Raw genomic sequence first — 72,089 nt, forward strand, 5'->3', positions numbered from 1 at the left:
TGCATGCCTCCACTGATGTGCAGAAAGCTTGTACTGCCGCCGATCCTTGAGGCTGTAAGAAAACCACGTTAGGCGAAGAAATATCTCGGAGGGAGGCAGGGAATATTCAATACATTGACTGAAAGAAAAAGAAGAAGAGGGATTTCGCCTTTCAGTCGTCTTAGATGAACTCTTTGAGTTCCATTTGCAGAGTGGAACACAACAGCATGACATACTAAGGCATTGGGGCGGTTTTAATAGCCTGAAATAGAAAATAAAACGCGAATACTATCAAACTCGAGTGCAAGTATCGAACCGGCAGCACGGCCTGACAGACTGCCTGCGGAATAAGTACAGCGGGGATGTAAAGACACGCGAACATGCCGCATCTGTATTCTTTGCTGTTTCGTATCTATTTTCAAGTGGTTATAGCCTGGATGATTGATGAAAAGACGAGGTCATCTGTAGGACCGCCGTCAAAACCGGACGCACGGTTCTCTTTTTTTGTTTACTTGGTGCGGCCAACTTGGGGGGTCACACCGGTGGGGTGCTTCGAAGTGCCTGTGCATCGCCCCAAAAAGTACTTAAGACTCCGGATATGGGTGAGCCCATCGGTTCCTGGTCGCGGCCGGGACAAAGGTGCCCGGCCCCGCTCGCGGGCGGCGGCAGGAAGGGTTGGAAACGTTGTCGTAATGACCTCCCTGTTTGCTCAGCGATGCCTTTCGGCGGTGCATGAATGGGCCGCCTCCGGGCCGTGTCGTTTGCCGTTCACACGCTTCGCGGGCGCCTCCCAGGGAGATACAAGAGAAAGCGGCCTGCGTTTTTGGGCACCACGCGGTCGCCGGAGGCATTCGTCATGTGTGGCGTGCATCAGGTGGAGCAGACGACGTACAGGCCCTTGACGCTCGAATACGTGATCGACGAGGAGCGGGCCCCCGTCGTGGGGCGTAGAGCGCTCGGTCGGCACCTTTGTCAATTATTTGCACGCGGGCCCCTCTTCGGCGTGGCATCCATTTCCGCACTTTGCTTACAGTCTGGTTCGGCAGACTAGCTGGAGCGGGAGCTGAGGAAATGAGCTTATAAGTGGTGCCACGTGCGACGTTGTGCGCGGGGGGGGAAGAAGCTAAGTGGCCCGAGGGTGGTCGAAGCCGAGTGTCTTTTCGGCAAATGTATTTGACATACCACCAGGGTCGTTTTTCTCAGGCACGTTTTTCTTTTCGTTTCTCGTCACTGCGCGCGTGCACTTAGACGAGACACGTGTAGCGTCAGCTGAGCCTGCCCTGGCCACAACAACTTTAGTTTACTTTGTTTTTATTTGCCTCTCGTTTGTGTGTTGCTTGGGGCGAGGAGCATGAGCCCGCATAGATGTAAGGAGGCGGTGACCTTGTCGCGAGTTTGTTGATTTGCTGCATGCACCGCCCAATTACAGGGCAAGCAGGCGGCTATTCGCCGGAGTAATGTAAAGGCGGAGCATCGGGTAATAAAAAGCTGTCCCGCTGTTCTGTCTGGCGTTCTGAACCGGGCTTAAGGTGTTCGGCACCGTCGGCTCTGCCGAATCTCGTAGGGTCGCCCTACAGACGGTTCATTTCCAGTACTTGTTTTTCTTTATTTCTTTGTAACATTTATGCTTGTAACTCTTCTTGTAAGTCTGTAAATATAAGTTGTCTTGATTTTTCTCTAAACTTCTCCAGCGTATCTCATTCTTCAAGCGACCAGCGAATCCAACGTTAATTCCTCCCACTCCGTTTATACCACCTCGGGTGGTGCGTCTCGGGCGCCGAGTGTGGAGCGTTGCTTTTTTTTACCTTCAAACTTAATTTCACCTCCCACTTCGTTTATATCACCTCGGGTGGTGCGTCTCGGGCGCCGAGTGTGGAGTGTGGTTTCGCATCATCAAAAGAACCTGAACTTTACTATGACACAATAAAAGACCATCTAGCATCTTTTGAGTACCACCACGGTTAGAGCGTGATGAAAACAGCGCGCCGCTGTGTTCGCTTTCTTTCCATCCCCCTGTACCTGTGAACGCCTGCAAGAAGCACAAATGCAATTAAACTTGGATGCAAACACGAATTCGTGAGCTTCGTGATACGCACGCACGGCCGTTCAGCGCCAGCTTCCCGTGGATGGATGGATGGATGCTATGAGCGTCCCCTTTATAACGGGGCGGTGACAAGTGTGCCACCAGGCTCGAAAAAAAAAAAAACCTTTACTCCTTTTTTCTTAGCGTTGGCCTAGTGTCTTTACTTCAATTAAAATTATTTTGCTCCAGAAGAAAAAAAAAAACCTTAAGTTTTCAGCTCCGTTCTGTGCCCTTTACGGCAGAATGTCCTTATTTTTTTCCATTATTTATTTTTGTCCTTTCTCTCTAGTTTTCTGCCACCAATACTCTAACCGTCTCTTACTTATTTCAATCGCGGGTGTGTTCAGCTTTCCATTGTCTCTAAAACCCAAGGCGTCATGTAGGCTCGTGCCCAAACGTACACCTGGGTTGATGTCTCCACATTCAATCAGAACATGCTCCGCCGTTTCCTGATCTTCCCCGCAGCACGTGCATTGTTCTTCTTCTTTACTGAATCTCGCTTTATAACTACCCGTTCTAAGACAACCCGATCTCGCTTCAAACAGTAAAGCGCTTCCCATTGAATTGTCGTAAAATGCCTCCCTCCTTATTTCATTTTTGCCCTTTCGGTAGTTACTCAAAGCCGGTTTTTTCTCCATAGCTGCCATCCAGTAAATCCTCTCCGCCTCTCTGACTTTTCGCTTAACGCTCTTTGTTGACATACTGCTTACACTACCAGCCGTATATTTACTAGTGAGCCTCCTAGTTCTTTTTCTCCACTGTGTGTCCACGCTCTTCCTATACAAGTAACGGAACACCTTCTCTGCCCGTCTACTCTCCTTCATATTCCTTAGCCTTTCTTCGAACCTTACTTTGCTCTGAGCCTCCCTCGCCTCAAAACCTGTCCATCCCATATCGCCCTTTACAGCCTCATTTGTCGTCTTCCCGTGAGCACCCAGCGCGAGGCGTCCCACAGTCCTTTGATTTATATCCATTTCCGATTGCACATCTGCCCTCATGCACACCACTCAGTTCCCAAAAGTAAGCCCCGGAACCATTACACCTTTCCACAGACCTCGAAGAACCTCGTACCTATTGTATCCCCACAATGCTCTGTGCTTCGTTATTGCAGCATTCCTCTTCCCTTTTGCTGCTGAGGCTTTTTCCTGTACCTCCATGTACCTGTCACCCTCATTTATCTATACTCCGAGGTACTTGTATTCGCTCACCCTCGGTATTTCTTGGCCCTGTATTGACACCGCCTGATCACAAGGGTCATTGAATTCCATCAATCCACATTTTGTTACACTAAATCCTAGTCCTAGAGCTTCCCCTTCCCTTCCGCATATATCCGCCAGCTGCTGTATATCATCTCGACTGTCAGCAAATAAGACAATATCGTCAGCATAAAATAATCCTGGAAGCTTCTGCTCAATCATCACGCCGCCCTGTTTGTGTGACAGATTAAAACCAAAGTTGCTACCTTCTAGCGCTTTTCCCATATTCACCATGTACAGCATGAATAACAGCGGGGACAAAGGACATCCCTGTCTCAGCCCCTAGCTAATCTCAACGTTCTCTTTGCTACTCATTCCTTCCCATTCTATGCAAACTGTATTTTCTCGGTATATCTCCCTCATAAGCTGATACAGTCGTCGCCTATGCCCATTCCTTTCAATATATCCCACAAAATTTCCTGATTAACGTTGTCGTACGCCCCAGTGATATCTAGAAAAGCCATGTACAAGGGCCTATTTTCTATTTTAGATATTTCTATACACTGAGTGAGAACAGACAGGTTATCGTCTAACCGCCTGTCGACTCGAAATCCATTCTGGAGTTGTCCCAAGATATCGTTGTGTTCTGCCCACTTTTCTATTTTCATTTTTACTGCTTGCATCGCCAACCTGTATAGTACCGATGTAATGGTTAGTGGTCTATACGAGCGAATGTTATCCTTTTCTCCCTTGCCTTTAGAGATTAAGTTCATTCTACCTTTTCGCCAACTATCCGGTATTTGCCTGTCCTTTAAGCATTTTTCTACACCTTTCAGCAGTGTTTCTTTAGTGCTATTTCCTAGTTCGTTAATGAGGCTAACGGGAATCCCATCTAAATCCGCGGCAGTGCGCTTTGGAATTTTTCCTTCAGCCTTTTTCCAATTGAAATTCTCCAGCACTAGCTCTTCCTCGGTTGCTCTCTCCGCCACACTTTTACTCACCGGGGAAATCCCCTGGACGCTCTTTTTAAACGAATCGGCTGTTACCTTTCGAATGTAACCTATCGCTTCGTACCCTGCCAATTGATTTCCTCCTTCATCGAGAATATGTTGGTGCGTTGTGACAGACTTCCTACCTAGCGCCTTTATATGGCTCCAAAATATCCTAGGTGCGGCCTCCTTTTTTTCGTGAATCTCTGTCACCCAGCGTTCACTTTCGCCTTTAATTTTTGCCTCGACCAATTTCTGCACAACGGATTTTTTCTCTAGATACATCTAGAGTCTACTTGCACAGCGCCACCACGCGGCAGCGGTGAGCGGACGCGGAGCGTGCACGCGACGGCCCGAGGAGAGCGTTCGCCCAGGCACGGCTCGACTCACTCCGATTACACACACTACCACATTGTCCCAGCACACACTCATGCTGCAGTTGATCACACAGAATACTCCGCAGAATACTCATCGCATCGAGATGAGGAGATGCATAACACACATCGGCAATCGTTACGAATGAATACACAGATGGGAATCCGCTAAAACTGAGCCAAGCCAACGGGAGCCACAAGGCATTTCTTTTTGATCGTCTCCATGCTGCACATAGGAGTGATCCGGACCAGATGTTTGTTTACTTTATTTCGTGAATGCACTTACGAGCGTTTTCCTGTTACGCAAACCTCTAGGAACAGCACCAACATCGCCTTCATATAAGCAGAAAATTTCAGTTTGCCCTAACCGTTGCTGTGTGAATGACCACTGCTTATGTGAATACTTATGGCGTCTCATCGCTTTTCCACTTCGTGAACGCACTTGCACTTTCAAAATTCTCTGAAACTGAACTGCTGCCCCCATCAGAGGTTTTTTTAAATCGACCTCATTAACACAATGCACCAATGGCCAATGCAGATAACTATTTTATTCGAAGAGGAAATCTTAAGAAACTACGGTGCGCTCAAATCACCAACTATTATGGTTGCATGAGCGTCATAATATCACTTCTGCGCTGCTGATGGTTTGCATGATGAGTTAGTATAAACATCACGAACCGTCTTCCCCTGCAGGCTTGCAAGGTACGCGATGAGAAACTTGCAGCAGCTGGGAATATCTTCAATCTTGTCCTCACTGACCCACAATTCATAATCTGCACAAAATAAGCAAAAATAGAACAACTTATGATGGTGGTCAATGCAATATCTAAAAAAAGCACGACTTCAAGGTCGCAAATACGGGGAACTCACTGCTTTTAAACTAGTTTTACGCATCATTTACTTATTGGCTATATTGGTACTTTGTCGCTCAGACATGCTTTTTTGTACGAGAAACGCTTCAATCCAGAGGCGTAAATTACCCATATCTGCGTTAGATAGATGTACTAATAAGTTTTCATATTTTTCCCATGCACTCGTTTTTTAACCAGCCGACATTACTCAACTTGTTGTTTTGTTATTATGTTATCATTATGTTCTTATTGGCATTTCCGTGCGGTTCAAACACGTGCAGTAAGTGTCTTTCCTTGTTAAGATCTTCCAATGCTCAATATTTATCACAACAGTTTTTCGTACGAACTTTGCAAGCTTTAATTATCTTACAGTAATCGTTTTTGCTATTGCTATAAATATATATGCACTGCAGTATTGTGGTGCCGATTATTTAGCGGTCGCCTGTGGTCGTTGCTTATTGGCTAACGCGGCGCCCTCCTACCTCGAGGACACGGGTTTCTAGAAAGCTGAGAAGTCATCTTTTTTCCAGCACACATCGTGCGGAGCAGCATAACTGGATGCCAGATGAACCGCAATCAACGCACTTTTATTCAGCAACGTTGAAAGAGTGATGCGGTGTGGGAGCTGCCTCTGGCGTTGCTTTCAGTGAGCTAGCAATGCTGAATTCGTACAGCTGTGGGTGCGCGCCACATTGTTTGTGGGTCGTTGAAATATAATCTAAGCTAGTGCACTGGTGTATAAGCTAAGGACGACTTTACGAGTACAAGCAGCAAACCAATTAAGAATTCTCTTAACCAAGTCTACGCAAAAACACAATTAAATAAGTGCATGAAAAAGAACTGATTTTATAGCAGACATTGCGTGGAAAAAATAACTTATATATTATCCTGTATTTAACAAGACATTAACAAGATTCTAGCGTATATGAAAGCCTCTAATTATGTTTATCTGCTGACCCGTATTCCATTGGTTTCGAATGTTAGGGAGGTCCCCAAACCATATTGCGCTGCGGACAAATTCTGGTTGCTTCGAACTTGTTCTCGCTGGTTTTAGTGAGATCCCATAGGCGATGCTAATAGACTTGTAGATCATAGAACTGTAGAGATAGAACTTGCGTGAAAATCAGCGAGGACGCTGCATGGCATGATGGCTTATGTTCAAAAGCCAAAGCGGTTCACCTTAATTAGATCGAGACGACCGGAGACCCTGCTAGCCGCTGTCGTTTACTAGGAGGTTTTTGTTGAAAGATACCTAATAAAGAGTTCGTTCATCCACCTATACTTTGGTTTGCCTTGTTCGTGGCATTCCGGCCACCTTATATGCTTTATAACGGAAGTGGAAGGTGGACTGTAACGTACGTACAAAAAAATCACGCCATATCCACGAAGTGAATGATGATTGAAAGAGCTGGCTTGGAGCTAATCGGGTAAACCATGAATGCTCCGTACAATTTCTCTGCTTTCATATAAAGACGTCACACGTTGTTATAGTACCGATTGCGGTCAGGTTCTTGTCGTACCACAAGCGGTCGCAGACCTTGAAGCTGTGGCCGAACGTATGGTAGATGAAATCGCGCTTCAAGCACGCGTCAGCGCCACCAACTTCAGGTAGTGACGGCTTTCGGCGCCTGGCCGCTGCACTCGGCGCCCGCACCTCTTCGAGGTTCCCTTGCCGCCGCTTCCGCGCTGCTTCGAGTTCGCGGGCGTGTATCTCGAGGTCTGCACGACGCTGACGTCTCTCTGCGGCCTTGCGAGCTTTCACCGCTGGGTATTGGCGGCGAGCCCGCGTGGTGCTGCCTTGTGAGCCCTCCGCTCCGTCACCTTCTCTTCTTTGTTCATATGATTAGTATCGAAGCGCACTGCCAAAGTGGAGCGAGCACCGCATGCTACAGTAGGCTATGCTATATGTGGTTTTGCCTGTGTTGATATCAATACCAAAGTGCTCGAAGAACAAGAGCAAGAAGACTTCTTTTTCGCCTGAGCGTGCGCATGCTACAGTTGGCTATGCTATATGTAGTTTTGCCTGCGTTAATATCATTATCAAGGCGCTCGAAGGACAAGAGCAAGAAGACTTCTCTTTCGCGCAAGCTGCACCTGTAGCGGTCGCCTCTGCAACTAAGGTTACGCTTACGGCGGGGGAATTTGCCCCATCTTAAGAACCTGGCGAGCAGCTCCTAAAACGAAATGGATAATATTGCGCTCGCAATAAATGGTAAATGTTGAATTTCAATAAATGATGTTTGAATACCCAGACACAAGAACAGTAACGCGTAACATGGCTGCAGGCCAAAAAGGCTTAATTGTAGCATTTCTTTAAGTGTCAGTTATTACAGCTTCGAGCCTAGGAAATAAAGAGCCGTAAAGTAAATGGAGATGAAAAATTACAGCTCATTATTTTCTTCGTCACGCATAAGACTATTTGGTACCTACCTCCTGTTTTGCTTCCCTCCGATTCCGGAACGAAAATGACATCGCAGTCCTTGTAGTCAGAGAATACAAAAGCATCGCTGAAAGTTTGCTTCTCTGCCCCTGTAAGCAAAAAATAATGTTACGCTTGAGTAGCGGTAACAAAGAAAAAAACATGGCTGATCCCTATGTCATAAAAGTGAAACGTGTCTTCCCATACGTAGTTGAGCGTTTGTTGGGCCTTCTTTCGCCCCAATGGCGAAAGAACGAATGCTATAGCAACAAATTGTAATGTCACGCGAAGAACGGCAAGCAGCTCGAAACTTGGAACTCGCTGCTCAAGCAGGAAGGACGCACGGAACGGCCATACACAGGATGAGCGCAAACTGCTACAGTTGTAACTTATTTTTGTGAAGCAGCGCGCTCCCTTCGCAAAATAGGCTGCTGCAGTGAGCGAAGTCACCTTCGTGCTCTCAACGCAAACATGCGGTGAGAGCAGAAGACGTACAAACCAACGCCGTGAAGAGATAAGCGCGCGCACGAGCGACCACGCCCTGCAGCGGCGCGCTCATCGCGACGCGTGGAGCGTCGACTTTTAAGCGCGCTCTTCGAGCCATGCACGCCATCTCGCTAGTGATAACTAAAACACGCTGATGTACCACTGATCTCTGAATACCGCCAGCGACAAATGGCGTATATAAATAGCTCGCCGTTAGCATGGCGAACAAGGTGCCGTCTGTGGCCTAATCTTTCGCGCCGCGCGCTGCGGAGCGAAAGGTCGTAAGTTCGACTCCCGGTTACGCAACTTTTTCTTCTAGCTTTTCCTATGCCATCTGTTAGTGTTTATATTATACAGCGTCATATCCGTGACGGAAATACGTCAGTGGAGCCGTGGTGGACCCCGGCTTTAACATTTTCGTGTTAAAAAGACGCATAGCACGAACTGTGCGTGTCCTTGAAGCAACTCAATATCGGCGCGGCAACCATTCGCGCCTTTCATCTATTCATTCTTATATAAGCAATCCCTATCGTAACAGTCTTGGGTTGAGCTGCGAGGTTACGCTAAAGAAGCAGCAGCAATATATATTCTATATATATATATATATATATATATATATATATATATATATATATATATATATAAGCAGTGTTGTCTATAATGCGCAAGTTGTTCTTATCGGCTTGTTTTGTGTTGGGAATGAACGCGCGTGTTGTGTTACCTCGTGGCTGGCTTTGTGAGAACGGCGCCAAGCGTTGTTTAAATGGAGCGGCTTACACAATGTGCATGTTTCCGAGAGGGAGCAGATGTGAATGTTATCGGGTGTGGCGATATATATATATATATATATATATATATATATATATATATATATATATATATATATATATATATATATATATATATATATATATATATGAAGACTAACAGACAATAATGCCAAGGAAAGTGTAGGGGATGGTATTAGTAGTAAATGTAAGGTGAATGTGAAGAATGAAAAGTGGACGAAAAGCTAACTTACCGCGAGCGGGGACCGAACCTGCGACCTTCGATTAACGCGTCCGATGCTCTACCAACTGAGCTACCGCGGCGGCCATCCCGCCGTCCAATTTATGGGGTATATATGTACATTTAAACGTGGGAGTGTCAGTCAGCGCCGCCAGTAGCCATGACGACGAGTGTGGAACACTCTTTTTTCTGCCTGTTGGCGTCGCGTAGCACGTGAACTTATTACGAGCGGGCAGCTGACCAATAATTCCTCGTATACCACCTGAAAGCATCAAGTCTGCCAGAACGAGACCCTCGCTATGACCTCGCACCGTGTTTTGCTGTGCAGCTTCTGTTAAGATGACGTAACAACTTAGCTCCGTAAAAATGCATACAGGGCCTAGAATGTGAAGCTCTATTGAAGCCATTTTGGAAACATAACGCACGCGTCACTATTTCACTATAAAACAAACCAGATATAATCTTTATGCTAGTTACAACTCATTTATGTTGATAATTTTCTACCGCTTGGCATCGCAGTGGATGTGGCACTGGGGAGTATATTGCCTTCTCAACGAAGAGTTCAATCTATGAATGCAGATAATTTTAGTACAACTTAGCCCATGAATGTTCAAAGTCCACCATGACCTACAAGAGCAACGATCTTCCCTGAGCACATGATTTGTGACACCATCGAATGCATCCCACGTCATATTGGTCACAAGTACAAGCGCACTTTCCGTAGCAATGCTTTACCGTGACTGGTTTCCTTATCGCACCTGCGTTCTGAAGCGCTTCGCTGCCATCATTATTGGCGGAGAATACAGCATCCTTAGATAACCAAGGCAGTGGAGCAGTTCATTCTGGGTGCTTCTTCATACCGAGGTGCCACCTCCTATGTATTTATACACGTGTTGACCTCCTACGCGCACCAATAGCGGATATTCATAATGCTTAGTGCTCTGGCAACACTGGGCGTGTCCGCCATTTTTTGTTGGGCGCCGTTGTGGAATCGTCTGCTAGCGTCTCCATAAGGAGAGGCCACGGAGAGGCTGAGCCGCAGTCGTTGGCGGAGCTTTCGGACCAAGAAAATACGGCCATTTCTTTCGTCGTCCAGCGCCGAACGGTCAGTGAACCTCACTGTACTGGCACAAATCGACGGGAACGCAATATCGGAGGTCTGCGCGCTTCAAAACTCATCCGGACAGCAGCTGCACGAGGCGCATCGCTTAGTAAAGCCGAACTGCTGTTCTCTAGTGGCGTGTGCTTCCGATCTGAGGTAAGCGGTCAAGAAAAGTGTTCATTGCAGAGGAGATGTGACTCTCAAACTTCTAAGGTAACCTTGCACAGCATTACATCTACATTGTATTCCCCACTCCGATTATAAACACACGTTAGATATCGAAACCACGTTGTTTCTGCGCGACCTGTGCAAAGCTGTGCTGCGTTCCTCGACTCATTTCTTTAGCCACATGTATCTCTTCGCCCTTCGCAATAGCGTGTGTCGTAGTTTTTCGAAATGAATAAGGCATGGGCATGTGCATGAGCGGTGCGCCGCAAACATAACAAAAAATCACAGCATATCCATGTGGTGAATGATGATGAGTGGGGCGAAGCGAACTCGCGGCGGCAGCACGGCGATGGCATTGGCGCGAGCATGGTCCTTCTTGATGGAAGATATTCTGACTAGATTGTTTGAGAACCACAATCTGTTGCACACACCGCAACTATGGCAGAAACTGTTATAAAGGAAGTCCCGCTGGAAGCGCGCGTCGGCGCCTTCTGGCAGAGCCCGCCTGATGGTTTTGCAGCCACTTCACGTGCTGGCACAGCCTCGGGCTCTGCCTGCCGGTACGCGCGCTTCCTCGCCGCTTCATGGCCTTTCACATTTTTAAGATCCGATTCGCGCCGCAGCCGTGCAGCTTCGGCCTCGCGGGCTCGAACGGCGGGGTCTTCGCGCCGCTGCCGTGCAGCTTGTCGAGCAGCTTCGGCCTCGCGGGCTCGAACGGCGGGGTCTTCGCGCCGCAGCCGTGCAGCTTGTCGAGCAGCTTCGGCCTCGCGGGCTCGAACGGCGGGGTCTTCTCCCCGCAGCCGTGCAGCTTGTCAAGCAGCTTCGGCTTCGCGGGTTCGAACGGCGGAATCTGCTTCGCGGCGTCGACGTGCAGCTTCGGGCTCGCGGGCTCTCACCTCAGGATTCTGTCTGCGAGCGCGCGCTGCCGCCGCCTTCCGTGCCCTCCGTTCCGCAGCCTTGTCTTCCATCTGGCGACTTCGAGCTAAAGAGAAAGCGTGCCAAGAGGGAACCTCATGGCGCGTTACTTCTGAAATGTTGTCTTCGGGTGTCGTTGAAAACCCGAGACGTAGTAAAGAAGAAAGAATGCCACACAGGCGAACACGCTCGAGAGTCTCACTCGTCAACGACGTCTTCTTCTTTTACTGCCTACCAGAACGCGCGCTTGTCACGAGCTAGAGGTGGCTACTACAACGCTACAAACAAGCGCAGGATGCACAGACCCACGGCATAAGGAGCTTCGCCCATAAAACACTGATCGCACGTTTGAACTGTGTACAGAGAGAGCGGCCCGAGTAAGGCTGTTTTAATGCACACTGGTTGTTTATAATGCCTTGTGGTTGTAATCTATCGCGCGGATGTAGTACTGTCGTTCTGGTTTTGTTGAAAACTATACGTGTGCGTTCATGACATATCTTATTAAAATCTTGCGCTCTCTGCTTTTGCATGCCATGGAGGCGTGCATTATCGCGCGCAGCGCGCTATTGCGAACAGCGTGCAAGCATACAAGTGCCCGCGATCCGCGGAGAGGTGAGCACGATGATCTTCCCGATCCACCTAGATCTACCTAGAGTCACTGTATATGCTACCTTTAGGTAGCAGAGTTGCGCATAGGTCCGGCTAGCAACCACAGCTATGCGGTGAAGTCGCACTTCGTTTTTGCAGGCGGCATGCCTACCGCGACGCCGATTAACCTGTCTGGCGTGTCGAAGACCGGCAATAAACATTGGCTGTCGATGGCGAGTGTTAATTCAGTTCGCTGCAGCGGCGGCGTCGAGAAATTAAAAAATTGACCCAAGCGGCAGCTTCTCCGCAATGCATGGTTGCTAGCGGCGTTGGAAGACAGATGCGCAACTCTGCTACCTAAAGGTAGCATATACAGTAACTCTAGATCTACCGAACCAACAGCTCCATCTGTAGTACGGCTCCGTAACTCGCTCCGTGTTCGCAGCGCAACCGAGGGAAGCAAAAGAAAAATAAAAGCTGAGGGGTAAGATGGTGTAAAGCGAAGGGCAGACGCAGCGTGCGGACTATGTACTTCGGCGCACACTGCCTTGCGGAGCTTGCAAAGCGATGGCTGTGTGGATCTTTGCGATCGGGTCTTCGAGTGGCGGCACTGATTTACCGTGGACGCGCTCAGCAGCGTCTGCGGCACTGCCTACACACGTTTATACACGTAAAGCATTGCTTTCGCCGATCTGCAACACCGATAAGGTAATGCTGGTCAATTATGCTCTCTCGCGCGCGTGCGACGTCGGCCGTCTGTTTTACAATGCATATATCGTAATATATTGTTCTGTAAGTGTAGCTTATGTTGCAGGTAAGCAACTAAATTGAACGGAGAAATAAGAACTGAGGTTGAAGAGCGCTTTTGCGTGCGCCGGTCATTTCCCAACTTAAACACAGTGCCGATCTTGTTGACGAAACAACTTCGCGTCGGTATATCATTTTTCTTTGTTCATTTAACTGATAAATTCCATTAAAATTAATGCTATCTTGTTCCTGGCATTGTCAGGGCTCCCTCGTTGCCTGAGCAGCGCACGAAGCATTGGGAATTCATCGCAGAACGAAGATAAATAATCAGCAACAAGCACCTAGCTGAAAGGCTGCGACATGCGCCTGGTTTCGTTTTCGCGCCCACAAAACATGGCGGATCGCGCTTACTGGATTGTGGACAGATGGCGCTGTGCATTTTGAATATCCCCTATAACCATTGACATTGCTTCGGATAGCTCGCTTATTGGTGAAACTTATTTGTGCCTTCAGGTAAATCGTAATCTCGTACTGTTTCTTGCTGCATAAGTCCGAAGAGCGCGCATATATGATAAAACGCTCACGCATTTAAGTTCGAAGTTGTGTAACAATTCTATTGTCGCCATATGAAGATCTATAACATGTTTCTGGTCTTACCTCAGGAAGAATACTTAGATCCAGCTTCCAACCAAGCGTTTCATTTAAGCTAAGGACACAGTTGCCGCACAGGTCGTTTCACTATGATAGATCACGCGAGTGCTACAGAGACGTATAAATTAGTCAGTTAATGAATTTGAAGTTAAAAACGCTCAGAATATACATCTTCGTTATTAATTGACTAAATGTTATAGGCCTCTCCGTGTGGTAGGAGTGGCTGCAACATTACAGATTTCTCTTCCTTTTCTTAAATTATTATTAAGATTTACTAGTTCATACCATAGAATATATCTTTATTCACAGCGTTAGAAACCATGTAAATATATTGGTAGTGACGTCAAAATGGCGAAGCTTTCGCGCCGACAGCAAAGTTTACACGTACGCCTTAAAGGGGTCATGAACCACTTTTCCAAGTAATGATTTAATGGCCTCAGTATCGGAGTGTACTACCTCCCGAATCGATTGCCGCAAAAATTTTTCGAATCCGTCAAGAATCAGCGGAGTTACGGGGGTTTGGCGCACGCTCCCAGCGCTTTCTCTCTTTTCTCGTGCCGGCGAGCGCACTGGAAGCTAGACAGGGAGGGATGGCATGGGGGAAAGAAGTTACGCCAGCGCGCGTCATGAAACGCGATCGCTCTCCCGCTGTGATTCGCTTGCGCGAGTGCGGCTACCGTGTACTGAGGAGTGCGGCGCCGGCAAGTGGCGGCACCCCGCGGCAAGAAGCGCATCTGATCCGAACGCCGCTCTCGATTTACGTGGGCTGTCGGCCAATAAGCGTGCTATGTCTCTTGCGACGTACAGCGGACAGACGCCCCGCCCACCGACGAGAGTGAGAACCGGCCTCTGTTTGAAAAGAGGGTGCGTGGGGAAACGGCAACTTCGCGCTCCGCTTGTGGCCATTACGCGGCGCGCACGACTGTAATATTTGGCAGAGCAGTTCATAGCCGTGTCAGCTTTCCGCAGGATGTGTTTTTTCAATCAGCCCAAGGGGTGCTTCATGACCCCTGTAAAGGCTCAGACAATGGTCTAAATATGACCGAGTCTATACCTTTCAGCGAATGAGTGCGCAAGATATATCCTGTAGTGCCCGAATTAGTGCGCCCTAAGCGATACAAGTCAGGCAAAGGCGTGCCTCATAACCATGTATTGTGGTTTTGATAAGTAAACCCACAAGATATAATTAATAATATAATTATTGTGTTTTAACGAAGCGAGCTGTCTCGTGACATTAGTTCGCTGAGTACATAAAATACCACCTGAACGAAAGCCAATTAAACGATCTATTCAGTTGTAAGAACTTTTTTTAATCACCGCAAAAGCGCCATTGGACTCAATGCTACCGCATTTTAATGTAACAAAATATTGTGCAGAGCGCATTTATGTTCTACGAACATATATTGCGACACCACCGAATGCCTCCCGCGTCGTATTGGTCACAAGTACAACTGCACTTTCCGTAGCATAGTTTTACTATGGATTTTGCGGTAAGTTCCGCCTGCGGTACGTCCGACCGCGCTTTGCCGTTTGAGGACTATGTCACCTCTGACAGTCGCACTGCGACATGCGCCACTCTGTCTACAGTAGAGATTGCAGCGATCGCCCTACCTCATTAAAAGCAGAATGGGAGGAGAAAGTAACCTTTGTAGTGGAAGCATGAACAATTTCAGCTGCATAAGCACTAGTTTAGGTGGCGCATATTACGTCCTTCGCTACCCAGCACAGTGTTGTGCTGGAGAAGGTTTATGAGAGCTTGGACACAGTTACTCAATTCATGACCACTGCTGTCCTACGTGCACAAGTGAACCAAAAGATTACTGCATTCTTTAAAACATGCTAAAGAAGCAGAAACTTACGTTCAAATAAGCAGCACTGCTAACAAAAGGGTTCAAAGTTCATTTCAACTACTGCTGCTTTCTTTAGGTCCTGATAAGTTGCAACATAGCCGTTTCAGTTTAGCGAAGTTTCAGTTTAACAAACTTTTTTCCTGGAATCTTTTGAAGTTAGTTCAAGTCAGGTTTCGCTGTGATACCACTAGTAGCACCGATGCCTCTTTACGATACAGGGTGTTTCAAGAAATATGTCCAACCTTCTCAAAAAATCAGGAAAGTGCGATATTTGCTCAAGGTTTTCAGAATAGCTTTTTCTGTAGCGGTAGCAATCTTACGGTAGTTAAATACATCATTTAGGACAGTATTTAAGAAAGTTACATTAATTAAATTTTTAATTAGTGGAGTTAGGTGATTGTGTTAAATGGGAGAATTGAAGTTCTTCATGCGAGGAAACCATCCGAGCTTTGAGATTTCGAAAAAGCGCCCTCAAGTAATTGTTGTGGCGTAAAGAATTTCAAGGAAACGCAACGGCTTTCAACAGCGAAAGCCATCGAATTCGGTTGAATTTCATTACTTCATAATTATTACTAGAGCCCGGTTTTTCAAAATCTCAATGTTGGGATGGGTTTCTTGCACGAAGGACTCCAATTCCTCAATTTGACACAATCACCTAACTCCACTAATTAAAAAGTTAATTAATATAACTTTGTTAATTCCTCTATCAAGTCATGTCTCTAACAATCTTAAGATGCCTAGCGCTACAGAAAAAGTCATTCACGCATTTTGGACGTCTCAGAAGAATATGGCAGTTGCGTTCTGTCATGTTTGTCTCTAGGTTTTTCCATTGAATTTGGTTGAGTTTCATTAATTCGTAATTATTACTAGATGCCACTTTTTCGAAATCTCAAAGTTGGGTTGGGTTTCTGGCACGAAGAACTTCAATTCTCCCATTTGACACAACCACCTAAATTCACTAATTAAAAAGTTAGTTAGTTTTAATTTTTTAATTACAGTCCCAAATATTTTTCTTTGACCATCTTAAAATCCCTGCCACAACTGAAAAACCAATGCTGTAGGCAGCAATCAAATATCGCATTTTCCTGATTTTTTGAGAAGGTTGGACACATTTCTTGAAGCAACCTGTATATTGCTCGGGCATTGGTAAACGATGATGATATAATCGGTATCGTTAGGAGGACGTTTCTCCTCAACATCGCCGACACCCAGGAAAACGCACATTAGCTCAGCAGGAACATGGCAGTCCGCAATGTGTAATGGGGGAAATGTTCTTGCTAGCAGAGGAAGGGGCACTTTGCTACTATTCCTTTAGTGTTCGCTTGTCGAAATAAATATTTAAGCCCCGTGCACCCCCTTATATTATAAAAAAGTGAAAAAAATAATGTGCATTAGAAGAGGAAATGCTTAAAGTCTCAAACTCTGCTTAGCTGATTTTAGTGTTGAATATGCAACAAACCGTGCGTGCGAAAAAAAATTTACCTTGGGTCTCGTACTTGATGCCATTGTCCTTGTTGGAATAGTTGTATAGTTTCATGGTACTCACTGTTTCATGACTAGTTTGGCTGCAAATATAAAGGACAGTTAGACGTTATTTTGCGTGAAGAGGAAGCAACACCTACACATATGCAAATGCGGAAAATCTGATAAGTTAATATTGTATAAATGCTCCTACGTTGACTAAAGTCAAGCACTGCATATCTTTCTAAGGCATCTCAGGCTTACAATGAGTTGGATATGTGTGGCGCAGTTCGTCATAAGTGCCGTCATTATGACCTTATAAGTCGCGAAAATTTGTGTCGTCCCACAATGACTCGTCTCATCGCATCGTTGCTTGGACAAATATGGGACGATCACCGAGGCAGTGCAAAAACAAATGAGACGCAGAGAGCTTGTAATGCCGCCAATCCTGGAGGCGATCGACTGAGAAGAAATAAATGGCTTTCAATTTCAAAATGTCTAAAGCAAATGCATGGAGGACCACTAAATTTTTTTCGCAGAACGATTATGCTCGAGGTTTGCCGTGTGTCATCGATAGAAAATTATAACCATGAACCGGCATGCGCTCATCACCACCCAAGCACTCTTTACAGGTGATTAATAAGAGAAACTGAAACATGCGGCTCCTGATCGGCTTGGCCGCCCGGGTGTTCTTTGCTCATTTTTATTGGACCAATGTGGTGAGCGGGATTTGCCCAATTTCTGTGATACATACGCGCTATAGGAGTTTTACAGCAGAGCACTTATGGTCAAGGAGTGAAAAAAAGAATGCGAGAGAATGACTACAGAGAGGGAGACAGCCAAAGAAAGAAATACAGCGAAGGAAAAAAGCAAAACGAAAATGAGTTAAAGAAAGGGCAGACATGCAAATAAGATAGAAAGAGAGAAACAGGTGGACAGAAAGACAGAGAAAGAGATTGCAAGACAGAGGCTGCAAAAAAAAAATAAGATCAGAAGGAAAGAAACCATAACTATTGATAGTATACTATAGCCCCAAAACTTGGAAAAGTCAAGTGAAAGGGTAAAATACTAGCTAAGACGGGGCCACCTAAATGCCCACCAGTTCTCCTGTGTCCCAGCCTTGCACGACTTAGTGCAAGCTGCGCTATTAACACTATAGCGTTAAAAAGCTCGTTTTGCGAAAATTCCGGCGTCGGTGTCAGTGTCGGCGTCGTCGGTTGTGAGTGAAAAATCATCTTGTCCGTGACCGAAAAATCTGGAAACATGCAAATAAAACAAATAACAGAACCTTCGGTTTAAGTGAATCGAACACACACTGCCTGCGTGGCAAGCGGCTGTTTTACCACGGAGCACGACATTGCTTGAAACGGCTTCGAAAAAAACACGATATGAATGTCATGTGGTGGAAGCAGTCTGTAACGCATGTAATATTGCGTGACAGAAGCGTAGTATCGCGCCAGGCGTCAATACATGTGACTTGCGCGACGAGTGGGTGTTTTAAAGGCCTCCCCATTACGAAGGGCTCAGGCATATTTAATCAGCAAGTGCTAAAGCAACAACGTGAGCTGCTGCGTAGTTTCGCATGTTGCCTTACGGACGCGTGGTGGGCCCTTCGCTGATTCGCAAAAGGAAGAAATATTGCGTAGTGGGCACTTAAAAACTGCACTTGCAGTATGCATTCTAGGATAGTTTGAAACGGCCAATGTTACGCGCATGGTCATTCGTTTCCTTACGGCACGGTTAAGGCATGCACCGAGAACCGAAGCTAGGCTAGCACTTGAGAAGGTTATGCGCACGGAGCCAGATCGCGCTGTCGGCGTTCCACTCTTGAAGGCGAAGCTCAAGCCTCCTCCATGTTTTTTGTGACAGCTTTGGAGAAAGATTTTCCCCACTTTCTAAAATTCAGTATTCAGTAAAGTGTTTTCCTGATCCTGAAAGATGTGCATACTAGCCCGGGATTTCAAAACATTACTGCTTGCACGGAATTAATGCAAAGCATTTCTCGAATATCTTTCCGATAGTGAACTTTTGAGATGTAAATGCCTTTCATAGAATCATAATTATATAGCAATAACAAGTGACTTAGATGTTGGGAGATTGGTGTTCGAAAATGTATTTGTACACATTCAAGAGGGATACACATTTTCTGATGTTATCATCTGCTGAAAGCTCAAAATATCCCAGTCTTCAAAAGAAGTGCCCACCATAGTTGGTTTAGGGGCTATGTTACGGAGCTGCTAAGCTGAACAACATGTGTTTCATTCCTGTCCACGAGAGCTGCTTTTCCATTGCAGATGTTGGCCAAAACGTTCGTGTTCTTCGATTTAACATGAACTGAAAAAGCCCAGGTGGTTGGCTGATAGCAGTCGTCTACCACGGCGCTCTTTATGATCATTTGCTGGTTTTCGAAGATTCGATCGATTTTGAATATTGGATCGAGCCACACTTAGCGTGCGTGTGAGTGCTGCATCGTACATTGATTTTCATAGTTTTGAGACACATAGTATAGGATTTTCTCATTCATGTTCAAGAAAGTGCAAGAACGCCACTGACGCCGTTGACAAATTTTTCCGAAAATGGGACGTTCGAATTTTCATTTTAGTTATGGCATTGCGGTCTTGGAGAATTTCAGGTGTTGTATTTTAGCTTAATGTTGTTTGTCACTCCTGTCTTATCGTCACTACGGGGTGATATTTGTAGGTCATCGTAGAGGACATATTCCTGCGTCATGGCGCCACAGAGGTCCTCATCAAAGACGGAGCTACGGCCTTTATTGCTGACCTAACACAGGCCATCTTAGGATAAAGCCAGACAAGCCACCACCGGACCACCACCTACCATGTACAGAGCAATGGCCTCACCGAGCGTCTAAATAAGCCCATCGCGGACATGCTGGCCATGTAAGTTGTCGTTGAACATGAAACGTGGGGTGCATGCTTCCGTACTTGACCTTCGCGCACAACACGGCCATGTACGTTGACGTTGAACATAAGACGTGGGGTGCCTTGCTTCCGTACCTGACCTTCGAGTACCACACGGCCGTACAATAAGTGATGCAGATGACGCCATGCATGTTGGTATGCGGAAGGAACCCGGCAACGACGCTTGGCGCTATACTACCGAACATCATCGACTAAGAAAATCTCAACATTGCTAGCTACTCCCAGAGCGCCGAAGAGGCTTGACAGTTAACCCGCCTACGTATCAAGAATCAGCATAGGGTCCACAGCTGTCATTAGAACTCTTGACGATGCAGCATGGAATACCAAACCAGTGACCGTGCCTGGGTCTGGAAACCAATTCGACGACCTGTACTGAGTAAAAAGCTCCTGCAGAATACTTTCGACACTACATGATATTTCGACGTTGGGGTGCACTGTATTATCAGATTGTACCCTATGGTGTAACATCATCACGGCTGAGCCGAGCGCGAACCGAAGTCGTCCACATGGTGCGCCTGAAATCTGATTCGACGCACTAATGAAGTGTGACATTTTATTACCTTACTTCTCGTTCTTATCATCTCTGAATTTTTAAGTTTCGTGCAGCATCGGGACTATGTTATTTCAGAATGGGGCCATTGACACGCATACTTGCTTTTATTTCACGGGGAGCGCTTTTATCACTATCTTGTGACGCGCTATATTACTCGGCGTAGGCCACGCGTGAACTAGCGTGCTGCTTCGCGAATGACGCCGACTGTCGTACAAACACTGCATGTCCAATTCGTATGATTTAGTGCACTCCAGATTGCATGCGAGCATCAGTGATAACACTAGAATATACTGTGGCACATGTAAAAAACGGACGCGTTTTGCCGCTGATCAGATTATTCGACGACCGACGACGGCGTGCGACGATATCTTTGCACTTTGAAAGCCATTATTTTTCTGGAAACTAGTGCGTCGAATAGAGAGTTTCATCTTTACCAGCTTTGACTGCTTTGTTCACCTTCACAACGACGTGACTATATGCTAACAAGTCATACTAACAATGCCAAAATACCAACAATGCGGGCAGTGTAGAAAAAAATTACGCCATTTCCCGCTAAAGGAGACCATGGTGCGATGCGAAGCCGGAGCACTTGCACGATCGCTTTCCGTTGGCGTTCGTTGGGCATGCTACCGACCTCGCGTTGTGGAACGCGAAGAGGAACGCTACGCGCGTCTTGTCTTCCCTCTAGCCTGGCCGTTAATTCTCAGAGGGTGAGCAGGGAGCGCGGTCGACAGGCGTGCGAGAGGGGGGCAGCTTAGGAGAGGAGAGAGAGAGGGAGAGGACGCGCATGCGCTGGCGCTCATCGCGGCGTTGCGCAGGAGAGAATTTCGGCATGTCTAGCCCGCGTTTCAGAGGAAGAGTGGAGAGGGGAAGTGGAGAGGAGTAATGGGAGAGCGAGGGAGAAAAGGGGAGAGGAGAAGGTGAGTGGAGAGGGGAAAAGGGGAGAGGTGAAGTGGGGAGGCTATGCGCATGCGCAGTAAGGGTGGTCACGCCGCATACCACCACCACCACCGGTTTGAACTCCGCTATAAGATGCTTCGCATCTAATAACCGTGTAGCCCTGTGATTTCCCTACAGTTTATGCCTCAGTGTGCGATCAGCAAGTGTCAACAACTGCCGCAAGGGCTGTCCTGGATTTTCGCAGGAGCAGTACTGTAGAGTTTATATAATAAATATAATACAACGTCCAGTTGTGCTTTCCGCTGGTATTTCATTTAAATGATAAATTGCACATTCTGCATTTTGTGTACCACGACAAAGATTGAACCCATATAGAAAGCTATAGGGGCGCAAAACTTATTACTCCTTGTTAAAACAGTGACTTTCCCCGCCACGGTGGTCTATTGGATATGGCGCTTGACTGCTTTTTATGGACTTTTGATGGAGGCGATAATGTTTGAGGCCCGTGTACTTAGATATATGTTCACGTTAGAAAACACCAGGTGGTCGAAATTTCCGGAGCCCTCCATTACAGCGTCCCTTACAATCATATCGTAGTTTTGGGGTGTTGAACCCCATATATTACTATTATTATCAGAACGGTAAGTTGTTATATTGTGAGAAGAGTCGGTTAACGGAGAACGTGTTTACCGTTGCTACATTGGTGAACACTTTACAGCACTGCTGACATGGCCCTTTGAATGAAATTTTAAATACGTCCACACGGGCACAGTGTCTAAGCACGGTGTGTTGTAAATACATACGTACTTTTCATGCCCTTTTTAGGTTACATGGTTTAAACACACATTATAGCATTCAAAACGGTGCGTTAAACATCACTTACCTATGAGAAACCTTCTACAAAAATATGGCTCGACAATTTTGTAATATTTGTCACTACGTTGCTATGAAAGTTTATTATTTCTTTCAATTGCACAAGTGATGCAAGAAATACCTAACCATTCTTCAAAAAACTGCGGTATGTATGTTTTTGTCATGCCCTATTTAAGTAAATGAAAAAAAAAGGATAAGCCTTCTGATAGCCTACAACTTCTGTGGGTGGATAAGACGAGCACCAGCGAAAAATATTGAGCTATTTTCAATCACACTTTTTAAGCAGTCTGTCAACAGTGAAATATCTAGCAGGACTATTTTCACTGCCTTTCTGTGGACACGCTGCAGTTCTCTTGTTCACAAAAACGTCGGTAGTTTCACTATAACGCGTGAGGAAACACCCAAAATGTGTTCGGTGGTAAAATGTTTTTACTGACTGCTTCCACATATCGCTGGTCTGACAGTTATATTATAGCAAATCTTTTGTAGGATATGGCTATATATCCAACAAACATCCAACACGAAGCGGTAAACACCGGTATACGACTTTCAACACCAAGACGTTGTCCTCTAACATTTCACTTTACCAAAAAAAGGTACTCACAGTTGAGGCTCCTTGGTATTTTTGTAGAGGATCGTAGCGTTAATTTTGTTGTCCTCGCTTTGAATTTTCACACCCGTAACACTCACACAAGTAAAACCATCCCCCCATACAGAATCATTCTGTGTTGTCGCCTTCGCCAAATAGTATCTTTTGCTTTGGTCTTGAGAAATGCTCTGAAAAAAATTATTTCAGAGCACTGAATTATTTGACATATTATGAATTATTTTTTTCAGATAGTGTGCATTGCTTGTACACCGGCGAAATATGATCGAGTTTGCTTCATTTATACTTGCATGCGCCCATCTGCTTGCGCAGAAGCGGTACCTCCGTGGCCTGCTTCATTATCCACAATTCTCGCGTCTTTGCATCACCCTTGAATGTTTGCGCAACTGTTCGCCAAATTAAATACCAAAGCAGACGAATTTAGTCGACATTCCATTGCAAGCCACCAATTATTGCATCTGCATGAGGCCACCACGGCCAGCCAACGAACCCGCTACCCTAATCAGCGCCTTTCGTATTTGCCATTTGAGTTCTGTGCCCCGTTTTAACGCGATAGCGTTAAAGAGCTCGTATCGCAGAAATTCCGCCGTCGGCGTCGGCACCGTTGGTTGTGAGCGAAAAATCATCATCTTGTCCGTGATCGAAAAATCGAAAAAGCTGCAAATAAAATAAATAATAAAAATGTTAGGTCCGAGTGAGAATCGAACCCAGGCCGTCTGCGTGGCAAGCAGTTGTTCTACCACACAGCCACGCCTCTGCTTGGAGCTGCACTGAAAGTAACTTTGATGCTTCCCAAAAATACGCGTCCTGTATACAGGTGGCACAGTACGAGATGTAATATGGCAGTAATATTGCGTGGTGGTACAAGCGTACATTGCCATCGGGCGTCACACCACGCCAATATCATAAAGACATGGTGGTTTAAAGACAGCCACCCATTACAAAAGGCACACACATTACTGCGCGTATTCCCATAAGACCCCGTAGTGGGTGCATCGCAGCTTCGAAAAAGGTTCTCGCGCATAATTGCTCCTGGTTTAAAGCATGCTACCCATTACATAAGGCACACACCTTATTGTGCGCATTCTGTTAAACACTCCTAGTGTTCGAAGTGCGCACTAGGGGCAGGATATTGCTATCGCGTTCAACTCTTAAAGGCGAAGCTTAAGCGTCCCCCAATTTTTTTCTTAAAATATGGTTCAGAAGTCGACGTAGACGTTCTTTCTCTGCTCGCTTAGCGCTGACAACAGGATCTGCTCTCCGTTGGCACTGCCATTCTAGAGCGATCGCGCGCTGTCGCTCTCGGCGAGCCTCCTCAGCTGCGTACATGGCTGGAAAGACCCTCCGCCAACCGGCGCCTTCCGTGTGTGTGCTAAAGTCCCTCTTATTGGGTGCGTGCTGCGCGGGAAAGCCCCAAGCGGCGATACCCTCAGCAACTTTCCGATGATAACATTGTGGCGCCCTCTCTCTGCCTCGCAGGCGAAGCTGGGTGGCTGTTTCGCTTGGAACTGTCTGAGCATGCCACCGTTCGCTTCAGTCTGTAAGTGCATTGTACGTTATAGGCCATATCCGACAGGCGCTCATTTAGTTATATATATATATATATATATATATATATATATATATATATATATATATATATATATATATATATATATATATATATATATATATATATATATATATAGGGAAGAGAAGAGACACAACTAAGCAGTTGTCTTAATTTTATTTGCCAACGGTTTCGACCGGTGGACCGATCTTCGTCAGGGCTCATGAGCAAATAATAAAACAATAAACTAATAAATTAATAATAAAATAAAATGAAATAATAATTAATATAAAATAATAAATAATAAAATAATAAAAACGTCAGGCTTATGAGCAAATTTTTATTTGCTCATAAGCCCTGACGAAGACCGGTCCACCGGTCGAAACCGTTGGCAAATAAAATTAAGACAACCGCTTAGTTGTGTCTCTTCTCTTCGCAAGTACGTTTGGCCCATTGGAAAAGCTTCTTCAGATATATATATATATATATATATATATATATATATATATATATATATATATATATATATATATATTATAGAAAAAGAGAGAGAGAGATCATCTTGTGTTATGCGCTAGGAAACCACTAAATGTAGTATTTTTTGCATAGTACATATCGCTGCTGAAACTGCCTAATTCGAACGAGTTTGCTCCAATTAAACTTGTCAGCGCGTAACTGCTCATGCATGAGTGACGCTTATATGCGCCAATATTTCCTGCTCTCGTTTCTGTGCATCCCACTTGAATACTTTTGCACCTGTAGCCCAACATACATGTGGCGCATTCCAGTGTAGTTTACCTTTCATTTAATGGTATTCGACTATTGCAGGTGAATGTGGCTGTCACGGACTGTCCTCGAACTAGCTACCTATATAAGAACTGTCCGGGTTTAACGCCCCCAAAACACCATATAAATATAAGAGACCATATTGCTTTTTTTAGCGCAAAAAACGACACCACAAGAAAGAAGACGGAACACAGCGCTTTCTTGTGGTGTCGTTTTTTGCGCTAAAAAAAGCAATATGGATTCTCACCAACTAGCCCGCCAACGCATTTTGTTGAAATATAAGAGACGCCGTAGTGGAGGGCTCCGGAACATTTGACTACCTGGTGTTCTTTAACCTGCACCTAAACCTGGGCACACGAGCCTCTAGCATTTTCGCCTCCACCGAAAATGCGGTCGCCGCGGCTGCGATTAGATTCCGCGACCTGCGGGTCCGCCGTCGCGCACCTTAACCACTAGACCACCGTGGCGGGAGAACTAGCTACCTAAGACAGCGCCTATTACTTTTCAATAGCAATGGAAAACTGGTACTACGGTAACGTACTATCGACGTCATATGATACGCGAAAAGTGGAGCGCGTGGCTGAAGCATTAGCAATGGTCTGGTGCGCGCCATCCAGTCATTACCATTAACAGGTGCGCACATCCGGTTTGGCAGCACTGTGTGATTCCCCTATACTGCAAAATTTTGGCTTGTGTTCTGGTTCTGTTATGGTGATATGGTGATTATGGTGACCGGCGTGGGCGTGCGAACATTTCTGTCGGTAATTTCTTTTATTTCTTTCGTTTCGAATATCAGAAATAGGCTAAAACGCCTTATTTTGCTAGTTGGTGCATGGTCAGACTAACTTTATATGCACAGCGAAACGAGGACATCGAACTACAGGACTAGTCCCAACCAAGAACTGATTTATTTGAAAGAACATTACATCCCAGGTAACGTTAGACACATGCGCGAGTCACATTGATAACATTGGTATCACCACAGCAAAATGACAAATGACCTGTATTTATCAAGAGTTGTGCCAAAAGTGTAATAGTAGTTGTATCAATAGTATCAAAAAGGGCAATTAGTTGCAATATAAATTCAAAGACGGCACACTGACACAATGTGCGGCGTACTTAATTATGTAAAAAGCCTCCAACAATTCTGTGGCCACCTGGTTACTACATTTCCCACGCACACTGGTTTGAAAAATTGGGTCGCACATGCGAAGCACATGCAGTGTGAAAGCAAGCGTAAAGCAGAAACATCGTTATGCAGGGCTTCTTGTTCCATTAATAGAATATTTAAACATCGACCAGTCTAGCCGATGTATGTCCTACAACTGAGGGGTATTTCGTAAATCACCCTAACTGCACATGGGCAATAAGGTTTTATATGCTGAATGTAACAAGCGGCCTCTTTCCTTTGCTCCGAAACACGAGCACATAACAGCAAGAGCTTGTTAGGTGCGGTAAATGTCACTGGAACATACATCGTCTCTGCTCACAGCCTTCCTGAGATTGTGGGCGTCTTTGTGCAAATAGGGTATTTTTCTGGCCTCTTGCTACACTGTGTAGGTACCACCCTTTTGCACATGACTTCCAATTTTTTGTGCGAGCTCTCCGAAACAATAGTTACGACTGAGCAGGGGAATCAAACCGGTTGCGGACGTGACACCTGACAATCAAAGCTGTCAACCACCATGTGTTCGCAGGATCTGTAAGCGCCGACTAGAAGCACATTGTCGCAATGCCTCACTTTACATTTTTAGAGTGTGCCGATTCAAAATTAGGCAACTCCTTTTTGGCACGAGGTTGATAAGACCAGCGCGTAAAGTGGTCAATAGAAGGTAATTTAATATCTAGAAATTGCAGTTCACTATTGTTGGATGCCTCCTAAGCAAAAGTCAGGGTCTTTCCTTAGGATCTAAAGCGAGGTTAAAATATCTTCGAAGGCAGTATTGTAGCTTCAACTCGTTGGTCGGGTTCAAAATCACCAGGAAGTAATGAGCATACTGAAATATCTTAAGTTATTTAGCGTCAATAGCATTATTCAAAACTAAGTCAATGGCTGACAAGAATATGTTACACAGTACCATTGCTATTGCTACTCGTTGTGCAAGATTTATGGCTTTTGCCTTAAGAAAGACCTCCTGCCTGTAGGCGCCCTGAAGTTATTCAGACTGCCTATTTCTTCATATTACCATGAGAAGCGCTTTTGCAAGATTCACAAGGGGGAGCTTTGGTGGCAACTGCGTCATTCGTACGACTTACTACGCGCGTTCCGTTCCAAGCACTTTTCGCATTGGATGGCTGTGCTTCAAGGGATTTGATGATTATCAGCTCAGACTATGCATTTTTGGTGGAAGCCTGTTTAGCTACTCCTTCCCAAATGGAATCCGCAGGGTGTCAAGCCACTTTACATTTTGGTGGTCCTGGGAAAGGCGCCATCTTCCAACAACGTTGCATCGGAAATAAGGAAAGAACGTGAGTTCAGTCTTCAGCCGAAGTGTTGGGCCCATGAACATTTAGCCGTGAAGAGAAGACTTGCCGCCAGAAGGAGGCAGAGAAGTACGAAAGCTGTCTTCTGAAAGGTGTAGATAGCCTCATGAAGACAGAAGCACCTGTTTGTCAGAAGGCTGGCACTAAAATCATCGTCGATTTCTTCAAAGAGAACGGCCTTCTACTTCAAGTGGAGAAAAAAGGTGGTTTTGTCACCATGTTATGCGTCACCTTCCAGGAAAAGGCGGGACAAGAAATTTCTAAGGACTTTGTTCACACTCATTTAAATCTCGCTATGGTAAACGACTGGCAGGTGGGACGTGCGGTGACCTGAACTCGCTGAAGCTGGCCGAAGCCGTGAGAAAGTGTAAGGGTACAAGCCTAGTTTTTTTGCACTCAACACTCATAAGTCGAAAATACCCTTCCGATATTGTGAGCGAACGCGGTGCACGGCAAAATCAACTCAGCAGATCCCTTCTTTTACACCTCAACAGTCTGCAGACTGATGACTTGTTTTCTGTTAACAACGTCGATCGCCTTTTTACGGGAAAATTCCTCTGTACGGTATGGTTTTTTCAGTTCATTATGGTTTTTTGGTCTCGCCGACCTGTTTTATTCGGTACCACACTCTGAATTGCTTCCTTGAGGCGGAAGTTGCATTGAGAGGAATGAAGTGGTGTCTTTTCAGAATTATTACGGAATTTCTGTAGAAGATTTTATGTACTTTTGCACTTTTATCTCAATAGTACCTTGGTTTCTTATAATGACAAGCTCTTTGTTCAGAGGAAAGGTATATGCGTCGGGTCGTGTGTGGCGCCAGTGCTGTGTACATTTTCTTGTCGTCCATCGAATTATATTTGAATGATGCTATTGACGCTAAAAAAATTTAAGATATTTTATTACGCTGACAAATTCCTCGTGATTTTTGAACTTGACTAAACACTTGAGTTACAGTACTGCTGTGGATGGAAAATGTTTTAACCGTATTTAGATTCCATGTAGGGAGCCTAACTTATACCTACGCGGAATCCAGCATGAATGGACTGCCATTCCTAGATATTAAATGAACTTTTATTGATAGCTTCACGTGCTGGTTCTATTGACCTCGCACAAAAAGAAGTGGAGCGGAGAAGTTGATCAACAAAAGCGCGGAGTAGGCGAAGAGTGCTGTCATTACATTCCACTACACCGAACAAACCGTCAACCTGCACAATCAAACTGGTAACTGATAGTGTCATCAAACTATTCGCCCAATTTCCACTTAGGCTTGTAGACTGCGCTTCTGTAAGCACAAGTGCTTCGTTCGAGGGCATGTCCCGAAATGTCTCATGCGCCCTAGGTGAGATTAGGGTTCCTGGCTACGCTATTGTCCGGCGCGCTATACATTTAATGGGATGAGTGACGCCGCATCCTCTGGGAAGAACACTATTGATCATCAGCATGAGCTAATCCTAAAAAGCTTATTCTTATCGGGCACTGAACCTAATACGACTCACCAATGTGCCCTAATTTGTGGATAACCGCCAAACATTCGGAAAAATCACGCGGAAAATGCATATCCAGTAGAGCACAATACGAATACCTCCAGCTTCAGGATAAAAAAGTGAAACGCTGACATGCAAGTAGTGGCGGGTATCAAGAGTGTCTTCCTATATATTAACTGTGGAAAGCAGCCCTACTGGAAGGTTCCTTCTCCCATCCTAATAATTTTATACGTTTCCTTACAAAGTCTACTGGTTTCCGCATATTTATGTAAATATTTAGCATATATTTTGGTAAGAATATTACGGGAGTACATGTTATTATTGGAATAACACAGGGAAAGATTCTGTAGAGAGGCTACATATATTTTACCTTCCAGGCGTCTTGGTAAGAGCCAAATTTGGTCTCGTCCGCCCAATCTGGCTTCTGTGTTCCTTGGGTCTGGTCGCAAAAAGCCGCTCCAAGGACAAGGAAAAGTGCAAGAGATTTCATCTTTGGTGCCTTCGGTGTTCCTTCAGGGGATGGAATGATGGGTAAGTTTCCGCTTCTCAATTTATATGATTCTGCTCTCCACGATTAACAAGGAAGTGAGACGTCAGAACTTCGACGCAAAAGCAGCGTCACAAAAACTGCATTGGTATTTTCATTCTAAGGTATGGATTGTTGGTTAAAATTATGTTGATGTTTACACTCATAATTTTTTTTATTTTGGGGGGTTACATACGTACAAAGCACAGGCGGTGTTATACGCACGTTTCCTTGTTTTTTTTTTCTTACTTTTCGACTGTTCATTCAAACTTTGTTCTCAAGAAATAATGGCACACCATTATCACAAGATTATTTCAGAAGTGATAATTTGATACTGCAAAAGATGATTGTTCAGGCTGAAAGGTATATCATCGTTTTTTTTTAGTTTAATAAAACGTGTGTTATTATCTGGCGCACATAAATGCCAGTATCTGTGCACCACAAAATGCCCCAAGGTAGTCTTTGTAATATTAAAAGGACATTTTACCGGTAAGATGATCCGACAAAGTTAAAATTGTGGCTTTCGTCATGTACATCTATAAAAAAATATTTACTAGTTAATCTTGCCCCTGTTGCTTTTTGTCACCTTCGACGATGACAAATATTTTCACGGCGTTCGTGACTACATTAGCTAATTCACTATTACTAAAATTTGGTGCACTATAGCTCCACAGCCAAAATAATGAGCACTTGAGAGGCAGGGAATACACGAAAGACTGGTAGATTAACCAGACTATCTCCAATTTGCAGCCCTGCGCACGAAGAGATGAATGAGGGCATAAAATAGAGAGAGAACGAAAAGATGAGCGCACACAAGTCACAATACACAAAAACGGCGCAACGTATCTTCAGGTGATCTCTTAAGTCAGTTGTCTTTAAGGACAGAACAAACGCGCTTCTGGTTTTCGGAGCTGATAGGTATAAGGACAGAATCGAAAGGTATTTTAATCAATAAATTTATAGCATACAGAGCAAACCATCGTTTCCTTCAATTTGCGAACATCACATTACAGCTTCAAGTTCTCCTTGACAGTAAATATAAATTGTGCATGTCCTTTCAGTTTGTCCGTTCAGAATGTCACTACAGCAGCAGTCGTCACTTATTGGAAAACTCTGTCGATAGGTATTGAAACGGAGGCGCGCGATTATTCAAAAATGTGTACTCTAAATGAGTACTCTGGTATTTGCTATATTCGAAAAACATATTTACTGTTCGAAATATTTCAACAACCCGAAAGTCCAAATCATATTCCGAACGTGTTTTTAAAGAGCAGAAGTGAGAATATTATGTTTTATCAGCCAAGGTAGCATTGTATAAAAATCTTTTATCACACATGTAACGACTAATCTTGCAGAAATAACGAACATGCGTTTTTCAAGTCGGAATCGTTGCGCAACGGTGCCAGAGCGCGTCGTCCCCGCCATCTTGGTGTGGACGGAAAGCACGTTTCTCCGATTTCAAAACCTTTCTTTCTTTCTTTCTTTCTTTCTTTCTTTCTTTCTTTCTTTCTTTCTTTCTTTCTTTCTTTCTTTCTTTCTTTCTTTCTTTCTTTCTTTCTTTCTTTCTTTCTTTCTTTCCTTTTCTTTCTTTCTTTTTTTCTTTCTTTATTTCTTGACAGGTAGCGGCCGTCCGCGGAACGCTTTATTTGGCCTTAATCGGCTTCGCGTTTTTCGTTTTCTTTCCTGCGTTCGTCAACCTGGCAGCACCGGTTTAGGAATTCAATTTCCTCGATGACGAAAGTTTCCTTAAGTGCGCTATTCATCACACCAACCTTACGTCTTTTGCACGATATCGATTTTAGTCCTTCAACATGAAATACTGCAACGAATTCTGACTTTCCACCGCAAGTACGTGGGACTTCATTACCAAATTATGCTTTATTACACCGTATGGCAACAATACAACGATTAAAACAGCAGATCACGTCTCTTTGAAATACTCTAAAATGCTTAGAAATCCTGGCCAAAGCCCTCCTTGCCTTTATTTCATGTGTCCAAGTGCATGCTTGAATGCGTGTCCACATGCACGCTTGATTGCAGGCCAGCATTAGCGATGCACCAGTTCATAGTGTCGGTAGATAGATGTCCGACCATATGTAAGTAAATGCAGCTGTAGGAGTGCCGCAGCCATGATGTAGGCGGTAGCTTGCGCCAGTTGGAAGGAATCAACGCTACTAAAAATTCTGATATTGCCGCGGCGGCGCTCGAGGGTACATGGAAGATACATTTAATGGACAGATGGCGAGATAGTCTGACTAATGCATAACGCTAACACGCCGCCAGGCGAATGTTGTCATTTACATAAGGTTTCTATCATGGATTCTCAAATTGGGTTCCGTGGAGGACATTTTAGGGTTCCTCGAGTGGCTGGAACCAATGTAATCAGCTTCCGTTTTACCCCTCCCCCCATAAAACTAATTTATTTATTTAGACAAGGAAATGGGCATTGCATTTTGCATTTGACGAAGCCATCGCCCACCGCATCCGCACATCGGGTGTCTGCGGGAAGCGAGAGACCCACGTGGTAGCAGCATAAAGACTCCTCGTTTAGGGCGCGCCGTGAAACTTGCACGAATTGCAGATCCATGGCGACAGAACGCGTGAAGCGCTGGTAATGCGTACTCGTGAGCGTTGAAACCAGTTAAAGCCAAATGAAACCAGTTCAAACGACATTAACGGGTAGCTCGGTGTTTTATTCGTAGCTCGTGGCGCGTCGGCGTTCACGTAGCACAGTTTTCATACATGGTGATCTGATACTGCTCTATGTCGTTTTTTTTTTTAATCAAAACGGGCAACGAGTGCCTTGATACGCGTAAGAGGCGTCGCTTTGAGCCGGCTGTGGCCTGCACCAGCATTTAGGCTTAGCTTTACGACCGATTCATGGGCCTGCGGCCGTTTCGCTGAGCGAGTGGCATGTCTCATTTTCCGTTTTGCAAAAAATAAAACAGGTCTCTGTACGTCCAGTGCTTTGTTTTCGTGAACACAGTGCTTATGCGGCGGGGTGCCTGAAGTATGCAGTGTCTACCCGGCGGGCGCTTGACGCGACTCGCGGAGCTGTGCGGGGAGGAATCGCAAGTCTATGTATTATCGGGGTTCTACATTAACGGCGATGGCCATCGATATTAAAGAAAATAGAACATTCCTACAACGCGGGCAGTGTTAATACTGTGGTTGCGCGCATCTAGAGGTGTTGTCACACACACCCTCCCCCTTTTGATTTCCTCAGGCTCAAAAAAAGTCAGTTGTTCCGCGGCACACTGGAAAAGCCGTTGGGGTTCTCTAATGCCACAAATCTTGACAACCACTGTTTGATATGCACATGCACTTATATGGGTCACGCGTATTGGAGACGTTGCCACATTTCATGCAAACTACACTCCGCATTTCTTTCGATCGTGTTCAACCGACAACGTGAAGTCGCCGGAGCACATACACGGGTTCGCATATTCTAAATCGTTGCTCTGAAGCTTATATCGTGTACTCAATACTGACCCACCCAGCTGCTGGGTGATGTGTCGATTCTTTTTACCTCTTTATATTTCGTGATAAAATCGAAGATCTATTGCCGCAGTCATCGTGTAACTATCACTTGGGCTCACTGAATTGTTATTCTGAAGCTACCAAATACATAACAATTTATTTGCATAGCTTTTTTTAGCTTCCTGTGACCACTACCATTTCCAGAGAATTGTATACTGCTCTAACAACCTTGCAACGCCTCCGATCTTAGAGGTGTTGCAATCATGTGATGACGTCATCGCGTGAAGTCACTTTATTCGACGTTGTCATGACGTCACAAGCTTTGGTCGTATGGTGGCGTCATTACGTGATTATTCACATCCCTCGTGCTGACACCGCCGGTGTCCGCGGTACCGCCGACACCGCGGACACCGGCGGTCAATTTTCGCGTAAGCTGATGCATGTAAGGTTTTCGCCACAGCAGGCGCAGGGCCCCTAGAAGGCGAGTGTTAAATGAAAACAATATTTCGTTCTGGTGGTCTGTGATAGCGGACATCCTGTTGGTTTACTTTAGGAAATCATTTCTTCTGCTCATATTCTTCACGTCCTACACTTCCTAATCACGAAATTTCATCGAATACAAGAGGGCCCATTGCTATATTAGAAGAGCTTCCTGCACGAGCTTCCTGCATATCGTACGCTATATGTGCATGACTAAAAAGCGCAAGGCACATTCACTTAGCACGGAGGCGCGCATTAAGCGTGAACCTGGTAGCATGTACAAAAGCGGCAACACAGCGCTAAATGACGCCATAGGCTGAGTGTCACGGAAACACAGACCACATAACGTGCCAGAAACACATGCCAGATAACCGCCACAGTTGACGCACGGCGGCACTAACCTGCAATATCGAAATAAATCTTCCCGTCACAACATCACGGTAATTAACATCCCGAGCTCGTGCTGAGAATGCGCGATAAATTACGTAAACGCAACACATCACGCTATCGCTGCAAAATTTCAATCTGCCCTAGCATTCGAAACACGAACTATGAAACTCCTTTTTTCAGCGTGACAAAATGATTTTTGAAGTTTGTGCGCCTGAAAGGGCCCCATTGCACAACGAATAATAACGTTGTGTTAATGGTACGCTGTTTACAATACCAGCAATATTCAAGCGAAATACGCATGTACGTCGCTCGCATAACACGGAGCAGTCGGTCGGGGTCCCTTTGCTGCGTGTGATGTTTCTAATCCAAAGGCGTCGTCGCTTCTTTTCCTTTAAAAAAAAGCGGAAACCCTGCGCGCCGCTGTTTGAGCAGCCAACCGCGCACCAACAGCCCATCGCACGCAACAAATTGACGCAGGAATGCGCGTGCGAGACCGTACGCGGCCTCGCACAAGAGCTTTGCAACCTACGCGCGCTCCTCAGCAATCGTGTGAACGCGGCGCGCCGGCCCTTCGGCGTCGCGGCTCTGCCAGACTCCGCGTCGCGCTGCCGCCCGCCGCCGCAGGCGAGGAGAGAGGGTTTACGTCACGAGAAGAGGGCGGCGCTGGGACGGGGCGCGGAGAGCGGCGAGATGAAAGAATCGCCAAACTCTCCCGAAGGGTACATATGGCTCTGACCTCATCTTGCAACTAGCGCCGCCTCTCGGCAGCCCACCATAGACAACTCTCCTTCGAATCCTTCCTTCTACCGCTTTCGCTATATCCTCAAGTGTTCCTCTCTGCTCTTTTTTTATGTTTATCATTGCTATAGAAGCGCGCAGTTTGTATAGAACAACGAAGAATAGAGGAAAGACTCGCATTCGTCACGTCGTCTTGCCTTGTTGGTTTGGAGTTAACTCTTGTTTAAGCGTTGGCCACAGGAATTATCAGGAAGTCGTTCAAGTGCAACCGAACAAATGACGGTGCTTTTGTTGCAGTGGCAGCTTTCCAAGTTGTGTACATATGCTTTTTCGCGTGTCATGGCGAAAAAAAGACAAGATGGCCTCAAGCCGAACAATGTTCTTTCCTGAGCGATGTCAGTGGCTCTTGGCGTAGCAACAGTTCGATTACATTAGTGAAGAAACTAGCGCTACATCCTGCGAAGTATGGAAATTACCACTATTCATGGAACGCACACTAGAATATTTCAAGGCGCTATACCTCTGTACTACTCTGCTACTGATAGATAACCGTATTTGCCTGGTGTGGCAAATTGCGGCCACTGTGCGTCACCTACGTTGTTATCACTTTGCGTTGTTTCCAAATCCAAATCCAAGCTATGATTTGGATATCGAATATTGTTTTCAGAAAGCTGCCTGAGAGAGTCAGTTAATACTTGCTGTGCACAGGTGCCACAAGAAGAGCATTTTGCGGTAAATTTCACAAACTAAAGCAGAATATTGTGCACGAGAGTTACGTACGGCTTGCAACCACAATTTCGTCCTAATTAGCAGTAATGCCGCTAAAATCACGATACACAGCCCTGCGGCTGTGCACTGCAAGTGATCATGGCGCGACCCGGCATACGCATGCGCGCGCCTGAGAAACCACGCGATTGCCGCAAGAGGGAGCGACGTGTAAACTTTGTGCATAGGAGGAAGTCTTCACGGTGAAGGAGTAACGCAGCGCGTTGCTCCCTTCTCGCTCCTTATTTTAGATTGTAGCCTTCATTAGGGAGACCTTAGAACGGTCAGCCTTTATGCGTTTCTTCTATTGTAGCAACTGGCTCCCCGAACCAACTCGTTTGACTCTACGCTAATACACCTTCACTGATCAGTTTCATTTTAGGGGCGAAGCTCCTTAAGGCGGCACCCGTTCGTCCCTCGTAGTCGTCGTCGTCGTAGTAGTACTAGTAGTAGTAGTCGTATTCCGTAACAAGTCTTACGCTTTGACCTCCAAGGTGGTGCCGGTGGGAGATTTTTCCTGTGCGTTGTTGAACAATAAAAAATTCGCAGCGTGCGCGTTAACTAAAAGCCGAATTCTTCTGTCTCTCATTCCCCATTAGCAGCCATTGGCATGTTCCAGTAGGAAACGTTAGTAGAAGTAGAAGTGTAAGTGTTAGCTAAAAGCCGACTTCTTCTGTCTCTCATTCCCATTAGCAGCCATTGTTTACCTCCAAGGTAGTGCCTGGTGAGATTTCTCCTGTGCGTGATTAAACAATAAAAAATTTGTTCAAAACGCCGTTGATTGATGAAATAAACCAACGAAAGACGCCAGATGTTTTGTAAAAGCAGAACGAAAGAACGCCAGATGTTTCTAAAGCAAAACGAAGAGACGCCAGCTGCTTAACGAAAGACGCCAGATTTTTCTAAAGCAATGGTTTTCTAAACAATGAAAATTCACAGCGTACATGTAAAATTAAAGTGAGCTGCAAGTCGTCATAACTCATCGAACCTTTAGTATAAACGCGCCCGATCTCTCGTCGGTGATGATGTACTGGGCAGAATTCACGGAAGATTCACGGTTTACCGATGAACCTCCGCAGCTTCGCCCACTCATCATCATTCACTCCGTGGATATGCTGTGATTTTTTCTGTCAAGGGCTAGTCACACATATTTGGGTATTATTCTCTGCTCAAATAATTGATGTGATCCTGGAGAAGGCTAATGCAGCAAATGGAACGTGTCAAGATTCGCATGACTTTTATGTTTAATTCGCATCTTCAGGAGAGATCTTAGCTGGAGGCCAGCAGATATATAAACTTGTGCAGACACCGTTCTACGATAGCCGATAGTACATTATTTGTAATTTCATATATTTACACGTTGGCGTTTCTTTGTGAGACATTGCAGGGGTGGTTAATGAAGTTGCGTCCAAACCTAACATCAAATAGTTCACATAAATGTGCATACTAACAGTAGCGGCATGATTGAGCAAGCAAATGCAAAAGTTTATTACACATACGCGTATAAATAACATTACATCTACAACACGTCCCGGAGTGTAAAAATACGGAGAAATGCAGAGGTATGCTTACAAAATATTTGACATATGACGATGAATTTCTTTCGCAAGTTGTGCGGGAGATAGATGCTGAAGTCCGCTATCAGGACGATTCCTATGTTGGATGATGAATGGGAAAAATGAGAATTTAAAACTGTGTAAACGCGGTCGGAACGGCATAGCATAAAGGGACTGAAAGATTGGAGTCATACCAGCAGGGAATGCAACGAATTAAACCAAAAATTTAATCTTCGCGTGAAACCAGGAAGCAGAGAAAACATAGTTTGTCCTTTTGCCGCATATATGTACCTTGAGGCAAAAGTGTGGTTTCTACAACTCTCAACACGGTTGGGCATCTCTTTCTAATTGATTCGCGGAGTTCCAATTCATGTGATTCGCGCTTAGGCCAAGCACATGTGTGCGAAGCTAATCGTTGTCTGCATTAGGCCTATTTCAAAGCACATAGTGTTTTATGATGATGAGTTTTACTTTGACCACGCAGAAATCAACCACGATTTAAATAACATCACGGCAAGCAATATCCAAGCAGAATTTGTTTGAGGAGTTTAAGTGATCCGTAAGCGTAGCGTTATATTGTGAGTTGCGGCTGTCCCAAGAACGCCGTTTTCGGTCGGCATACTCGTAGCTTCTTTAATCTTTGCAGCCTTCGACATGTAATTCATGAAGAAAGGTTAACCACACTAACAAGTCAACCACAGAATATGTAAGCGCCGCACCATTCTCTCACACTTTCAAACACTAGATATCACTAATGTAATAAAAAAATGAAAAACAAGAATTCAAGAATAATTCAACTTAGATATATTCTCCGCATCTACTACTGACACGTAATCCAAGTCACATTCTACCGTGCTGGGGGGTGGGGGGTCAGTAATCAAAATTTCATTATTTTACAGAGCACTTAATCAGTACGAGAAGTTAAACCAAAAATCAACAGCCTGCCCCCATAGAAAACAAGACAAGGAAGATTCCACGAAGACAAGACTGAAGAGCTACCACTTTCAAGATTCAGCACCGAAGATTAAACTCTGACACATGTTAGCAGCAAAAAAGCAATGTAAACCTGAGCAGTAGTTTTCTTTTTTTTTGTCTGCTATTCTGGGTTGGGGTCCCGTTCTCCTTCCCCTTCAAAATTTAACTTGGCTCTGCCCTGTTCATTTTTCTTTTCTCATTGGCATTGTCTGCTATATTATTATGGTGCGGGCCGAGGTTTTATTCTTTTTTTTTTTCATACCTCACAATAAAGAGAGCCTTCGACATGTTAAATGGCCCCCAAAAAAGGCACAGTCTGTGAGCAGCAAAACCTGAGATAGGCTTTGAATTTGCATGAAGTGTAAATTTTTCTGATATGTAGGATCCTTCTTGTAGGCTTTACATGTTGTCCTAACGAGTGCACTCATTGCACTGCCACAGGGTACTGCAAATGAGTTCTACGGAATCCCGCAAGGTGGCCTAAGGGTTATGAAAGACATAATTGACAACCACCTCATCGTCGCAGGAGGCACGGTGAAATGCATACGGATTTCTCAGCAAGGAAAGCTTCTATTTGTAGAAAGACCCATCCTGGTTCAGAGATCGAACAAGGGAACCAGGCCTTTTCGGCGCGTTGCTTTACAATTCGGCTAACCGCGTTAATCCTTCCGGCCACTCGCAGAATTCCGTAGAACATATTTGCAAGATTCTGTGTCCATGTACTGCGAGTTGTTGTCTAATCTGCCCTCGAGCTGGCAATCGATAGCATCCTAGTTAGCCAGATTGGTAGAGCGACCGCACCAGAAAGCCGTTGGTCCCACGTTTTTTGCTCAGAAAAAGATTACTTTTTAATAGCGAAGCTGCTGTAGCGCACCGTAGTTTGTGCGGTGTTGCAAAAAACTTCCCAGGTGGTTATGCGCAACAGGAGTTGGAAGATCCCCATTACCGAGTACAGCAGCTGCGAGCGTTAAACGAACATTCTGCTCTCTGAAGTGGAGTACATGAATCCGTGAAAGAGATAGAGGGAGATGGAGAAAGAAAGAGAGAATAAGAGACAGTCAGACAGAAAGTGATAAAAAGAAAGGGAAATATGAAAACAGAGGAAAATAAAGGGGATCATTACATTAAAAGAAAGACAAAGGTATAGAATGAACCAGACAGAAAAAGACAAAGAAAGAGATGGAACGAAGCAGAGTGAGAGAAACGAAAGAAAGGGAAATTAAGATAGACAAAGAGAAAAAGACAAAGAAATAGAGATAGGGAAAGAGAGCAATAGAAAGCAAGAGAAACGAACAGATACAACAATTATATCAAATAAACACAGACAAAAGATGTGAAAGAGAAGAAAGGAAGAAAAAAAAAGAGAAACAAGGGAGGCCCCCCAACTGCGCTCTTCTTTCAGGCTTGGTACCTCTAGTGCCAAGCTGACATATTTTTTTTTCGTCAACTAGAAGATATTGTTGCTGAGAAATCCATATGCGTTCCTTTGTGGCTTCGGTTACAGTCATGTGGTTTTCAATCATTCATTTTAATATACTACCACGAAGTTACACAAACTCTCCAAGGAAGTGTTCTTTTAGGGGCGAAGCTTCTTAAAGCGGCACCCGTTCGTCCCCGTCGTAGTGCGTAACCAGTCTTAACGCTAGTACCAGATCTTGACCTCCAAGGTGGTGCCGGTGGGAGATTTCTCCTGTGCGTTGTTGAACAATAAAAAATTCGCAGCGTGCGCGTTAACTAAAAGCCGAATTCTTCTGTCTCTCATTCCCCATTAGCAGCCATTGGCATGTTCCAGTACGAAACGTTAGTAGAAGTAGAAGTGTAAGTGTTAGCTAAAAGCCGACTTCTTCTGTCTCTTATTCCCATTAGCAGCCATTGTTTACCTCCAAGGTAGTGCCTGGTGAGATTTCTCCTGTGCGTGATTAAACAATAAAAATTTTGTTCAAAACGCCGTTGATTGATGAAACAAACCAACGAATGACGCCAGATGTTTCCTAAAAGCAAAAGGAAAAGACGCCAGATGTTTTTAAAGCAAAACGAAAAGACGCCAGCTGCTTAACAAAAGACGCCAGATGTTTTCTAAAGCAAAGGTTTTCTAAACAATGAAAATTCACAGCGTACATGTAAAATTAAAGTGAGCTGCAAGTCGTCATAACTCTCATCGAACCTTTAGTATAAACGCGCCCGATCTCACGTCGGTGATGATGTACTGGGCAGAATTCACGGAAGATTCACGGTTTACCGATGAACCTCCGTAGCTTCGCCCACTCATCACCATTCACTCCGTGGATATGCTGTGATTTTTTTTACATTTATTTCCTACCGCGGGCACACGCGATGGAGTCATATGGATGATATTTATCCCCATTCAGCTAGCATCGGTGTGTCGACAAGAGGTACTCGCAATATTTCTATGCATTAAAAGTTCTTCTTTAGCCCAGTGTTTCAGACACTTGTATTCGAAGCGTTGGGGCGCAGTTCTAAATGAGCCCTGCCAAAAAAATATCTGGTCTTATTCAATCGTTTCTGCGTGGTCCTGATCAGCTTACGTTGTAGAAGGACAAACGGACAGACTGACGAACAGTTCTCGCGTTGAATCGGCGCAGAAACTTCGCGGATTTAAATGCGGCAGGCTGTTGGAATTGGCGATTTATGGCCGCTGCTTTGTGATTCAAGTTCTCTCAGTTATTGTTCTTCGAGAAACTGCTTCTTTTCTGTACCTTATACGTAAAAACGATGATAGTGAGAGCACTCAGACGTTTATATTTCATAGTAATTGGCGATGTAGGAGTAGTAGAAGCTCAACGGGGCACCAAATGTATTGTAATTCTAAAAAGGGTGATTGCTAAAAGCGTACTAAGAGTACGGCACAAATGCTCGTGTAAGGGAAAGTCGTCTTCGATGTTCGTGGAGTTCAAAATGAATTTTAAAGTGCATTATAGTCTGTATATTGAAAAATATTCCACATACTCATACGAAACCTGAGAGTCTTTGTTGGTGATGACACCATTATGGGAAAGTGATCGTTCTCGTGAAAATTTCAGAAACACTTTTTATTTAAGTTCAGATAAAGGAACCGGAGAAACAATGGTCCGATCGATAGAAGAATGTGTTTGGTTGCAAAGGCTGTAATACGTTTGCTTTTTGTGCTTAAACAACGTTCACTGCTCGAAAAAAAGACATTTCTCATTTAAGCGACCTCGCAGGACACTGCACGAATCACTCCACAGGCTGTTGTGTGCGTTGAATTCGCGATAAAGACTATAAGATTCTGAAAATTCATCTCTTAATAATAAAATACAGGTTTGTCGAGATGACAATTTGGGGGTATGCAATTTGAGCAGATGGCAATAAGTCAGTTTAAAGCTACAGCTCGCACAGCCACGACCTGTAGTGCCGCTTGGAGTGGAAGGTACTGGCACAGATTTGTGTCCAGTACGATGGCTACGCCGTCAGATGATGCGACAGCATTTTATCAATCTTTTCCGAAACTAACATAGCGACGAAGGAAACTGGTTTCTCTAGAATTTAGGTGCGTTTCGTGCACACACAGCACCATTGGACCCAAGCTTCTTCAGCTATTGTTCGTGTACATCGTCTACATTGTGTCCAAAATCTCTGACATTCCATTATGTCCGTTGTGTCCATGTTGAAAGCGAGGTAGTGTTGTGTGTTACAAAGAAGAAGACTGACTTAGGTTACAGAGTGTTTGTCGCGCCATGTAATTGAACTTCTCTCTTTATTGGAGTGGTCGAGGGATCCTCACCGCTCCTGAGGCGCTTCCTGCGTCGGTGGACGAGTAGTAGTGTCTATCGCCTTTTGCGAAGCCCCGGAGAGGCACTCTAGGGAGCAGTGTGCGCGTCGTGTAGGCTTCACGACTGATCCCACCAGCCCAGAGATCGACGGGACCTCTTTGGCTTCTGGCCTGGCCTGGCTGATGCCAGGGCTTGCAGAAGCCGCTGGTGTGGCCGCGCTATTGTCCACTATTGTTTCCACCCTATGCACAACGATTTCAGCCTCCACCAACCGAGGACTTTAATTAGGGCTAATTGTTCGCAAGATTAATATTATCACTGATCATTTGCCTACAAGGATGCAATGAATGGCAAGGAATAAGTATAAACAAGCTGCAACGTGCCTTAAACGCTGGGAGTACTCTAACGGGAAACAAGCAGATGAAGTATTCTATTGAAAAGCGTGTTTATTGCAATATTTCGAAGAGCTCAGATTTCACCTGAAAAGACTGTTAGCGACGCTCGGCGCAGACCGCGCAGAAATGTTTGGGAAGCTTCGCGAAAATTTGAGGTCATTTCGTCAAGATTACGAGCAGGACGCGAATAGTCAAGTTTATTCGAGAGCTTACGGGAGCACCAGCGGTAACGCTAGAAGGTTCGATGACATGTATATAAGACGACGCGTATGATAGGAAGACTACTCGATGGCCGACGTTGTTCTCGCCACTATCAGTGTGCAGCTTGAATTGCTTTTGTTTTGACCTTCTTTATTTTCTGGGCACAATTTCGCCGAAATAAATAACTGCTTATTTCCGAGTCCTCCTGCTGTCTTTTTAGCTGTCGCGGCCACGTGACAATATACATGCATATGTACAACTGCGTATGCATGCAGCACTATCGAAGCCGAACTGCTCGCGCCAGTTTTCCAGCTTCCTTGTCATCGTTTTCCTGAACGAATAAAACCATTTCGGTCAAGAGGTCTATAAATACTACTTTAACATAGCATCACTTCAGTGGTAGAAGCGCAGTTCCGGAGCTAAAGATAATTGACAGAATCACAGTAGTAGGGCTTCAGCCGCAAAATATGAACAGGTAACGCTAACAGGCGTTACCTGACGCAGTGTATAATATGGTACTATGTACCGAAACGGCAGGTTTTCGCATCGGACCATAAGGCCGTTAAGGGAACGGGATTCACAAGGCTGTATCGAGGTGTAAAGCATCACGAACATGTTTGTGAATGCTCTGCGACAATGTAAGCCGAGAATAGGCGAGGTGACGGGCATTGTCTGCTTACGCGGAAGCATCACGAACATACTCGCCGCTGAATGTCGTGGTCTGTGAAAGGATTGTACACGGCTGTGAAGTCGGGGCTTCCATCTGCGCAATCTTTAGACAGGTGAAAAGAAATGTGCACTGTAAAGCCATGACGTATTCGCGGAACCCACGTAGGCAAGGACATGACCCCAGTCACAGCGGTCTTGCGGTACTTAGGTAACGAATATCATTTTTGGTATGGGAACACTTTACTAAGGACGGGTACAAAAGGGACAAACCAGAAGTGCTTATGGTTTGACATTTTCGGTTTGTCCTTTTATCCGTTCTTAGTAAAGTCTTGCACTACCTGCATTCATGAGTAATTACCAACTTCTCTGTTAGGCGACTAGTGTGTCCGTAAGAGTTTCATTGGTGCGTTCCTACTTACTACGATTTGTATAGCTGTCTAATTACTAACCTAACTTTAGTAAGTGTACAACTCGCACTGCGTAGAGCTAGAACTCAGGGCGAACGCGATTACTTGAGGCGAATATGTACGGCCGCGACATGATAGCAACGTTCTTGGTGCGCCGTGAAGCAGCGTAACGTATCGCATCAAGAAGTCAGCGACGCCACTTGGATATCTCTTCGGCAGAGCTCTGGATAATCAATTCGGTATGGGATAACCTCTTTTTACACGGCTATTCATTGGCTTTACAATGTTGATTAGGGAAAAAAGACTAAGGTGTTCTGGTCAAAAGGGACAGAACTGTGCCGTTAATATGTCGAATGGTTCAAGATGTGCTGCAGTCATCAGCAGGGGTATTTTGGGGTGTTCACGTAATTCACATGTGGCCACGTAGGGGCGTACTGCGCGAGCAAGTCCTTGCCAGAAAAAACGGTGCCGGAAACGTGCGCATGTCCGAGATACGGAAAAGGCTCCGCTGGGGGCACATTGGAATGTTCAGTAAGGACATTGCGGCATAAATGATTTTGTGTGAGAATAAGGTGTGTCTCGTAAGGATGGAAATGGCAGTAGTATAGGACACCCTCGTGAAGGACGAAAATATGGACTCAGGCGTACGTAGACGAATATTCTATGTAATTCAGTCATCGCAATTGCGGATGTTTTCTTCTACGTCATGTTAATCAAGCGTGAAATAAAAAAAAAGCAGAATGCGATGTGTCCGGGCCAGTGTCGTGGAGGTAATCGACAGGATACCGGGACAGGCAATCATCGAAAACTCACAAGCATCGCTCGCAAGCATCTAAAATTTTTTCGAAGCTCCGGAAATTCGAGTGCAGGCTGATAATGTTATGGATATTCTTTGTACACTGGGCACAGGAATGCTCTTAACTGAGCGGATTTTTCAATGGTCTGGTTTCACATAGTGAGCGTAAAAGAGATATCCAAGCACCGTAATTTCGTGCCGCAGGAAATGACATTTGGGCCAGTTGACTACCAGGCCAGCGCGACGAAAATACGGTATGAAAGCTGAGAGTTGCGAAAACATTAGGAAAGAACATCGCGGTCGTCTATGCCCCTCACCAGAGTTAGTCATGCGCTCAAAGGTGGCCGGAGTGTTACAAAGGCCGAACAGCATGAACGTCAAATTAAACAGGCAATCATAGTTACAAATTCCACGTTAGCGTATCTGCACTTTAGGTGACAACGTGCACGTCAAAATGCCTGCTTACATCCCTCTGTATATATGACGAAATTTGCGTCTATAGAACAACCGTACTGCATTTTTACGTAGTTCCTTCTGCGTTCATGCAACAGAAGCTTTACTGTGGTTGTGATTTGCGCTAATGGTTTGTGATTTTGCATGGATGTATTAGGGAAGCTTTAGGACAGACGATCTAATATACGTCTGCTTCGATTGAGCGGTTCACTTTAAGGATGCGAATGAAGTTTCTTTAAAGCGAAAATATTTCACAGCGAGATATTGGGCAGGTTATAAATTGTCTTGCACAAACCACTGCAATGACACGTCGGAAAAAAGGGTCAAAGTGAAACTTTGATAAAAAAACAGGAAAAGATATCACCAAAATGATAAAGGCGATTCTGGCGCGAAAACATCACACAGAAAACACTATCAGAGATGCGGAAAAAAGAACATATTTATTAGAAATGGGGAATAGTATGCATGGCCACTTCTAATGCACCAAACAGAGAATGTTTACCCAAGACACAAGTAGCGTATCCACCTACGAAAATCATGATGTCACTACATCATATGCTTCCTCATCGAAACCTTTTTGAAGCCAATGACAAAGTAGATGATTCGGCGAAAGTTCTATATATAAAAACTGACATGTACTTTCTAGCAAGTGTCAATAACACGAACATATACGACGACTACCGTCATTATCTGAAACTTCCAGAAGCTCGAAGCTGAAACTGTGCAGGGGGAGTCCAGAGTACAGAAAGCACAACCTGAAGTTCAAATTCACTACAAACGCCATGACGCCATGACGTCTCTGTCATGGCATCATGACGTCTAAGTTCTCATAGATGACATAGGTTTGATACTTGGAACCAGTTGACTTCGGTATTTGTAGGTGCAATGGCCTGAACTATGCCATGCCAACGTACAAACAATAACGCTTCAGTGTTTCTCGAAGAAGGAGAATCCGCTATATTGGAAAGGCCCTGTTGACGTGAGAAGTTTCAGGGCAAAGCTGTGTAATAATTAAACTGATAACAAACGTAAAATCACGGTCCACTGTTTACGCATTTGAACAGAAGCTTGAAGCTGAAATCAATCGACTGTAAAGAGAACGAATGATCTCAGCTGTATGAACTAGTGAGTTAGCGACAACCACCGTGCAATTTATAAATGTAAATGGGCAACTTATGCTGAGTGGTACTGATAGGGTAGCACTCAGTATTTTATTTAAGGAAAAGAAATACCAATATGTAAGGTCGATAAACTCCTAGTGAAAATTGCCTGAGGGACTAAGAAATGGTAGCAAAATTATTGGGAACGCGCGTGCTACAAAATAGGGTCGCACGAAAAGTTGAAAGACCTCACTAGCTTTTTGACGCATACTGTAATCGCATCTGCTAGGTGAATGGGCTTCCGCTTTGAGTTGCATCCTCATGAGAATTTGCCAAGAAACCATTCAGGAAATAGCCGATACCAGGAAACAGGTGCAGTCGCAGATGTAGGAGGAGTCATCGCAAGAAAGGAACAATATCGCTTACGAAATTTACATATGGCAGAGAAGATGCTCTAACAAAGGACCTGAGATGGCACTGGCTTTGAGTTGCCAGCATGTATCTTATATAATTACACCTTTCATTGGCGCGACACATGCAATAAAAGAATTGCGACAGGCACGAAGAGACAGCTAGTCGTTTCAAAAAAGTTAAATAAAGCGTTTTGGCCTTCGTTAAGCACTCAGGTTGCTGAACATCCTTCTCTTCTTATGTGTGTCGCGCTAATACATGCTGAATTTACGAATCACCAACTCGCCCGCAAAGCAACCATTCTGTCTTACCAGAAGTTTCTGGCCTTGGGTATGTTGAAGGGTTAAGGGGAAATTCTGATCGGTGAGAGGATTTTCTTTGCAAGATAATTTTCACCGAAGGATGAAGGGGCACTGAGTTCGGGATGCCACCCTGCTCTCAAGTAAAGGCCTTCTGTGTAAGCCAGTCGTCGGATTGGTGCCCGAAACTCAACCCGACATCCCAGATATGCTAGCGTGATTGACGTAACAATTGAGCTGCGCTCCAAAAAGCAAAGTAAAGAGTCGTAGATGCTGGTCTTCGAACGAGACTAGTGCATAGCTTCATACGAATAATAATAATTGTAGGAGTTTTTCATCAAGAAAGAACGATATGATTATGAGGGACGCTGTTAATAAGGGCTCCGAAAATTTTGACCATCTGGTGCTCATTAACCTGCACCTAGGTGTATGTACACGGGCCTCTACCATTTCGAGTTCATTAAAATGCTGCCACCGCAGCCGGGATTCGAACCTGCGGAATTCGAATCCATAGTCGAGCACTCCAACCATTCGACTACAACAGCTATTCTAGTTCACAGCTTGAGTGTGCGAACATCTCAGCTTGTATTAGTCAGCACTGAAAGGCCAGCCAATATGTATCAAATGGTGCTAGTCTTCGTCACCAGAATGATGCACTTGAACAAGTTTTAACGGACTACGCTTAGAAAAGAAAGTCATCTGAAATGATTTTCACTGTTAGGATGAGGATACAACTTCATTGAAGCTATGAAGTGGGTCAGGTGAGGGGGGGGGGGGGCTGGTTTCAAGGAAGAGGAAGCCGATGGGACCTCAGGCCGCTCTAGGTGGCCGAAAGTCCTTGCGCTTCGGCGACCCCCATGGCCCAGCACAATATCCGGAGTTGATCTTCCGGTCGGGAGCTGCGCAAAGCAGCCTCCCATCGCTCCTGTCTCTCCGCACCCACAAAGGGGGGATTTGGCTCGTCTGGACAATGACGATATACGTGACCAAAGTCATCTCCCGGACTCGAGCAGAGGCGACAATGGGGTAAGGCGTTGCCCTAATGAATTTCGGAACTGAAGAATTTTCTGACTGGTTACTCTCAAAGAGAATGTTGTTTGCTTGTTCAGATACAGAACGAGAGCGAAATAATTGTTTCAAATGCAGAAATAACACAGATAGTTCGCACGTGCACAAAGTACAATATAAATAAGTAATCAGGTTGCATTTTATCCGCTAACTGCATTATCGTGCTTACGTTCAATATCCACGTGGCATACAAAACGTCTATTTCAATACGAATTTCGAAACGTGAGTTATATTTTATCTAGGACAATTGGCTAAATATTTTTATTTCGGACTTGTTAGGGGTACGACTACAAGAAATAAGGGCTTTTGTGCGGCCGTTGATTAAAAGGCACTATGCTAGTGCTTTTGCAAAAATGCCAAAGCATGGCCTTTCATTGCAAAAGTCGTGCGTATGATTTCCCTGTATATCATCAGAAGTGTGTTGTTTGCGCGCCGTGATATCAGGTTTTCGGACACCGAAGCGTCCACTTGTTGAGTAACCTGTTGGGAGAATTTTCGTGAAGAGAGTTGTCTATTATTCCCCAAGAAAGGTTTACCGAACCATCTTTGTGTAGGAGTATTTTGCACACCATGAAATCGAAGGCTGCTAAAGATCCATTCAGAAGAAAATTTTGCTCTCTCGGAAAGTTAGTCAAGTAGCTGCGCCGCGCTTCATACTTTGAATCACGTCACAACGAGCACATCTGCCGTTTTTGCACATACGTCTGCGCACCGTCACAACAAAAATAGCATTCCCAAACGTTGTGCGTCCTTCAGACAGACAAAATCCAACATTTCGGTTTACGTCAAGCATTCAGGTTAATGAACCTAAGTGTTTATGCGTTTAAGGGTAGACAATGGGGTTCACAAATCGAAGCATGAACAGGTAGTTTAATACAAGTAGCGCTTATTATTTTGCTACTATCAATAAATGTTGCAAGTACCTTCTAGATCGAGGCGGGCTCTATCCCGTTGGGTGCCAGACCTAGGGGTCTGAGCCAGCAAACGGCCAGAACCCCTGAGGGACGACATGCAGACGCCGAGCAACAAGTATTTACTAATCACGGGCTCGGCGACGACTGATCGTCAGCGGTCGCTAAGCGCGAGTCGCGAGCGCGGCAGCTCGTCCTCGCAGACTTCTTTCTATACGATGGCTCCACCGCTGCCCGCGCTCCTCATACTCTACACAAAATGTTCTCCATCAAACTCAAATAACACTCATAGTATTACATGAAATTTATTTTGTTTCATTTTGGTATACGGAGAATATCTCAAGAAAATTTCGTTTCAGTACATCGTGTGACAGTGGGAATGCTAACAGTCTCCATAGGCCATACGTTATGGTGGATCACTCTGTCGCATATTATATGCGAATTTATTTGCGCACGGATGGTATAAGCTGTGCCGTACACATAACTGAAATAGCTTATCGTGGGCCTTAAGAATTGCCGCCGTAGTTTAGGCAAGAGGGTTAGTTCTCCCAGTGTTGACTTCGGAAAAAATAACTTCTCCTCATCCTCGGATACCTTTCTTTGGTTTGTATTTTCACGCATTCCTTACGCTACGCGCGCAACTGCTCGCTATGACTACGCTGGACCATGAAATTTCTTTCAGCTGACAGACTGAGCGTCTCAGCAAGCGTTTCTCTTAAAATACTGACATTGCCGTGTGCAGCAAAGGCGAGACACCCCGGCTTCTCGGCCATTATGACCTTCTTTACGGCCAAATGGCAAGCACAAGATGAATTACTCTGTCGTCTCGTCTTTATTTGTACCGACAATGGGAATTAGTGTAGCTGCTTTTGTGAGCTCAATATTCTCTGTCCTGATATTTGATGCATAATGATAATGCATCGAAATTCTCATGCATGCCTAACCTGATTGTAACAGATGCTCTTGTGTGAGAAGGTAAATAAAAATGCAACCACGAGTTATCAGGGATGGACGTTTTGCATATAATGGTCGTATTGTTTGCAGGTCGCAAATGTCTAGTGTATATCGGTGCATCTGTAATTATGAAGTGTCTTGATTCTTGCAGTGCGGTGTGCTGAAATGAAAAGTCAGAGGGTTATACTAATGTCCCATGCTTACCAGGGTATATTTTTATGTGTATTATTAATGCACTCTACTCCAAGACACGCTTTAGCCTGATGAATAAAGATGCACTTGTCTGAGAAGAATATTGTATACTCGGGCAACGACGGGGTAGTTTGACCTGAATGCATTGTAAATTATGGCAGTGGTAGTGACACCTTGTTAGTGCCGATTATGAATGGATGTTAATTTTTCATACGTGCTTGCGTGATCCCGGCCATACGCATGGGAATAATGCATGCACGAAAGGTTATTTGACTTGATAAATACTGCCTCCCCTCATTTTACAGTGACTCACTCACCATGCGTGCTGCGGTATTGCCTCCACGTGAGCGCTGCGTTTACACCTGCGGGGTGGAGTGCACATATTGAGCACAGCAGCCTACCTAATCTCGTACTGCAGGAGGCTGTTCCTACAATTCCCACAAGCATCCAATGTTTGTACGAAATACACATATTTCATATGGGAAATACAAGGAATCGGTATGTTTTCCTTAAGATCACATCAAATTTTCAGAAGTGTTCACCACTTTTCCACTAAACACAGAGAAGGAAGTTACTAAATAAATTAATAATAAAACGCCAGGCCTGCGCTGAAACCGCAGCACAGTCACAGCGAAAGCTGGACGAGCGGCGTTTCTAGAGCCCGTTGTAAGCTCTCTTGGGGCTACAATAGAGTACACTAGAAAGCTACCCGCTACGCCATAAATCACAATTTTTGCGAAGTTGGGAATCAGCTACTAAGCCATTATACTTCATTTTGAGGAGAAGCGAGACACCAGCTACACGTCCGTAAGGCATTATGTGCGCTTTGTTGACGCGACGACTGATGACGATGAAGAATTATGGCTCAGCCCTTTGTAATGGGTTGGAATCTTTAAACGGCCCACCAGTTATGTAATTTGCATTGGGTGACGCCCGGTTGCTATTTCCCTCTCCCGTCATGCTGTATAACATACGCTGACGTGGGAAAGAGACGGGGGAGGGGGCGAAGAAGTTTACTGAGACCCCGAGGAAATGGATTATGCGCTTATGGGCTTCCTTGGCAACCAATACAAGTGCAGTTGCGAGGAACCCACTAGGCTATCAATCATTGTAATTTTTGAGAAGTAGGGAAGCAGGCACTATGCCATCTTTCGTCATTCTACGGACAGCCGTGGTACCTGCTAAACGCATGTAAGGCATTATGCGCACTTTGTTGATGCTGTGCCTGATGACGATGAAGATTTATGGCGCAGCCCTTTGTAATGGGTTGGAAGCATTTAAAAACCTACTCGTTGCGCAATTCGCATTGTGTGACGCCTGGTTACAAAATTCGCGTTGTGCGACGCTTGGTGCTTATTTTACTCTTCTACCACGCTATATTGCATATGATGTGGTTCCTTCCCGACATGAAGCCTGTATAGGACCTTTTTGCAAAGCAGTTTCAAGCACAGGCATCAGAAAAGACCTTCCAATCACAGCTCATGGCATTCGGTTCCTCCCTCTCAAAAAGAGCCCCGCCAATAATACACCGTATGATTTATTTATGTTATTAGGACTTTATGCGCTATGGAAAAGTCGCATGATCGACAGGCACGCCGAGCCACCACGATCGACGAGGTCTGTCTTCCGAGAAGAAGCTGCTCAAGTGCGCAGTGTTGTTGAGACTTTTGAGCCCGTTCCGGAGTGGCTTGCACTTCTGGACGCGTGTGTGTGTTTGCCTGACTTTTGAACAGCCTCTTACTGTAGGCAACCTTGTGGGTGTTCTGAATGTTAAGGTAATTTTAATGTGACGAAGTATGTATTGTGTGGTTCACAGCAATGACGGGTCATCTTTCCATGAATTAAAGAAAAAAAAGCACAGGCGTGGTTCAGAGGTTGAGTACTGGGCTCCCACGCAGAGGGCCCAGGTTCGAACCTCGTTCCATCCTGGAGTTTTTTTTCTAATTTCGTTTTTTTTTCTTATTTCGAGCGATACTTGTTACGGACACCGGCGGCGGCGGCTGGCAACTACGGCGCCAAAAACGGCCGCTGAAATGATCCCATAACAGCTTTCGCTATAAAAACAAATTATGAAGCGAATATCGGAATAATTAAGAAATGAATAAACAAGTTCATAAAAAACCTGCATGCAGCGGCACGTCTGGCCATTCAAATCGAGCTGGACGTGCTTTCATAGAGCATATGCTACATTAAAAAGTTTTACCTAAAACGTAAGGCCTAAAAACCGTTTTTGGGTGATTCGCTGCTCAACTAGATATGGCCAGCGCACTCGTAGTTACTCTATAATGTCTTGCTTTTATCAGCTACCCCCGAGTGCCTTTCGTGGAAAAACAAAATTCAAACTGAAGCAACTTCTTCGTCGTAGTAATTCTTTAACTACTTCGTGATACATGTACTGTTCGTTCGGTAAATGCCGCTGCGGTATCAAAACCTTAAGGTCACCATGCCTTTCATGCTGAGCATACCCCTTGCTGTATTAAATGCATTACAATTTTTTTCTTCTTTTCTACAGGTTTGAATTATGTTGCATTGCTTTATCGTGCGTTTTTTTTGTTTTTTATGTTTTTTCCGCTTTTTTTATTTCACCGAAAATCTGATAGTGTTCTATTATTGTATGTTCGCCATTGCATGTAAGAATGGTCAACTCATGTAAAGCTGCGTGACGTTATATGGATTACCATCAGTTTTATTTTCTCATGCACTGCTGTACACGCACGTGTACTGTTTGCATGTATGCGCGAAAAGACACAGAAATGTGTCTGCATTTTAGTGGTCATAGGTAAATGAATTCCTGTTGTCTGCTGTCGGTCTGCTCTGCCTTTCAAGCCCAATGAGCCTGTGGCAGGTCGATTTTGTATTACATTTCACTGTGCCAAATGGTAATAAACTTTATTATTACTGAGAGTATAAAGAAATAAATGAATAAAGGAAATAAACGAATCCTTCCACTACACAGCTTCACTGGTAATTCACCCTCACAGAGCGGAACGGCTCAGGAATTTTCATTGTTCGTTTCTGCACGCTTCAGGTACTTTATTTTGTGCCCGTGTGTTTACTGAACTTACTCTTATCTGACGTCGATATCATCATGCGGTTGGCTTACGCTATTTGAGCGGGCTACTTTGTAAAATATAGCTGTATTTAGAGCACCTAAAACAACTACAAGTTTCCGGGATCTATGACCGGATCCCTTTCTTTATGTATTTGCCATCTTCACTACGGGCGTACACCTAGGTTCGCAGGACAGCCAATCTTAGTTTTTTTGTTAAATTACCATGTTTATTTTCAACATTTGTGTTCGCATCTTGGTCATTCTGTAATCTCGCCAGCCATGTCTGCCGAGTCATTGACGCTTTTATCTTATATAACCATGTATTGTGTTCGCTTCGTGTCGTTTAGTTGCTGTGACCACAAGACAATATACTGTGTGTTAAAAATAAGATTTATGAGTTTCCTAAAATTCATTACATGTAGGTATGTGAAAACCACCTTCGCAGAAATTTACGTATCCTGGGACACACACAGTGAGACAATAATTATTGCTTTCAGCAACGCAGTGAACTATGATTGAATAATCAAAGTCTTAGTGGCTGCAGCAAGCGGGCATGTTTGTACTGGAAAGTTGGAGGCAGTCACCTTTCTACACAGTTTGACTTGGAAGAATTTTTGTCTGCGCTCCGACATACGCTGATGCAAAGTCTAATTGCGGTTTGCATGACTACGCACGCAAGACATTGAACACTGGCGCAAAACTCATCCCCAATGTGGCACGGCAGTTGCGTGCGGCGTTTAATCTGACGACGTGTCTAAGGCAAACATGATACTTGTTACCCGTTGTAAGGACCGAGTGGTGGTTCGTCACGTTTGCGAGTGCGTGGCTCAACGGAACGGGCGACAAGAGAATACGCATGAATGAGTTTCAATAAACATTTATGGAGACGAGGGATTCTAGGGACGATGACGGAGAACAAGCACAGAGATAAACACACATAAATTAATATGACGTCCTAACCGCGGAATGTCCGATCGAGGGTACAAAAAAACATCTCACAACTTGTAGATGTCGTTGTCTTGAGGAGGGTCAGTCCCCGTGCGGCGACGAGTCTCGTCAAAGGCGAGCCCAAGCACGCAGGTGACACGTCCCGTGTGCTCTACATCAGGAAGCCAAGGCCTCCGGAAGGCCTCCCGTTTGATCACGGCCTTGCGCCGTCTCAGGTGGCGACGGTGTTCAGGAACTCGTGACGCCTGCCCGCCGACACAGCAGAAGCCGCGCCTGGTACTGGTAGCACCAGGCAGGTGCCTCGGCTCCCCAGGTCTCACCAAGAACAGGCCGGAGGAGCTCCCCGGACAGAGCCCTGGTCCGGCACGTCCTCGCTGGGGCCACCGCCAACGCCCGAAACACCAGGAAAGCACCAGTCCTCGCTGAGCACGGCCACGACAACTTCTCGGACAGCGCCCTGGTCCGGCGTGTCCTTCGGCTAGCTTCGCTCAGCCCTCTGCGCGTTCCACACGCGCCTCTCTTCTTTCTCGTCTTCTTTTCTTGTCCTTTTTTTTTCTCGTGCCGCCGCCGCGCGTGCCACCTGCCCCTGGCTCGCCTTCATGTCGCCGTCGTCTTCATTCTCACAAGTCCGCACAAACATATCAAAATTACACCAAAAATTCACAAACATATAAATTTCTTTCAGAAATTCCCTTCATTCATTACACCCGTTTACTTCCGGCTCGCAATTGCAGTCAATGACTGCTCGTCACATCAGAGAGAAACATTGTGCCCAAGCTCATGTTCTTGCTTGCGTAATCATGCAAAAAGAAATTTCAATTTTCAATAAGATATCTCGGAGCACACACATGCTAAAAGAATTCCTCAAAGTATAACTGTGTAGAGTTGTTGCCACATGGATATTTTCTATGCAAACATGCCCGATTACTGCAGTCACTGAACAATTCATTGTTCAATCATGGTTCTGCCCGCAGCACACGCACCCGCGTCATTCTTGTCATAAGCGAATCTAACTACTCAGCCATTGAGGCAGCTAAATAGTTCCAATTGTCATAAAAGTAGCCAAAAATTTAACGTGGGTTTTAATAATTTGTGCACCAACTGCAGGCTATGTGACATTTTGTTATCAGCTGTAGCGTGACCATGCTAGAGGCCCATGTGCATACACGTGCACGATAAACAACCCCCTGTGGTCGAAAATTCTGGAGCCCTCACTTACGGCATCTATCATAACCATATCATTGTTTTGGGAGATAAACACCAACAGTTCTTATTAACACACCATATAACGGACTTCATAAAGGTCATTTCAGCTTATACTGCAACGTTTGTACGTGTTCTGCGTAGGCCTAGATTTTTGAAAATGTACTGCCATAATTTCTGTACCCTGATCTAAATTCTCTAACGTATACTATTACTTAGACAAGCCTGCGTAAATTTCAAGCATCACCAAAGCAATAAGTGAGCAATACGTTGACGTGGACTACTCTAGTGCGTTTTATGTTTGCATTGATGGCATAGGGGAAGCCAGCTCAAGTTTGTGCGTGACGCTTGCGCGGCTGAGTTATGCGTTACTGGGGGCAGACGCTGTCCGCGAATGCGGTTTGCCGCCGGATTTGCCAGCGGTGGCGGCCAGGACACTTGTGCGCATGCGCTCCTCATTCGGCCCTGATCACTGCTACTAAACAATAGTTATATACGGACGCACCAAAAAAGCATTTCAGGAGCTCTGCGCGTGCGCGGAGGTGGGAGCGGCAGTGTTGTGGCTGTGGATGCGCCAAGTTGCGATGAGAGCAGTGGCGCCGCTTGACATTGCTTTGGAAGCCTATAGGCCCATCCGTACAAAAAAAAAAAAATAAACGGAGCATCATAGGACCGTAGAAGGACTGCCGTAGTTACGGGAAGATGGCTGGTTCACCGTCAGTCTGCTTCGACAAATGATGTCCTAATCCTTAGAGGCCTCTGCTTGGTTTTTATTTTCACGTGGTCCGTTAACTGCGCATTACGAAACCGTTTGTTACGCCTGCACTATACTATTCATTCGTTTCCGCTTATTGATTGTGCGTTTGAAGAATCACTTCTCCTAGATGATTTATATCATCGGGCCATGCCCCAATAAACCGCCCGACTACTTATCTCATTATTATTACCAGCCAAGTACATCAAGCTCGTTTAATTTTCGACGATGGGAATACATTGCGAAAATTCCTAGACAAAATTACGTGACGCTTTTCATCACAAAAAGCCGGCAGATCCCATGCATTGCGGGAATCGATGTAATGCGAAGCAGCCAGCAAGAGCTGCATACATAGTCTTGTCTGTCATTGAGGAAAATGCGTGTCGTGGTTTTCATGTTAACTCCTATTACTGATGTTCGTCACACAGTAACGTCGCTCAATACCAACTACGGGGTAGATGAAGCTAGTGAAACGGCCGCCAGCGCACCATGAGCGTGGCATATAAGTCATGCTGTACATGACATGCGTGTCATGATTTTCATGTTAACTCGTGTTTTTATGTTCGTCACACAGTCACGTCGCACAATACCAATTTTAGTGCATATCAAGCTAGCCAAACGGCCGCCAGCGCACCATGAGCGTGGCACGTAAGTCATGCTGTACATGACATGCGTGTCATGATTTTCATGTTAACTCGTGTCATTTATGTTCGTCACACAGTCACGTCGCAAGATACCAATTTTGGTGTATATCAAGCTAGTGAAACGGCCACCAGCGCCCCATGAGCGTGGCACGTAAGTCATGCTGTACATGACATGCGTGTCATGATTTTCATGTCAACTCGTGTTATTTATGTTCGTCACGCAGTCAGGTCGCAAGATATCAATTTTGGTGTATATCAAGCTAGCGAACTGCCACCTGCGCCGCATGTGCGTGGCACGTAAGTCATGCTGTACATGACATGCGTGTCATGATTTTCAGGTTAACTTGTGTTATTTATGTTCGCCACACCCTCACGTCACAAGATACCAATTTTGGTGCATATCAAGCTAGCGAAACGGCCGCAAGCGCACCATGAGCGTGGCAAGTAAGCCATGCTGTGCATGACATGCGTGTCATGACTTTGATGTTAACTCGTGTTATTTATGTTCGCCACACAGTCACGTCACAAGATACCAATTTTGGTGCATATCAAGCTAGCGAAACGGCCGCCAGCGCACCATGAGCGTGGCACGTAAGTCATGCTGTACATGACATGCGTGTCATGATTTTCATGTTAACTAGCGTTATTTATGTTCGTCACGCAGTCAGGCCGCAAGATATAAATTTTGGTGTCTATCAAGCTAGCGAAACGGCGACCAGCGCCCCATGAGCGTGGCACGTAAGTCATGCTGTACATGACATGCGTGTCATGATTTTCATGTTAACTCGTGTTATTTATGTTCGCCCCACAGTCACATCGCAAGATACCAATTTTGGTGCATATCAAGCTAGCGAAACGGCCGCCAGCGCACCATAGCGTGGCATGTAAATCATGCTGTAAAGGACATGCGTGTCATGATTTTCATGTTATGGCTTGTCATTTATGTTCGTCATACAGTCATATCACACCATACCAATTTTGGTGTACATTCGATTAACCAAGCGACCAGGAGAGCACACAGTCGTAGTCGGCTAGATAGATAGATAGATAGATAGATAGATAGATAGATAGATAGATAGATAGATAGATAGATAGATAGATAGATAGATAGATAGATAGATAGATAGATAGATAGATAGATAGATAGATAGATAGATAGATAGATAGATAGATAGATAGATAGATAGATAGATAGATACGCTCAAAGTCGCAGAAGTTCGCTAATAAATGCTTCGCATTTAAAACACGCGTATACATATACTGAGGTACTACTGGATGTTCTAGCCATCCTGCCTTGATTGTCAATAATACTGGTGCTACATCAAATGAAAAGACAATACGTTCCTCTGACGCATCAAACACCAGGATAGTTTGTTACGCACGTACAATTTGACAAACGTCATCATACAGGAAGAAAATTTCTCTTCGGGTACTTCACCTTTGACTGCAGCGAACGACCACATCATACTTGAGAGGAACCAACCAGTCTAATTCGTATCACAGTAGGATGCCGCAGAGCTCGGTTTACGTTCGTTACCAATTGTATTGACGCAGTAACAGGTCAGCGGCACCTCAATCGCGCGTTTTAAAAGGGTAGGGCTTCAATCAATAGTAAATTCTGATAAGTGAGAAAAACTGTGCTCATTTCTCATTTGATTTCACCATGTAACACCTTTTATGACACTTTTCCTGTTAATATCACGTATGGTAAAGAATATTGTGATGTCGCTATACAAATGATATAATGTTTTTTACCAACATGGCTAAATAATTCCCCAGCATTTATCTGTTCGCATCATCAGTCTTACATACTTACATCAATACATTTTCTGAATAGCCTCCGCATAAGTAAATTTGTACTCTCTGTCGTACAATAATATGAATTAATTAACATGAATCTCTTTGTCAAAACTATTCGTAATAGGCTGAAGCACGCTGGCATCAGAGGCTCCCGGAATTTATGCCCAAACGGGTATGCCCGATCGTTGTCAGAGCAAAGCGCCACTATCATATACAAAGCAGCGAAGGAGAAAGAGGGTAAAGCAGCCAAGACTACTGGTGGTGAGAAAATGAATGGTGTGTCACATTAAATTGGAAGTATCCATCACACAATTTTGAGGCCATATAGCACCGCTATTTTTTCAATTATTGAGGCCTGGTCGGGTGCCACCAACGTTATGTCAAATATATACTGAACCTCCAAGGATAGACCATTTTTATGAAGCTGTCAAAAATTCTTTATTCACAGGAAGATGTACTTCAGAATTGTGTTAGAAAATACACAAACACCACTGATGCCCAAAATGTTGTAACCTTTGGGCCCTCTTCATTGGACTGCAGCAATAGTAACGTCCGCGTGGCCCTCTGTGAGGTGCACAGTGAGATATCTCAGCCGATGCACTGATCATCATAAAACGGCGAAGCACTCCACTACCATACACCTGCGTAATATGGGTGCCGGGACACGAAGGTGTACAGGGAAATGAAGCGGCCCATGTTGCTGCCCGCGAGCACGTCATCCGGGCTGTCCTGCCCGACCCGTGGCTGAAGAGACGGAGGCTGTACAGAACACCTATTCGTCGCTACTTCAACACTACAGACTGGACCGACGGGTGTGGCCTCCACCACATCCAAAACTGACTCAAGAAGAAAGCATGATCATTAGACGCCTGCGAAGCAACACACATATACATGGAAAATTATTGCACCGCTTCTCACTAACTAAACATAGCTTCATGTGCCCGCTCTGCAGCATACCGAAACTCTGGCGCATTTGCTCGCGGAATGCCCGTGTCATGCAAACCCCGATATGCGACTGGAGACGGACGTGAATCAAGCACCAAATACGAACAATGACGGTCTAACCGAAAGGTGGGAGGCCAAGCTCGCCCTCGAGGGCCTGGAAGACCAGCGACAACTCGTCACCAGGGCTAAGAGGGCAGTCGAAGCCGGAGAGTTCCTGGACTAGGGAGCCCTCCCTCCTTACGGTGATACCGAGCATCGCTCGGAACAATGTTTCGCAAACAAACGTTTATTTCTCTCTCTCTATCTCATTCCTTTCATTAACCTTATACTTGGCCTCTTATCCGCATTTCGTATGTGCCATTCAGAGAGGGGCGGACGGACGGGCGATGGATAGATACAGTGGAGATGGATATAAACGCTAACATGCGGCATTTAGAATCTCCGCTGTTCTGCATTTATCAAGCGGTTGTAGCCTGGATGATAATAAAAAAACCGCATTTCCCCGAAGGGGAGTATGAGGAAGTGCGAAGCACGGGGTGATGCTATGAGGGGGCGCGCGTGACTAAACTGCAGAGCCGAGCGAAGGAGACGGCAGCGAGAGAGCACGCGCCAGCCGACCCACGGAGGTCTGGCCGTTTTTAAGTGCAACGCACTTTTACTGATGATGATGATCTGTCTTCCGAACTCGTTCCAATTAACCCGCAACGCGTTCAACTTGTTGGCGGCGTTGCGCACGCCCGAGATGGGGCTCAGGTTGTTGTGGAACCACAGTCGATCGCACACCACGCAGCTATATCCGAAGCTGCGGTCCAGGAAGTCTCGCTTGAAGCGCGCGTCCGGCCGATCGAATTCGAGGGCCCGCGCTCGCTCACGCATCGCGCGTCCCCGCGCCAGATCGGCTTCGGGGTGCTCGGCTCGCTTCGCACGCTTTCGTTCGGCGTCTCGCCGCCGGCCTTCATCACCACAGGCAATGTGCGGGGCGCGCGCAGCCACGGAGCGGAGGGCGGAGCGCGCGCAGTCACGTGGGGCGTGACGTCGCTGCGCCGTTGCTACAGACGCTCCTCTCCGCTCCTCGCGCCGTTGCTATGGGACGGCGGATTCAGGGTCGCTTATAAAGTGCATTCGCACTTAAAAACCATTTGAGGCGTCCATGATACAAGCAAGAACAATCTAGCACATTTTTATTCCAGCCATTGTCAGAGCGGGATGAAAAAACCGCCGCGCTGTTCGCGTTCCTTTCCACCAACCCCGCCCTGTATATACAGACACACAGAGAAAAAGACAGAAGCCCCTTGTCCGATTCGCCTTATTCCCCGAATTGTGTATGAGCCACCATTTTAGAAGTGAAGAAAAAGAAGGGCATTTCTAAGCCAACAACTACAACGCGAGTAGGCGCACACAAAATTCACGTGCTGATTTACTTTAGCTGAATGGTTTGTGGATCCAAAGGGAAACATGAACGCATCTCACTCGATGACCACTAGCATTTCTTTTCATAGCACTGGAGTCGAGGAGTACTGGGTGAGTCCCATCGTCCGTACCCCGCTACCCGCAAAAAAACTGTAGTGACGTTTGATTCCGTTAATTCGGCAGACGAGTATGCGAACGGCTCCCTGCGAAACTGCCAAAGAAGATCAACAAAGCGCACCCGCCTTCCCGGACCATTCACCCTCTTTCTGTCTAGTGGTAGGTGGGCTGCCTGTTTCCCCATGCGCACTATGGTTTCGCTTAACAGAGACAGGCGCAAATTGCTCTGCGTGTGAACACGTTCGGAAATTTCGAGACTCCCGATTGGTCAACGACGCGCTAGTTCCCGCACCGGAAGAAAATTTTCCCGAGGCTAACGTTTGCAATAGACACAGCTATCTGCCAAAATCACATCACTTCCACAAGTTAAATTGGGTGCCGGAGCTGCTGATATTCCTCCAAATAGAGATTATACCAATGCGGCGGCTTTTCTCGTAGGCGGCTTTTCGCCCCTCGTTTCGAAAGTGAAACTACACAATAATCATTTTACAGCGAAAGCTGTTATGAGATCATTTCAACGGCCGTTCTTTTTGGCGCCGTAGTTTTCCGCCGCCGCCGCCGCCGGTGTCCGTAATCACTGTCGCACGAAATAAGAAAAAAAAGGAAATCCGGGAAATTTATGGAACGAGGTTCGAACCTGCGCCCTTTGCGCGGGAGCCCAATGGTCTATCTCGGGGCCATGCCGGTGCTCGAAACTGCGTTGCAAAAAGACCCTATACAGGCTTCATGTCGGGAAGGAACCACATTAACATATGTAACGTAGTGTGGTAGAATAGTAAAATAACAACCAGGTGTCACACAAACGCGAATTCTGTAACTGGGCGTCACACAATGCAAAGGGCGCAACGAGTGGGTTGTTGAGTGCTTCCAACCCATTCAAAGGCCTCTACGATAATTCTTCATCGTCATCAGCCACAGCATCAACAAAGTGCACTAATGCCTTACAGGTGTTTACCGAGTACCACGGTTCTCCGCAGAATGACGAAAAATTGCGTAGTGGCTGCTTCCCTACATCACAAAAATTATGATGATTTATAGCGCAGTGGGTTCCTGGCAAGTGCACTTCCATTGGTTGCCAAGGAAGCCCATAAGGCTCCCATGATCCATTTCCTCAGGGTCTCAATGAAGTTAATTCCTCTCTCTCTATCTCTTTCTCACGTTAGCGTATGTTATAAAGCGTGGTAGGAGAGTGAAATAACGACCGGGCTTTACACAATGCGAATTACGTAACTAGTGGGTCATTTAAAGCTTCCAACCCAATACAAAAGGCTCAGTCATAATTCGTCATCGTCATCAGCCGTCGCATCAAGAAACTGCACATAATGCCTTACAGATGGTACCTCGCTTCTCCGCAGAATGACGAGTAATGTCATGGTGGGTGCTTCCCAACTTCACAAAAATTATGATTTGTGGCGTAGTGGGTACGTTGCTAGTGTAGTTGTATTAGTAGCCGCAAGAGAGTTTATAACGGGCTCTAGAAATGCCGCTCTTCGAGCTTTCGTTGTGACTGTGCTGCGCTTTCCGCGCAGACCTGGCGTGTTTTTACCTGCATGTGCCACCGTAGGCATGGCATGGCAAGAATTTTATTATCGTCCAGAGAAATTATGGCCTGAGGGTAAAGCCCCCAGGCTACGTCGGTAGCTCCGCGCAAGTAGGCACTGGTGAGCCAAAGGCTTTCGCGATGGCGTGAGCTCTCTGGAGGGCCAGGAGTTGATCTTGGAGGACTTCACTGGTTATACGCCAACTCCAGTCCTCTTCACTTTTGAGAACCGAGACCCTTTGGTTGGGACAAAGTCAGAACATATGATCAAATAGTAGGATACCACAATTTATTGCAGAAAATCATGTGCGGATCTGACAATTGGGATACCTGACCATTTTAGTGAATAAATCATCAATGCAGTACAAGTACTTCTCGTCATCATTATATTGTTTTGCTTCTGGCAGAGGAATTAGCCAGTAGCCACATAGTCATTTCCATTTGCCATCGTAAAGAGAGAAGCTGGTCATATTTAATGGAGTTGTCCTTTGCTGCATACGTGGTAGGTATTGCTTTTACATGCCGGTAGTCCTCAGGTACACTGTTTTTCGCAACCACCCCATCTACTTAACAAGAACTTGATATAAGTTGACGTTTTCCGTTCTCTTCCTCATTGTTGCTTGTTCCAATTTAGTCTGTCCGAACAAGGAAGAAAAACGAGAGAAGACATGGTCGGGTGCCAGATTCACTACATTTGTCCCCAAGAGACAGTGTTGTGCAGGTTTCACGATATATATGGGCTGCATATCCGTGTCGCCCCTGTTGGTTACCACGTATTTCCATCGACACTGCGTAACTAGACAAATATATCACCTCACAACACAAATATGACATATATGTACGAGCCTTTCGCTAGTACGTCCTCTGTGAAATAGGACAGCGGCAGCATCACAAATACACGGTGGCGCGGAGTCAACTGACATATATCGTGTAGTCATATGTTATATATGGAAGCGTGGATAAAAATATGCACTGGGCTGCAGATAGGGCCAAGTATGTCACTCATTTACCGCCTATTATTTCTTGAAAACTACATCTGGCAGATGGGTAACTGTGGTAACACATTGATTTAGGGAGTGTATGTCGGCATTGACGTATATTTGTGGTCGGTGTGCGGGGCCGATTCTCGGCTTGTGATCGGTGTGCGGGGCCGATTCCGGATTTGAAGTGCGCGGGAGTCGCCGTGATGTTGATAGTGGAAGAACGAAGAAGCGCGACTATGCTCGTGTTCGTGCGCGGGCTCGAGGGAATCTCTCGAGCGACGGGGACAGCTCGGCGAGCGACAGAGACGGATCGGGATCGGACATCGGGCCACGCCCTGACATCACGGTCCTGCCCTGCTGGTCCGGGCCTCGCCCCGGCTCCCACAATCACGGGGTTCTTCCAGCCTGGGCTTCGCCCCACCTGTCCCCGGATCCTGTCCCCAGCGGAGTCCCTGGCGGCTGACTGCTGCTGTTCCTGACGAGGCGCTGTCCAAGGAGTTGCCCTGGTTCCGTTCTTGGCGCTCTTCATGACGCAGTTCCTGCCGTCACTCCAGGCGTGATTCCAGGCGACGACTGCCGTGCCAGGATGCTTCCTGGCATTTACCTGCTAGGCCGGGCTACGCCCCGGTTCTGACTCAGGGGAGCACGACGCGCCCCGCCTCTTCACCCTGACTGAGAGCGGCCGGGTCGACCACACCGATCGACGCACCAAAGCGGACCTCATCGCGGTGTGAGTGGACAAACTTTAAGCTAACCCGCATAAGGCCGCGAACGCGCATAAATATGTGTTTATGTAGTGTAGTCCCGTGCGTGTCGAATTGTACATAAAGTGGTGTCTTTTTGTCCTTGGGTGATCTCTGTGCACGTCTGGCTATAGCCTGCGCCCACATTTGCCCACAATTTTGGCGAGCCTGCCAGGATACGGCATTACCATCTTGCCGAAAGCCAGACGTCACGGACGCACCCATGGATTTAGAGAAGCTGCACGCAATCGGCAAAGACATGGGGCTAGATGGAGCCGCTCTCCAAGAGTGGGTTGACGCGCAACGCGTAATAGAAAGGGAGCTTCGCGCGCAAGCTCGTGTAGATCATCGCGAGAAATTAGAGCTCGAAGAAAAACGGCTACAAGCTGAGGAACGCGTCCTACAGTTGAAGCTCAAGCTTCAGGAAGCTAATGCAAACGAGCGAGAGTCCGCAACACCCGAGTAACGACGCATCTGCATCGGCTATGTTGGACAGTTGCAGTCCACACAAGTTACTTCCTCCATTTAATGAAGCACGAGATGACCTCGACGCATACTTACAAAGATTTGAGCGTGTCGCCGTGTCGCAAGACTGGCCTCGGAACAAATGGGCCCTTTCGCTCAGTCTGTGTTTGACAGGCGAAGCATTGTCAGTCATTAGCCGGCTTGATTCTACCTCTGCATCAGATTATGACCAGCTCAAGGCAACCTTGCTGCTACGATTCAGGTTTACCGCCGAGGGCTATCGCGAAAAGTTCCGGAAAGCGAAACCGGAAGAGAAAGAGAGAGGTCTTCAATATGCGTCTCGCATAGCAGGACATTTTGACCGATGGATGGAGTTAGCAGGTGTTGAGAAGACGTACGATGCTCTACGCGACATTATAATTTCAGAGCAGTTTATGAAAGGATGTTCACCATCACTGCGGGTATTTTTAAAGGAAAGGAATTGTAAGAAGCTAAACACGTTGGCACAGAACTCTGATTGTTTTTTGGAAGCTCAGGATCTTTCGAATTTGGGCAGAGATAAATCCTACAAGGACAGTTCCGCAGAGAGTACTCGCAGGACCGAGCCCACAAAGCGACCACTGAAAGGCAATACTCAGTGCTTCTTGTGTAACAAGACAGGACACCGTGCATCCGAGTGTTGGTCTCGAACGAAGAATAGCCCATCAGCGACTGGCTGGTCCAGTGGTAAGACGGGTTCGTCGGGTGAAACAGGCAGGACGCAGGAAAAGCGACAAGCGTCGTGTATGCTGTCGACCCCTGAAACTACCGAGGCGACGGGACCAGAAAAGGGATACGTCGTACTCCAAGACGGGGAAACTATCCCAATTGTCAATACGACATCAACATGCACACCGACCGTGTCCGACATAGGTACTTTGCCGGTAGTCAAAGGGTTCCTCGAGGGCAAGTCTGTAACGGTTCTTCGGGACACCGGTTGCAACACTGTGGTTGTCAGAGAAGCGCTTGTACCGAAAGGAAGCTTTACAGGCACAAAAAGGCCAGTGTTTCTTTTGGACCGGACCGTGCACCACTTGCCGGAGGCAATCGTATCAATCGACACGCCGTTCTTCACTGGCACCGTGCGTGCTAAGTGCATGCAGAACCCCCTTTACGATGTGGTCCTGGGGAATATTAAAGGAGTACTGCCTGCAGAGGAAGGACCAGAACACAAGCCTCAACAGCAGAATGAAGCAAGCCATGCAGACAGGAGGGCGACAAATACGGACGACCTACCCACTGCTTCCAGACGCACTGGTGAGGCCGGTCATCGTTTTCCTGAGACGGGCGCCAAGAACACGCAAGTGCCCAAAGATTCAAGTTTGCCGCTTTTCCAAACCGAAGACCAAGAGGGACTTCCGAGTGAACGAGCTGCCGTTGCACAGGGAACTCCCAGACGCGCAACCTCCAGCCTGCCGGTATTAAAAACTGCCGCCGGAACTATAGATAAAGCGACGCTGGAGGAGTTCCAACGCAATGACGCACCCCTACGACGGTGTTATGAAAGCGTGGGGAAGAAAATGATCATAAACAGTCGTGAGGCATGTTACTTCCTGTCTGACGGAATTTTGTACCGAAGACACAAACTACTGTCGGGAAAAGAGCTGGAGCAGCTTGTTGTGCCTGTACAATTAAGAGAAACGGTACTTATGCTCGCACACGAGGGTATTCTCGCAGGCCATCAAGGGATTTCTCGGACAACAGACCGCATTCTCGCCGAATTCTACTGGCCTGGTGTACAGTCGGAAACGAAGCGGTACGTGAAATCCTGCGATATCTGCCAACGTACTGTTCCTCGACATCTAGTCGGCCGTGCTCCACTTGGCACAATGCCCGTTATCGAGACGCCCTTTTCCCGCGTTGGAATAGACATCGTTGGCCCTCTGTCTCCGACATCCTATCAGGGCAATAGATACATTCTTACGATGGTGGACTTCGCTACCAGATACCCAGACGCTATACCTCTGCCCTCTATTGAGAGCAAAATGGTGGCAGAAGGCTTAATGGAGATGTTTTCCCGAGTAGGCTTGCCACGCGAAATTGTCAGTGACCGTGGGACGAACTTTATGTCTTCGGTCATGAAAGAATTTAGCCGACTTCTATCGGTTAAACAATTACCGACAACACCGTACCACCCGATGGCGAATGGGCTAGTTGAGCGTTTCAACGGTACTTTGAAGCGTATGCTAGGCCGCATGTGCCAGGAATGCCCCAAAAATTGGGATCGATACCTTGGCCCTCTTCTGTTTGCGTACAGAGAGATGCCGCAAAGGAGTACCGGATACTCGCCTTTCGAACTATTGTACGGCAGGTATGTTCGGGGTCCAATGACCATCCTCAAAGACCTGTGGACTAATCCAAAGTTAGACGAGGTAACAAAGTCAGCCTACGAGTACATCGTTGAATTGAGACAACGACTTGAAAGAACCTGCGACATCGCAGCTCAAGAACTCTCCAAAGCGCACACAAGCCAGAAGAGGTACTACGACAGAAAAGCAAAGAAGCGAGAATTGGCCGTAGGCGACAAAGTGCTTGTGCTTTTGCCCGCCGACTCTAACAAGTTAATCCTTACGTGGAAAGGCCCTTTCAAAGTGGTGCAGAAGAAGAGTCCGTTAGATTATGCCATTGATCTCGGCCATCGCACCACTGTCTTCCACATAAATATGCTCAAAAAGTATGAGGAGAGAACAACCAACGATCCTCCACCGCCGACAGTTGCTGCTGTGTCGTCACTGGACCAAACCGAACTGGAAGACTCGGATAGTTCACTCCATACGCCGCTCATTCAAACGCAGACTTGGCAAGATGTGACGATATGTCCTCAACTCACTACCGAACAACGGAACCAAGTCACCGTGCTTCTTGCAACTTACCACGACATCTTTTCCGACTTACCGGGAAAGACTAACGTTTTGGAGTGCCAGCTCAAATTGACCACCGACATACCCATCCATGTCCGACAGTACCCGATGCCATTCGCGGTTAAGGAGGCCGTTGAGACAGAGGTGATGGAAATGTTGCGTTTGGGCATAATAGAGAAGTCTACATCCGCTTACCAAGCACCAATTGTGGTTGTTAAGAAGAAGGATGGCACGATGCGACTTTGCATTGACTTTCGCCAACTGAATAATGTTGTCGTTCCGGATGCAGAACCAATCCCTCGCCCTGACATGATGTTTGCGCAACTTACTGGGCGCCAATACTTTTCGAAGTTTGATTTCACAAAAGGATACTGGCAGGTGCCCATGGCCAGTACGTCCAAAGCGTTTACAGCATTTTCCTGCGACTCGGGCCTCTATCAATTCCGGTTTATGCCTTTTGGCATAAAAACCGCACCTGCCGTATTCAACCGGTTAATGAGAGAGGTGGTCGGTGGCATTCCCAATGTCTATTACTACTTTGATGATGTTCTTGTTGCGACTACAACGTGGGAAGAACATATAGCCGCGCTACGGAATGTATTTCAACGTGTGCGCGAGGCACATTTAACTATAAAGCCAAAGAAAAGTGAAATAGGTTCCCCGACGACTAGCTTTCTTGGTCACGTTGTGGGACAAGGACTGTTGCAACACCAGAAGGACACATCAGACAAAATCGTGTCAGCGAAACGACCCGAAAACAAGAAAGAGCTTCGAGCCTTTCTCGGACTCACCGGCTACTACAGGGAGTTTGTGCCCAACTATGCCGAGATTTCACATCCACTTACCGAGCTAACGAAGAAAGGAAGTCCGAATAAGCTGGACTGGCGTGACAAACATCAGGATGCATTTCAGAAACTCAAGGAAACGATGTCAAGCCAACCCATATTGAACGCGCCTAATCTCGAAAGACCTTTCGTGTTGCGCACTGACGCCTCATCGCGGAGTTTGGGGGCTGTCCTCCTGCAAGAATACAATGGTCACTTGCACCCGGTGTCTTACGCCAGTAGAAAACTGCTACCTCGTGAAGCGGCCTACTCCACCATTGAGAGGGAATGCCTCGCCATCGTCTGGGGTGTGCAGAAATTTCATGTTTACCTGTACGGTAGGCCTTTTATATTGCAATCCGACCACCAGCCACTGAAATATATCAACTCTGCACGACAAGTCAACACACGAGTACTTCGCTGGAGCCTACTCCTGATGGACTACGACTTCCGCGTAGAATATATTCGCGGTTCGGATAATGTCGGTGCTGACTATCTTAGTCGCACATCCCTTACTCCGGAATAGACTGTTTCCTATTACTCGCGTAGGGACATCCAGCGTACTTAACGCGAGTATTACGTACGTACTCTATGACGATGTCTACCCTTCTTTCTCCACCGCCTCGCTGCTCTTGAACTGGGGGGAAGATGTGGTAACACATTGATTTAGGGAGTGTATGTCGGCATTGACGTATATTTGTGGTCGGTGTGCGGGGCCGATTCTCGGTTTGTGATCGGTGTGCGGGGCCGATTCCGGATTTGAAGTGCGCGGGAGTCGCCGTGATGTTGATAGTGGAAGAACGAAGAAGCGCGACTATGCTCGTGTTCGTGCGCGGGCTCGAGGGAATCTCTCGAGCGACGGGGACAGCTCGGCGAGCGACAGAGACGGATCGGGATCGGACATCGGGCCACGCCCTGACATCACGGTCCTGCCCTGCTGGTCCGGGCCTCGCCCCGGCTCCCACAATCACGGGGTTCTTCCAGCCTGGGCTTCGCCCCACCTGTCCCCGGATCCTGTCCCCAGCGGAGTCCCTGGCGGCTGACTGCTGCTGTTCCTGACGAGGCGCTGTCCAAGGAGTTGCCCTGGTTCCGTTCTTGGCGCTCTTCATGACGCAGTTCCTGCCGTCGCGTGATTCCAGGCGACGACTGCCGTGCCAGGATGCTTCCTGGCATCTACCTGCTAGGCCGGGCTACGCCCCGGTTCTGACTCAGGGGAGCACGACGCGCCCCGCCTCTTCACCCTGACTGAGAGCGGCCGGGTCGACCACACCGATCGACGCACCAAAGCGGACCTCATCGCGGTGTGAGTGGACAAACTTTAAGCTAACCCGCATAAGGCCGCGAACGCGCATAAATATGTGTTTATGTAGTGTAGTCCCGTGCGTGTTGAATTGTACATAAAGTGGTGTCTTTTTGTCCTTGGGTGATCTCTGTGCACGTCTGGCTATAGCCTGCGCCCACATTTGCCCACAGTAACCTTACATTATACATTGTTATGCGCTTCGCGAAGTCGAACACGCGCCTCCATTCGTCCTCATAAATGGACACAACTTCGTCATTAATGGCTTGTGATTTTCATCGATGTCTTCGTCATGAGTTATGTAAGTTGGCTCCGCACCACACTGTATATATCATTGCAACTTCTTATTACTGGTGAAATTACGGAAGGTGAAAGCAGAATAACAATTTCTGCTTCAATGCCGACGCAACCAAGACGCGTACGTGTCTCACCCAGAAACTCGACTGGTCAGTGCAGCTGTGAAGATACGCATCTAGAACACTAGAACATATTTACTAGACGTGCAGCGCCATAGGCAAAGACAGCTGTAATGCACCAAACAAAAATTGTTTATCTCAATCTACAAACCACGTATCCACGCACGGAAACGATGACGTCACCCCACCATATGCTTCCGCGTTTTCGAAGCCAATGACAGAGTGGAAGCTCCGGGGAAATTCCTAACTATAAAACTCTCACGCGCCTTCTTCCAAGTGTCATTCACAGGAAGATATACGATGACTATCGTCATTACCCGAAACTTCCGGAAGCTGAATTTATTCTGAAACCGTACAGGGGTGAGGCGATAGCACTGCAAGCAAGCCTGGAGGCTAAATTTACTACTATGGGCAGACAAAGGGCCATGACGTATATGTGCTGACAGAGAGAGCTTCGATACTTCGAATAGCCTGACTTCGACCATCTGAAGTGCATTAGCCTTACGTATGCCATATCCAGCTACAAAGGATAACGCCTTAGGGATTCTTGAAGAAACACAAAGAGCTATTAGGAGCCGGCCGTGTAGACGTGAAAGGTTTCAGGGTAAAGCTTTGTACTAAGTAACATGAAAAAAAAACATGGTTTATCCCTGCGTCATATTAATCGGTATAACACGAAAGTAAAACGTGATTTCAATAACATTTGCTGGCAGGCTAGTTGGTGATGCATAGTTCATGGGTAAAATACAGCACAAACCAGACGATTAACACAAGGAAGACACGGGACAGAGTGCTGACTGCACTCTGTCTTCCTTGTGTTAATCGTCTGGTTTGTGCTGTATTTTATCCATGAGCAAAACGCGTCTTTACAGAAGTGGTTGAATGTTTAGTGTACATTTACGTAAGGGAGCTTGCACAAATAATATTGGTGTTTGGCAGCTATAGCACAGTTTAACGTGCATGCACCCACGTTAACGCTCGGTGGTACATCGCCATGCCGAAAAATAACGCCCATGATGGATTATTAAACAATAATTTGAGACAGATGTAATAGTTAAGAGTGAAAGCATAATCAGTGAAAGCAGTGCGACAGTCAAAAGAGCGCGTCGCTCATTACACGCAGAACTTAAGCTAAAGCCGCCATCCCGCTGCATAATAAAGTCATTGAACACCACGGCCGGACTAGAGGAAAACGCAACGCGCGTCGTGCCTATCATCTAGTCCCACCGCGTCTTTGCGGGGAACGCAGTGTTACAGCCCGGCGGGGCAGGCGCGCGTCGCAGAGTTATATTTATTATGGATGTATGCTATGAGCCAGGCCGAGGCCTATGCTAAATTCACCACCTCGCGGTGCGTTAAGGCGTTGAAAAAATTGCACTTCTATTGAAAACTCGCAGAAAGGGATGGACGCGTAGCAACGACGCATTGCAGGAGCTCGTCGCCGAAGCCGCGGTCATAGTGTATTACTTCACTTTACCTGTCCCAGACGACAACACCACCCCACTGACTGAGCAGTGTGAGAGGAAAGTGCGAGATATAAAAGGCGCGTTTGTAAAGCCTACAGAGTTTGTGACCATAGCGCAACGGATAGGGTGCCCGGCACCTATTGTCGCGGACCGAGAGGTCGTGGGTTTGACTCCCGTTGTTGGAGCTTTTTCTTTTAAGCTTTTCTTTTCCATCTGATTGTGGGCATTTTTTCACATTTCCGTGACGGAAATACGTCACTGAAGTCTTGGTGGACCATGGCATAAAACACTTTCGTGTTAAAAAATTAAGAGAACTTACGCAACTTGCACAGAGTCGCACAAGGCTGAGGCACAGCAGAGCTGGTCGGCACTCGGCTGGTGTAGGCTCGACTAGGCACACATGCATCCACACGCCGATGTACGAATCATTTACGTGATCGCGCGGAAAATCAGTGTATTGGCTAGGTATCCATCAGATTAGATTGGGCATCGCTTAGCAATCACAGCACCGAGTAGCTTAATTATTTAAAATCATTTTGTTGTCCATTTTCTATCTATTTTTTGTCTCTCTCTCGCTCTTTCCATCTTTTTTTCTATTTCTTTTATTACTTCCTCCCACTTGCTATATCTTTCTGTTTGTTTCTCCCTATTTACCCCTTTTTTCTCTGTCTATCTTGAACTCTCTTTTTCTGTCTTTTTGTGTTTGTTTCCTGTTACCTCTTTTTCTCTCTCACTCTCTATTTCTTTCTCTTTCTTCTCTTTCTCTTTCTCTATTTTTTCGTCCCTTTCTCTCTCTCTCTCTTTCGATTTTTTGTATCTCTTTTGTTTATCTTACTCTTTCTTTCTCTCTCCCTTTTGGTACTCGTTCTCTCGGCCACCTGAGCTGTTGCGTTCGACGCCAGAACAAGTGGCGCAGCCGGAGTTGAGTGTTCGAAGAGAGAAACATAACATGATGAAGATCACGAAGAAGCGTGCGCCGCCATCATGATTGTTTGTGTCTACTTCGCGAAACGAGC

General features: G+C 45.9%; 2 protein-coding genes across 2 annotated transcripts; one reads left to right on the forward strand and one right to left on the reverse strand.

Moving 5' to 3' along the window:
* Positions 1-5,245: 5,245 nt before the first annotated feature.
* On the reverse strand, positions 5,246-29,535 carry LOC119403221 (male-specific histamine-binding salivary protein-like). The gene is made up of 5 exons (XM_037670167.1): positions 29,416-29,535; positions 22,740-22,912; positions 16,889-16,971; positions 7,903-8,001; positions 5,246-5,394 (listed from the first exon to the last, which is right to left on the reverse strand). Exons 1-5 carry the CDS (start codon positions 29,533-29,535, stop codon positions 5,246-5,248), a joined length of 624 nt encoding a protein of 207 aa, XP_037526095.1.
* A 35,417-nt stretch (positions 29,536-64,952) lies between these two features.
* LOC119403222 (uncharacterized) lies at positions 64,953-68,417 on the forward strand. The gene has a single exon (XM_037670169.1). The coding sequence runs from the start codon at positions 64,953-64,955 to the stop codon at positions 68,415-68,417; it is 3,465 nt and encodes a 1,154-aa protein (XP_037526097.1).
* Positions 68,418-72,089: the final 3,672 nt, after the last annotated feature.

This window comes from Rhipicephalus sanguineus, chromosome 8, assembly GCF_013339695.2.
Source record: "Rhipicephalus sanguineus isolate Rsan-2018 chromosome 8, BIME_Rsan_1.4, whole genome shotgun sequence".
Lineage (NCBI taxonomy): Eukaryota > Metazoa > Arthropoda > Arachnida > Ixodida > Ixodidae > Rhipicephalus > Rhipicephalus sanguineus.

Coding starts and splice junctions, on each gene's coding strand:
- LOC119403222 (XM_037670169.1), top strand. CDS start 64,953: ATGCTGTCGACCCCTGAAACTACCGAGGCGACGGGACCAGAAAAGGGA.
- LOC119403221 (XM_037670167.1), bottom strand. CDS start 29,535: ATGAAATCTCTTGCACTTTTCCTTGTCCTTGGAGCGGCTTTTTGCGAC. Junction 16,972..22,739: donor AATACCAAGGAGCCTCAACT/GTGAGTACCTTT, acceptor TTATATTTGCAG/CCAAACTAGTCATGAAACAG. Junction 8,002..16,888: donor CATCAAGTACGAGACCCAAG/GTAAATTTTTTT, acceptor TTTTGCTTACAG/GGGCAGAGAAGCAAACTTTC.